This window comes from Dermacentor albipictus, unplaced genomic scaffold (assembly GCF_038994185.2).
Source record: "Dermacentor albipictus isolate Rhodes 1998 colony unplaced genomic scaffold, USDA_Dalb.pri_finalv2 scaffold_17, whole genome shotgun sequence".
NCBI lineage: Eukaryota > Metazoa > Arthropoda > Arachnida > Ixodida > Ixodidae > Dermacentor > Dermacentor albipictus.
The window spans coordinates 6,106,387-6,178,475 of NW_027225571.1; the positions used below are offsets into that span (position 1 = coordinate 6,106,387).

The 72,089-nt window shown below is 48.2% G+C and overlaps 1 long non-coding RNA gene across 10 annotated transcripts; it reads left to right on the plus strand.

Moving 5' to 3' along the window:
- The first annotated feature begins 1,696 nt into the window (after positions 1 to 1,696).
- Positions 1,697 to 48,761, plus strand: LOC139052031 (uncharacterized). Of its 10 annotated transcripts, none has more exons than XR_011509669.1 (3): positions 1,697 to 1,908; positions 44,067 to 44,457; positions 48,250 to 48,574. It is a non-coding gene; the product is annotated as an uncharacterized lncRNA (long non-coding RNA). The 10 variants fall into 10 exon arrangements; XR_011509667.1 differs by having other exon boundaries at positions 1,698 to 1,908; positions 44,072 to 44,457; XR_011509668.1 differs by lacking the exon at positions 1,697 to 1,908 and adding an exon at positions 43,703 to 43,770 and having other exon boundaries at positions 44,072 to 44,457.
- The last annotated feature ends 23,328 nt before the right edge of the window (positions 48,762 to 72,089 follow it).

Here is a 72,089-nt window from a genome sequence, read left to right on the forward strand (position 1 = left end):
GGTTGGTTCAGGGCAATGCATGGATGCATGTATTTCTTCGCGTTATTAAATCATCCGGGTCTGATTAGGTGTCCAATTGAAACCGCAAAGCTAGGGAGCATTGGAGCACTGTTTCTAGACCTTAACTGCGGAATTTCACGCGTTTCAGCTGCCACGAGCTCCGATAACATGCATATACCTGATGAAAATTAGTTTTTATCTGAAAGGTTGGTATTATGCTACATAGAAATCTTAAACGTTCATAGACGATGCCATCATGTGCCGGCATATGTGCTCAGCGTGTGCTGAATGTTTAGTTGTTTCCGCACCTATACCGCACCTATACGAGAGGTGAGATATTGAGTGCTGAATTTGGGTAGGCTGTATCAGGAACGCAGCTGCAGTGGGGCATATTTGAAACGTATTGTGCGTGCTGCAGATAGTGTATATACACATGGGGTGCAGATATGGCGCAGCCAAATGCACAACTAACATCTATTCACGCACCGGAGAGCTTACATGCCTAACCTATGTTACGGCTATAGCGGGCGTCTTACGGTCTAATTTTGCAATCAGGCTCGCTCCCTATTCGTAGGGTGTTCGGACACTACACTCTAAAAACAGCTGCTCCATTGGGGCGTATTTCTGTCACATTAACAATAATCGTTATCTCTCTTGCGTGCCTTTCTTTCTTTGACGCTGCACGCCTGTAATTCCAAGTCACGAACGGCACGCGCGCTATCAACGTGACAGCGTTCTTGGCAGGAAAGTAGCAAGCGCAGCGTTTTCAAGAAAAGAAACGAGCCAAACAGACCGATAACAACTATTATTGTGTGTCAAAAATAAGCCCCGAAGGTGCGAACGATTTTGGAGCGTAGGGTAAAGAAATGACCGCCATACTGAAGGCGCCCGAGACAGCCATGCACTGCGCAAGCACGCCGTAGACGGTTGAAGCTCCTGCGCTTGTGACCTCTATGAAGAAGTGCACGTTTCACCATGGTCAAAGGGGTTGGTCCTCTGTCTTGCTGCACGAGTCGCTTGAGATCGCTTCCGGACCATACGTGTGGAACCTAGGGGGCCACAGCCGAACAAGCTTCAAATTTTTGCAACAAATTGCGCACTTTAACGTCTTGTGACTCCTGATGAGCACCAGTATGAGTTTGATAAATTATACCTAGTATGGCATAGTCAGCTCTCTAAAACGTGACCGTTTCTGCTCGCATGGACAAACGTACTGCCGAGCTATACGCATGTCTGAAAGCAACACGCCATGCTAAATTTAGCTCCGATTGCGTCAGGCATTGTGCGACGACAAGCCATCTGTGCACGCGATACATGTATGATCAAATAATGGATACTTTCCTTCATACAATGATACCAAAGTATACGGTGCGGGGGTAGTATGGTTGCAAAGATATAAGCGAAAATAGTATGACATGTTTTTTTGCATGCGGTTTCAGCAAGCGACTGCCTTTGATCAATTTTAAAGACGCTTCACATAAAAAAGCAAAAAAAAGACGTGTGCAGCTTGCACTAGTGGTGCACGGCTGGAGTCAACAGCGGAGCTTGTGATCACCAACTTTTACGTGGCTTGCCTAAGTTGTTTGTACGTTTTGCGAGGTCATGCTTGGTTTTGCTAAGTGTTGCTAGGCTTGGCTAAGTCGTTTCTAGGTTTTGCGAGGTTATCCTAAGTTATGCTAAAAGGTTCCCTCGGCGGGCTTGACGCTACAAATTTTCGAGCAGTCGCAGGCCGGGATCGCTTTCTCGGCGACGTCGAGGTTTTAGGCGCCGACTCTCGCATTCCCTGGACTGAAACTCGGTATCCCCGACTCGGCGTCGCCTGTTCTCAGCCGCAGCTTCGGCGCGGTGTTCCAGATCAGCTCGGCGGCGACGCATCGCTTCTCGCTTGGCAGTACGGCGCCCCTTCTGGTAAGATGCTTCTTCGGGCTTCCGGACTTTCTTCAGTCTTCCTATGGCAGCAGCATGTGCGCACGGAGTAGAGGAGGCGAGAGGTGTGTCGCCACGCCGGCTGTTCCGAGCGTTTACTCGCCTGTGACGTCACGACTACGCCCTACGCGAGTCGGTTGCGAGGAGGTTACGTGGCTTGGTGCTCTCGCAGGGGGTTGCACGGAAACGCGAGGCAGCGCACAGCTGGGCTGAGTTGTGTGGTAACGCTCCACCGTGGAACAAATGTTTAAACAGCTCCGCTGTTAAAAGTAGTAGTTTCGTCCGAAAGTCGAAGCATCGATTGCGACAGCAAATTAATGGACAACTAGCTATATTAAGTTAGAAAAGTAGTTTTATCGGCTGTATAAACTTGTAAACATAGGCATACTAACCAAATTAACAAGCATGGTGCCACGCGCGCACAAGCAAACATGAACACATCTCACCCGATGACCACGGAAACTCGTCAAAACGCTGGAGTGCGGAAATACGGCAGCAACAGCAAGCGAATCGACGTTCGTGCTGCTTCTTGCTTCAACGCGAACTACGTGGCGAAAACACAGCGCGCGCCAAGCTATGAGAAATCAGCGTGCCCTGTCCCCATTGCAGATCGTTTTCAAGAGGGCCCTATCTTGAAAGCAGCCGCTGAAGTCGAAAGCCTCCCCTCCCTCCTTGCGGTGCCTTGCGACCGACGGAAGATGGCGCGCTTCCTCCTTCCTTTCCTCCCTTGCGCACGCGAGATTCAGCCGCCATCATCGGCTAACCATCACCGGCTCACCCTCGCACGCGTTCATTCGCACATACACATACGGCGCGCAGCGACAATGTTATCGCCCGTCAACTTTATACGAAACTTCACGGCGACGACACAAATGCGCTTGGAATATCTATATATTTACTGTCGCAATGAAAAAACCTGCGTCGCTAACAGCGCTGGATGTCCGAGCGCGCTGCTCCTGCGCGCTACAGAAGTGGATTTCCAATTTTAAACCCTAAGGTGGCGGACTTTTGCGGTCATATTAGGTCAAATTGAATCAAATTACAGGATATCAACTGGGTGTGCTACTACACGGTGGACAAAGAAAAGAGGTTCAGATGCGGCAGTACTGCCGACGCCGGCAATGGCCCATCAAACAATTTTTTCAGCATCCTTTTTTTTCTTTGTTGCATAGGAAGTGAAGGCTTTAGTCAGGCGGTGTACCGCTTTTTGTCTCCATTCCTAGGTTTGGATGCGACGAACCGAAATAAACAGATATGATTAGGTGACAGTGACTGAGCTGTAATTGTGAATGCCCCTCAGCCGCAAATAGACGAATTTCAATGTAGTGATGAGGCTATCACGAGAGAAAAAGTGGCAGCGTCACCCGAAAGACGAATCATCGATTGCGATAGCAAATTAGTGGGCAGCTATACGAAGTAAGGAGATAAGTTTTATCGGCCTTATAAACTTGTAAACATAGGCATAGCAACTAAATTAACAATGATGGTGTCACGCGCACACAAGCAAACATAAACACAAATCACTCGATCACCACGGAAACTGGCTGTCTAAACACTGACGCGAGGAAACGCAGCAGCAGCAGCAGCAGCAAGTCAAGTGACGTTCGTGCTGTCTGTCGCTTCATCGCATAGTGAGCGCCTACAACACAATGCACAACCCAAAGCTACGGATCACCAACGAAGCTAGGCTCTGTCCCCAACGCAGATCGCTCTCAAGATACGGCCGCGCGACCGTGCGCAGCCGCGACATCCGCAGTTGCAGCTGGAGTAGAACGCCGCCGCCTCTCTTCCCTCCTCCCGGTGCCTCGCAACGTTGGGTGTCTCCGCGCGACAGAAGACTGCGCGCTTCCTCTCTGCTTTCACCTCTCTCGCGCGGGCGAGATTGAGCAGCGATCGTCGGCTCCCCTCGCAAGCTTTCACTCGCACATATAGCATAGGGAGCGTGGCGACGGTTATCGACCTTGGAAGGGACCTCACGGCGACGGCGACGCCGATAGCGGAAATGCGCTTGGAGTGTCCATATGACTGCTATCGCAATAATGAGATGGATAGCAGGATATAAATGACGGACTCCGGATTAATGGTGGAGAAGGGTGACAGAATGCACACCCGTGAGCGAAAGTACATGGACAGGCCCGACGACAAAACTGAGTTTATTCATAATCGAGAATCACAAACTGAAATTGACGAGTACTAGAAAGCTTTGGACGAAACGTTTAGACTATAGTCTTCAATTTCAGGTTACACGCATAGGTGGAGAAAAATCAGCTCTATCACGCAATCCCTGGTGCGCATACTTTTGCTCAGGTGAATATGTGTTAGTGCTGTGTATATGCAGGCACAATGATTTCAGTTACGGCAGGTAACACATGTAATCCGTCCGTCCGTTATTTTATTGACGTGATGTAATAGGACATGTTATCACCTTTAGGTGACGCCTGCTACTCCTCCTTACTTGACAAAAGAAATTTTTGTCAGAATATGTAGCATCAAACTATCGCAAAAAGAAACAGTCAGCAATATCCCAAGGTTCTGTACATGAATCCAGGAGCGCACAGAAGATGAATATGTATATAGTTGCACATCTAAATACATGTGCTTCGTATTGTCCAAGAACACATGAAGTTCAGTTTCACGGACGAGTGCACAGGCCCCTGTAAGTGCAACCATACATAAAATACTACATAAACATTTGACGACCTAACGTGCATAGACTTACATCATACATGTATCTTTCGGCGAATACTAAAATTTGTTATAGACCTGGGATACTGGTGTGTCCTAAGCGCTTTTCTATGAAGCCCAACTGTTAGACATGGGCCAAGTATATTTTTTAGGGTGTGTATTCATCGATGTAAGAGTATTAAATATGCCTTGAAATTCCGTGTTGCAATTTCGTATGTAGGGCACTTGAGAAAGAGGTGGTGCATATTTTCGCCTATCTATATCTATGAACGTGTATCTATATTTAACGTGTATCTATCTATTTCGCCTATCTATATCTATGAAGGCCTTGGCAGCGCGCCTAGTTCACAGCCCACATATGCAGCTGCCACTGTGCGCGGGGAAAATTCGCTGGGGCAACCTTTCGCTACATTATCTGCCTTAAGAGCCTAACAAAGGCGGCAGAGGCGCACACTTTGCATGATTCAACGCGTGACAGGAGCGTCAAGCAGGCTGAACCGCACACAGGGAGTCCTTCAACACGAAGACCACGCGAACGAGCTAGATGCAAGGTTTGTCAAGTTTTTTAAGCGGTAAACACTTTAGGAACTACCTCGGAACCTAGTAACCAGCTGCCCTTTTAGCGCAGGCTCTACGGACGCACAGTACGTCTTTGCAGCCGCAGTCACCGGAAGTGAAACGCCTCTACAGGCAACTCTTTCTTATCACGCGCCAGAACACTTGATCTTTACGCTTCTGGTGCAAGGTAAAATTATCGAACGGAAACGTGACAGCGACAGGCACGAAATTGCAGCAGTCACGGAGTCCTTCCAAAAGGGGGGCGTCTTTGGTGAAGGAACTGGCATGAGGAGGAGGCGAGCAGCGTAGAGAAAGTCGTGATGCCAGGCGGTACATGAAGCAGTTCCAGTTTCCTGTACGGGGTGTTCGGGTAAATTTGAAATTTGATGTAACTACATAGAAAGATAGAAATACGCATTGTCAATGCATATTGCTTTAATTTACATATAATATTTATCTTTGGCTTCCGATAAACTCGTCAAATCAAACGGAACCGGAATGAACGCGAGGAGGCCGCCAGTACATTATGGAAACACTTACTTGCATCATGATGATTCACGACGGGCAGCCAAATTGCGTCATCAAAACAGCTGCTCACTGCACCTTGAACACCGTAAAAGCGATACGACATGAAACGCTGCGATGCAAAGGCGACTATAAAGCTGTGGCTGAAGATAATGTTGTTTGTTCCGCGTGTGATGAAGACCAAACTTCTTTAATGTTTGATGGTGTTTGGATAGGTCTAAAATGAAGGTAATGTAATGCCCCCACACGTCTTTCCCCAGCGACCCGCGTGCTCAATTCTAATTGGTATGTGAACCTGCTGTACACTGTTGTGAAGCCTTGGGTGGAGAGGGCGGCTGCTAGACAACCGCATACGTATATACGTGCGTATACGTATACGAGCAAGACTCGGCTCTCCGTCGTACCACTGGGAAAAATCAGAAGTGGTTGTCCGATAATTTTTACGATTTCACCGTTCCCGACGTCTGGCCCCCTAACTACACTGAATGCAATCCTGTGAATCACGTGTGAGGCGAGGTTAACCAACTGCAATGCCAGTAACAGCCAGACTCCGCTGATCGACAAGATTGGCGCAGCTTTTGCAGCTCTCCCTCGGGACACCGTGAAGGTCACGTGTGCCAGATCTCGAAACCGCCTCGGGCAGTTTGGTTCCGAAATCGCCTCACTGAAGCCACCCTCAGGTGCTGAGGGTGGCTTCAGTGAGGGATGTCCCTGCCACCTTTTCAACTTTAAGTCCCTTTTCCACGTGTCCAATTAACGTCCCTTTATTGAATTTATGGCCTCCTTTTTTCGTCTTTCACCTACAATTGTTAAATTTACTCTGAACACACTGTACACAATGTTGCTGTAGATATAGTTTGAGATATAAATTATGGATATTATAACTTTAGCACTCTAAACACAATCTACGCCCTTTGTGGCGTACCTTTTGCCACGACATTATCCATCAGATGTTTGGCTTGCATTGTCTTTCTTGAAAACGCTGCGCTCGCTACTTCCCAATCCAGAATATTATGTCAGGCAGTCACGATAATAACGAGCCTGTCGTTCATGATCTGGAAGTATCGGGCGCGCATCGTTAAAGAAAGAAAAGGCACGCAAGATAGACTATTATGCTTTATGCGACAAAGGCGCGCCCCATGGTTTTTAGAATGCGGATAGAGAAACTGATACTCAGCTTTTGTCTGTATCTCAATACAGGTACAATATAACTGAATAGTAGGTTAAGATAGTGCCCATAGGCACATCGCGCTGAAACTTTTCAGAGTAGACAGTCGCGCCAGAACACAGCCTAACGAGTGGTGGAAACAAAAAATTGGAGGACGCTTAAGCTTCGCCTTCAAGAGTGGGACGCGACAGCGTTCCCGTCGACCCGCCAAGGGGTATAAGACAATGCGCTACGGCACAGCAATCACTTACGATGCGCCCCGCATCGGACTTAGCGCCCACCTATCACGCGGTGAACGTCGAGCAACGCAGCGTTCGGCGCGACAACGAAACGTGCGCCTGAGCGAACGAAACGAACCAAAGAACTCGGTGTCTCGGAGGGGAAACGATCCAAACGTCGTGATCGGCACGGGCAGAGAGATAGATAGTAATCTAAACCGGGAGCCCGGCGAAGCGTCGTCAGGGGAGAGGGAGTCCCGCGACGCGCCTGGCAGCGGTCCCAATGCGCGCGCGGCGCGCCTCCTGTCGGGGCAGCGCCGTACATTGAGAGGAGGGGGTCTTCTGTGTTTGCCGCAAGATGGCTCTGCGTGTGCGGAAAGCGCAAAAGAAATGCAGCGGAAACGCACTTCGCAACTCGTGTAATTGTGACTTCTGTACGTTACATGTTCATAATTACCGATATACACCGCAGTATAACTTTCCACGGCTGGTTTCGAAGGCAACACCGCATTCACTAGAGGCGCGTTTGCACCGCTTGGAAGCATCGAACTCGTGGCTGAGTGGTAGCGTCTCCGTCTCACACTCCGGAGACCTGGGTTCGATTCCCGCCGGGCCAATCTTGGAAGTTGCTTTTTATTTATGAAGCGCCTGCCGTGATTTATCGCTCACGGTCAACGCCGCCGACGCCGACACCCGACGCCGACGACACCGGCTTTTCTGCGACACGAGCTCCTTAACGCTATCGCGTTAAAACGGGAGAGACGGTGCATGCATTCGCCGCGACACTTTCGATCGCTTATCGCCAGGCTAGACTGTCCGAGTGGTGAAAACGTCGAAGTGCGCATGGTCTTCATATGACTGCTCATGTTTGCGATCTAGGTGAGAAGCGTGAAGAGTCGTTAACTTTATCTCGCCGAAGCGCACGGCGTAACACTCAGACGAGCTACGAAGATTGGCCGCTATCGTTTGGAATGGCGTATCATTTTCATCATCTCTCTAGCAGCCGGTGTCGGCGACTCTGGGATGAAAAATGAAAACGTCTTAGCGACCTCTGAATAGTGCAGGGCATCAATGGACACATGTCTGATACTGCTCAACGCAACTCCAGGCGCGCTTTCCTCTTGTATTTAGCAATGCTTGAATCCACCCCATACGGAGCCTTCGTAGGCACGCCTCCGACCATACAGTGAATTCTATGCCTCTGGACGAGTTTGCCTAGATCAAGGTTCGCTACCTCCACGTAAAGTCCCTCAATCATCCGCGGTATCCCTCGCGCCATCTGTACCGAAAGTGCGGAAGCGAGTAAGGCGGCAGTTTTTGAATCGTGCAAGATGCATGCTCTTGAATAATTTCCGCTTATTACCCTTTCCCATCTTATGCCCGCGTCACGCCCTTAAAAATATTCTTGTTAAATGCGTAAGCATTTCGATGCTCACCCAATGGAAAAACCGCCCGTCTCTCCCGCGAGACAATCGTTTTCAAAATACTGCAAGCAGCAGCGAACGAATTCACATGGGTGCTGCCTCTCGCTTCAACGCCACGAAGCAGCGAGAACACCGCGCTCACGGAGCTCTCCGCACAAGCCGCACCCTGCAGCTTTCGCAGATCGCTTTCGAGATACGGGCCCGCGCGTCTCTCTTCAACGCTAAGTAAGCGGCGAGAACACAGTGCGCGAACCTATGAGCACTCGGTACTCTCTATCGGTATCGCGCATTGCTTTCAAGATACGGACCCCGCCGCCACGCCAGACGTAGCCGCCGCCGGAGCATGGTTTATCCCGGTTCATAATCGTTCAGAGTACCTAATAAATGTTGCATATATTTCCTTCAGTTGCTGTATCTCCCTCGTCATTTCATCCCACATCCACATCTGCTGCGGGCTATCTATAACAACAGTGAACGTTGCTTCTAGTCGCCTCTTCTACGCCGTCTCGTGCAGGTTTCACTTAACAGTTCGGTGTTGCAACCGCGCTTCTCCGTTACACGCAGCGCTGGATTAGGGGGGGGGGGTTAGAGGCGGGGCTAAGGGGGCTGCAGCCCAGGGCCTGACCTCGGACAGCAGGAGAAGGGGGCCTATTTATTCTGACCTGCTTAGCATGTGGAACCATGGGCAACGGAACTGCGAGCGACATGTATGAAGCGAGAAAACCAGATCGAGCAGACGGGGCCCCCCGCCTAATGTAACAGCATGCGTTTAGCCTGATCATTTGGGGAGAATTTGTCGAGCTGCAAAAACAGGAATGCCCCGCCACCCCGGCGGGGCCCCCTCACTTACGAAGCGAGGTGCGTTTGCTTGGAAGAGTTTTCGTGGTTTCCTGTCAGTCCGTCTGTCCAGTGCTGTCTGGAGAGGAGGAGCAAGGGGGAAACACTTAAAACATGTAATTTGGGATGAGGACCTCAATCTCCCTTGCCCCTCATCACCACCACGCCACCCTCCACCTCTCAAATATTTCCGCCGCTGTCCTTCTCATAGAACTGATGTGCTGCAGTACCCAACAGTGCCTCCCATTAGACTTTCCTTTACCGTGATAGTAATTTGGGCGGGGGAGGATGAGTCCGATAGCAGATGATGATGAGTCTGATGGCAGAGTCTAGGCAGGAAAGGAAAGAAGACGTCACACGTGCTTTTGTCCGCGTGCTGTGGGGCATGGAATGTCACTGTTCGAGCTAGGGTTCTGGAAGACTGAAGAGGGAAGTTGCAGAGCTGGACACAAAGCCTGTCTCCAGGGCCCATTCCTGCCAAGCGGATGCGCACCCTCGCGCGCGCTCGACGGGAAAAGTAGGTCAGACTGGCGGCCGAACTTTCCAGAAAGAAGTACAAAAAGATGACTCAGAGGCGACAGAGGGCGCGTAACTTCGCCCGCGCTAGGAGTAGCCCTCTCCCCTTCGTTCTCACGCTCGGCGTCGACGGGGCAAAACGAAAATCGAGAACCTCTCAGAATAGACGATTCCTCCTAGCCAATAGGAAGACGAGACCGGAACGGGAGAAGGAGTGAGTTTGTACGGAGAAGGAGGGGATTTGTACTCTATGCTTATGTGAACGCCTGCTTTGGCGCTAGTAACAGACAGACGCGGCGCGCGTCAATAAAAGGAAGTTGATCGCGGGCTGCGATTCAGCCCCGAGCCGCCGGTTAAGCTTGCATAAGCACGCCCGCTGAGGAGCTCCCGGGCGACGCACCACTCTCGGCCAGCCACGGACCATCCAGGCAGCGTGCGCCAGTCATCGGGACGGCCACCGTTGGACACCTGCGGTCGCGTCGGACTGACATAGTGCCCAGTGAACATTTAGCATCCATTCATGCAAAAATGCTTGGTCGGAAGCATCAAAGTGGTGCGTCTAAACGAAAGGCGAAGTTAGAAACAGAAGAGTGCGAAAAGAGGCTACAAAAGATGACAAAGTACCTGCTCAATGTAGCTTCCGCGGAGCAGTATGATCGCTCTACCCAGAGCCCGTGTCAAACTCCCACTAGTACCGACTGCGCTTCTGTGGAGGACTTGCCAACTCCATCACCGCGGTTTCCTGGCAAAAAGCAAAGTTTGACTCATCTTGGTTGTTTGGATCGTGTGAAAATGGTGCCAACCTCGGTCGTCCATATTCCTGAGCAACCGTCGCTAACCGAGCCCTGTCCTGTTTCTCAGTGAGCAACGTCTATGCTACTCGGCCGGGCCCCTGCCACAGAGCTCCAGGTGTCCGGTCCGCCACGCCCGATTTCTACTACTGCTGATCAACAGGTGCCAAACCTCCACGATGAGCCTCCTTCTACTGACCAGCGCCAGGAAACGACACTCCAAGAACCGGCTCACTTGTTTCCTGTTAGTTTGGCTTCAAATAATCATGTTTCCACCCACAAAGTGTGCCTCGAGAGGACCAATGAGACGGCTTCTCGTTGCGGCAACATAGAAGTACAAACACCCCCGCAGCAAGAGGTACGTTGCGAGATTCTCCGAAGTGACCCTGTTAAGTGGCCGGACGTTATTCCTGACAGCTTCCGGAGTGTATGCCTTGAGAAAGGGCCATTGTATTTTCAAAATCGGGCACAAAATGTTCCGTCTTCTGAAAGGCAATACAAAACTCAGAAACACTATATGTCACCTCATCTTTTCGTACGAAAGGCTGTAAATGAGGAGGCGTACGAGCGACACTGGTTAATGTACTCGGAGCCGAAAGGTTCCGTTTACTGTTTCATGTGCAAACTATTTTCGATTTCAAGCAAACCCAGTACATTCACCACGCACAGCAGAAGAAAAAAATTGCACACATGAAAATAGCGTCGAGCACTGGAGGAGAAGGAGGAGGAGGAAAAACGTTTATTGAGCTCTAGAAAATTTAGTGAATTTCGCGGAGTCAGATGCTGTCTTCCATCTTCTTAGCAATCGCCGTCTGCCCCTAGTCCAGGGCTCCGCTGGATGCCGCTGCCAGCTGGGCCCGTCGGATCAGCCCTATTTGGACGTCCTGACGGTCGCTGGAGAGCATTCCTTCCCATTACTCCGCACTCTGGTTTGGTATTATTGGTGGCGCATTTGTTTTCTGGCAGACCCACATTATATGGTAGATCGTGGGTGTTTCCTGGCACCATGGGCATTGGTCAGTGTACTGTGTGGGTTGTATTTTACTGAGGGTGTTTAAGTTCGGATATGCATCCGTCTGTAGCAGCCTTCAAGCTGGAGTCCTCTCTAGTGAGAGAGCTATGCGGCGGGGGGTACCGCTTCCTGCTGCCCTTATAGTGGTTTAGGATAGCCGATTATTCTCTGGGGACTGGCTCGGTTTCCTCGAGGTCATTGGCGGAGGGTGCTCGGTATGCAGTGTATCCTCGAGTTATCCTGTCGACCTCACGGGTGCCTTCCACGTCCGTGTGACCCGGCGTCCACATTATCGCGTGTCTAATTGGTTGTTCTTTTTCTGGGTTTTTCTGGAACTACGTGGCAGCATAGCTCGCCCGCTCTAACTCGAGCAGCACAATTGACGAGTAGCTGGTTAAGCATCTTGTCACTGAGACCGCTTACTAGACAGAGGTGTTGAAGCGCGTAGTCGTTGTAGGTAAGCTTCTGGCTGAGCGCAACCTAGCGTTTAGGGGCAGTGAGGAGATTCACCGAGAAATGGCAATTATATGGGAGTGCTTGAGGCCATGGCCAAGTTTGATCCCTTTCTAGAGGAGCACATCAAACGCTACGGGAACAAAGGAAAAGGTCACCCACCGTATCTGTCAAAAACAATTTGTGATGTAGTTTTTGAGCATATGGCAAAGGCTGTCAATGAACGTCTCGTTGACGAAGTGAAACGAACAAAATACTTCTCTTTAATTATTGTTTCTACTCCAGACCTTACTCACGTTGATCAGCTGTCAGTTGTTTTACGATACTATTTAAGTGGGAAAGTGTACGAACGCTTTCTTGGATTTGTTTCAATTGAATCGCATACCGGCTTGTATCTGTTCGATACGGTGATGTCCCTCTTGACGACAAATGGCACCTCACTTGATGACTGTGGGGCCAAGCTTACGATAATGCGAATAATATGTCAGGAAAATGCAAAGGACTGCAAGCTCAAATCAAACAACTGAACGAATTGGCAGTCTATGACCCATGTGCTGGTCATTCACTGAACTTAGTTGGCGCTTGTAGCGTTGACAGTTGCCTTGAGGTAGTCAAATTTTTCACTGTAATTGAGAGGCTGTATGTGTTCCTTGCTGCCTCACCTAAGCGATGGAGGTATCTTTTGGACAGCATAGGCGGAACTGGCCAGCAGCTTGTTTTGAAAGGTCTCTCCGAGACCAGGTGGTCAAGACACGCTGAATCATCTAAGGCCATTCTGAAAAATTTCAATGCAGTCTTGTGTTGCATTGAAGCTATATCAAAGAACGAGGAAGAAAACGATGACACTAGGAACGAAGCACACTCTCTCTTCAATAAAATTACAAAACTAGAGACTGCATTCATGGCGCTTTTCTGCACTGAAATCTTGGAGCGCTTTGACAAAACGAGCGTAGTACTTCAGAAACCAGGCCTAGACATTTCAACTGTTGTAGACCTCCTGAGCTCTCTAGAAGGCTTTGTTAATTCTTTGTGACCTCTCTTTGATAGCTTCGAAGAGAGAGCACGCACGCTAAGTACCAGTCAATGTTATCAGGATGAGGGCAAACGCATCGTTTTGGGTAAGCACCCGGATGGAAAAAGCGATAGTGCGCTACAAGGTAGAAAAAAGTTTATCGTAGAGACCTACAATGTTGTACTTGACAGTCTGGGCTCTGCTTTGCGAGTGGGAAAGGCTGCCTACACTGAACTCTGCGAAAGGTTCGGATTCTTAAAATTACTGACAGAAGTTTGGAGCGAGGCCTCTCTGGCACAGTAGGCTGAGAAGTTGGTGAAAACCTACAAAAATGATTTGGAGTGAGCATTTTCCGCTGAAATCGTTCAGTTTGCGAACTTTCTGCACAACTCTGTGTGCCAGGACATGAGTCTCCTGGGAATGATGAAGTTGCTGCACGAAAGACAGCTTATTGATGTGTTTCCGAACCTTTCTATTTCTTTGCGAATGTACTTAAGCATACCCATGGCAAACTGTGAGACCGAACGATCGTTTTCCAAGTTGTCGCTGATAAAAAATCGCCTTCGTTCGAGTCTCTTTGACGACAAAGTGAACTCACTTGCTATCATGTCCATTGAGAGTGACTTCCTCCGCGATCTATCCTTCGAATACACTATATCTGATTTCGCTAAAGCGAAGGCGCGAAAGATGCCATTTTAAAAGAGGACTGTTTGCGCTATACATGGATAGTTCCAATAAGTTCTTTGTGTCTCCTCCCAGCCTCCACATTGCCAATGAAACGCTGAGCAGTGTAATTCAAGATATGCAAATCTTGGTGGTTCATCTCTTCTTTCTTCTTCGTGTGATATTTAGCGTGCTTATAAAGAACTGTATTTTTGTTGTTTTTGATGGTGCGACACTTATTTGGTGTCGTCCTTGCTTGTTTTACCTTTAACGAAAATATTTTCAAATAATGTTTTGTAATTACAGTTGGTAATTTTCCTCTGTATTCTAGCGCATTTTTATGGTGTTTGTATTGCCTTAAGTATTGTATATATCTATTGCATGTTTGTAGAGTAACGTGTATAACGATTAGTGCAGTATGATTCTTGACTTTTAATAAGGTATGTTTTGGATACAACCATGCGTCTCCTCACGGGATTAAACTTAGTGATGCAAGCAAAGCCTAGCTTCAGGAGGATCGACATCTGAGCTGTGTTGTCTTTTCTACGTTCTTGTTCGTGTTGAGTGCACTAAACTTTTCCTTAAAGCCTAGGTTTTGCTGAAAACAGAGTGCAGATTAATCAAAAAGTGAACATATGTGTTGGCGTTTACAACAGCACGCGTTTCAAGCAAGTTTTCTTGTTTTCCTTATAATAATAACAATAATAATAATCTCGATGATCGCACTCCATTCTATTTAATTTGGTGGAATTAAAATGACACATGGCATATTTCCAGTAGCGTAGCAGGCGACAGCGGGGGGGAGGTCAGTATAGGGAAAGGGGGCCTGTATGCGCATCAGCCCAGGGCCCCCATTCTTCTTAAACCGGCCCTGGTTCCGCGAACCTTTCGCGGTCGTCCTCGCAAGTATACGAAACACACCAGTATACCATCACGAAACACCACATGCATCAGTACAACGAAATGCTTACGCACCAATGAGATAACTCCCAGAGGAGATTCTGCGAATTTTTTTTCATAATCTTTGACCAGGTATACTTAGATATACTCTTCACCCATGCGTTGAAGAATGACTTATTACAATAACCGGTTGCAGGCCTCACCATGTTAAGCATGAAATGCTTTTAGCTCCCATTGTCGGCGACCTTCAAGTGACCCTGAGCCAAAAGCCAGAGCCGTCACCCGGGCACCCAAACAGGAACATCCAGGCAATTTGCTAGAACAAAACGAAAGCATCTTGGTAACCAGTAAACTTTAGAAACGCGGTTTCTAGCCCCCAGCCCTTTCTACAGGACCGCGCAACACACGTTAGTTACTGCCCAAATAAGTTACAAAAATATTGCTTCCGAGTTCTTCCTAATGTTTGTTCACAATATCACTCAAGCTCGAACTTATATAGTACGCTGAACTCTTATTTGCTATTTCCAATAGGCGTTCGGAAGGCAGACAGAGGGCACCATACACTTCATTGTCATCTTTTGGCGCTGAGCGCTCTTATGAACGCGAGCGGTCCGTGAGTTCCGCAGCGCGGGTTTTGCATCGCCTCGAGAGATGGCGCCACAATGCGTGGCACCTCCTTCGGGTGCTTCTACCCGCCGAAGTAAATTCGCGGTTATGGTGTTGCGCTGCTAAGCACGAGGTCGCGAAATCAAATCCCAACCATGCCGGCCGTATTTCGATGGAGGCGAAATGCAAAAGCGCCTGTGGTCCCTTGCATTGGGGCACGTGAAAGATCCTCTGGTGGTCAAAATTAATCCGTAGTCCTCCACTATGGTGTGCCTCATTATCAAATCGTGGTTTTGGCACGTAAAACCCTAGAAATAAAATAATAATAATTTTTATATTTATTATATTTATTTATTGGGTACTGTTAACCTGTATTTCGGGCCTTAAGCAAGAATTGGTTTTACAGAATGGCCTACAAAATGTGATATGGTGCATTTGAAACACATAAGAATAGACATACAAAGGCAGGTCTGATCAGTGCAGGCTGAGTAATGCGATGGACCTGTTAGGCACGGCGCGCAATGTGATAACATCCGCAAATGAGAGGGGAAAAAACAGAATGAAAAAGGGAAAATCATGTATAACACTCGAAATCGTCATCGAGAAAAGCATCAGGTAATCGAGAAATTGCATCAATCCAGATCACGCGGGTTCGACGAATATGGATAACGATAGAAACACTTAATGGAGTTGTGGGAAATCTGTGGATTGCGATAGACACGTCAGACATGACGCACGATACGGTAATTTTACAATTCAGAAGAAAAAAGAACAGTCTAAGAAAGCATGCAAAGGAGCATACAAACAGAATCATCATCGAAAAAGGTACCACGAAAGACAAAACGCGTCACGATCTAGATAACGCGTTGCTCGATACATGGCGATTAGGGCTTTTTCAATTCACATATTATCAAGTGCGGTCTTGAAAGCGGAAGGAGAAGGGCACTCGACACCATGTCTCGGTAAGCTGCTCCATTCGTGAGTGGTTCGGGGAAAGAACCAATTCTTAGAAGCGTTAGTTTTTCAAGAAAAGTCACTTACTTTTCTGGAATGAAAACAACGGGTGGGGCGCTGTACAAATGGTTTGAAATCTATGCTTTGGTTGAATCCAAGCTGATCATAATATTGTTACGTGTGGAAAGATACAGATGAAAGAGGCTATATACAGGCTATTTACACAGGAGCCAAACCACCCGGCCGACACTCGCTCGCGCCATGGGCACAGACCCACTTCACTGTCGTTCTCGCGGCGGCGGCTCGTCCTTTGAGCATCGCTCTATGATATCGTAATACTACCCCCCGGCGGCAAAAGCGCAGTCACGGTGCTGTTAAATATCCAAGGCATGTGGAGAGTTGTAGAGTCAGAGTCGGGCGACGTGCACAATGTCACTGGTTGTCACAGCGGAGGACGTAGTGGGCGTGGCTAGAACGATTTCGTAGGTGACATCGGTCACTTGGCGGAGCACGCGATATGGGCCTGTGTAGCAGGAAAGCAGTTTTTCACAAAGGCCAACTTTACGCGATGGTGACCAAAGCAACACGAGGGTACCAGACACAAAATGGACATCACAGTGATGGAGGTCGTAGCGTTGCTTTTGTTTGCCTTGAGAGCCTTGTAGATGAGCGCGCGCAAGTCGGCGAGAATGGTCAGCATGGGCGATAGCATCACGGGCATAAGCGCTAGTTGAAGCTGTGGTGGACGGAAGCACGGTGTCCAGTGGTAACATCGGTTCACGGCCATACATGAGGTAAAAAGGCGAAAAGCCAGCAGTTTCGAGGCGGGAAGAGTTGTACGCAAACGTAATGTGAGGTAGAGCCTCGTCACAGTCACGGTGGTCGTCTGAAACGTACTTGGATAGCATGTCTGTAAGGGTAAGGTTCAAATCCTCAGTGAGGCCGTGTATTGAGCAGGCACGCATGATGTCATCAATGACTTTGGCTAACAACGTACGGCCACGGTCTGTTAGCAATTGACGCGGAGCACCATGAATTGAAATGATATTGTGCAGGAAGAAGTCCACAACATCAGTTGCGCAACTGGTCGGAAGAGCGCGGGTTATGGCGTAGCGGGTCGCATAGCCCGCCGCGACTGCAACCCACTTGTTTCTTGATGTAGATTCCGGAAATGGGCCGAGAAGGTCTAAGCCGACACGATGGAAGGGCTCGGCAGGGATGTCGAGTGGCTGCAGGTAACCAGCGGGGAGCTGGAAAGGTTTCTTGCGTCGTTGGCAAAGTTCACAAGTGACGACGTAACGCCGTGCGGAACGGGCAAGGCCCTGCCAGAAAAAACGGCGACGTACGTGGTCATAGGTTCGAGATACGCCGAGGTCATTGGTGCGTCGTGAAGCTCTGCGAGAACGGTTGAGAGGAGGTGTTTAGGTATGACAAGTAGTAACTCAGAGCCATCCCGATGAAGGTTACGACGGTACAGAGTACCGTCGCGGAGGACGAAGAGGTGTAGAGTGGCGACGGCCGGAGAGTGTTCAAAACGGTCAATGAGTGCTCTGATGTAGGCGTCAAGACGTTGCTCGTCGGCGAAATGATGCAGCTGCGACACAGAGAATACGCAAGCAGCATTGGTAATATTGGAGCAGTCAGACTCGTCAACAGGGTAACGCGACAAGCTGTCAGCGGCTTGGTGCAGTCGGCCAGACTTGTAGATCAAGGAATATAAAAATTCTTGTAGCATCAAAGCCCATCGACCAAACCGGCCTGTAGGATCTTTTAGCGATGAGAGCTAGCAGAGACCATGACGGTCAGTTATTACGGAAAAAGGGCGACCGTAAAGGTAAGGAGGGAACTTCGCAACCGCCCAGACTACAGCAAGGCATTCTCGTTCCGTAATGGAATAGTTGCGCTCCCATTGGGTGAGGAGGCGGCTCGCATAAGCAATAACGCGATCCTGGCCACGCTGACAATGGGCTAAGACGTCACCTACGCCATGACCACTGGCATCTGTACGCAATTCTGTAGGGGCATCAGGGTCGAAGTGGGCGAGAATGGGTAGTGAGGAGAGAAGAGTAACGAGACGAGAGAAGGCGGCGGCTTCTGCAGTACCCCACGAGAATTGCACGCCTTTCTTCAAAAGATTAGTAAGGGGTCTAGCAATTCCCGCAAGATGTTGAATAAAACGACGAAAGTACGAGCATAGCCGTACAAAACTTCGAACGCCTGCGGCTGTCTTCGCAACCGGAAAGTCTCGGACAGCGCGAGTTTTTTCGGGATCAGGTTGTACTCCGGAAGCATAAACGAGGTGGCCCAGAACAGGAATTGGGCGGTGGCCAAAACGACATTTCGACGAGTTTAGTTGCAGCTTCGCCTTTCGAAATACATCAAGTATAGCTGTTAGACGCTCAAGGTGAGTGTCGAACGTGGGAAAGAAGGCGATGACGTCGTCGAGGTAGCAGAGACATGTGGACCATTTGAAACCTCAGAGCAAGGAGTGCATTATACGCTGAAAGGTGGCAGGGGTGTTGCATAATACAAACGGCATTACTTTAAATTAGTATGGGCCATCGGGTGTGATGAACGCGGTTTTTTCTCTGTCCATGTCGTCAGCAGCAATCTGCCAGTATCCAGAACGAAGATCAATAGGAGAGAAATAGCTGGAACCGTGGAGGCAGTCAAGGGCATCGTCTATACGTGGGAGTGGGTAGACGTTCTTCTTAGTAATGTTGTTCAGATGACGGTAGTCTACACAGAAACGCCACGTGCCATCCTTCTTCTTAACCAACACTACAGGTGACGCCCAGGGACTCGAAGAAGGCTCAATGATGTTTGTCTAGCATTTTGTTCACTTCACTTTCAATTACTTGGCGTTCCGACGTAGAAACTCGATACGGTTGTCGGTGAATAAGAGTAGCATCGCCAGTAAGAATCCGATGCTTGACCGCGAGCGTCTGGCATAAAGGGCGATCGTCGAAGTCGAAAATATCTCTGTAGGACGATAATACTCGGTAAAGGTCTTCAGCCTGCGCAGAAGACAGGTCCGTCGCAACCATTTTCTGTATCGTGGTATCGACGGCCGAGGCTGGCACGATGGGCCTGCTAAGCTCGCAAGAAGAGTCGGTCGATAATGTTGCCACGTGATGGTCGCCGAGACAATCAACGTCGGCAAGGCAAATGCCTTGCGGTAGAATTTGCTTTGCCAATCCAAAGTTAAAGATAGGCATGAAAGTGTGGTTCGCAGTAATAGTAAGTATACTGTGAACCACGGTAACATGATACTGTAGTGGAATGTGGGGCAGAGAAGTGACGAGGTACTGCCCATCAGGGACTGGTGAGGAAGAGAAGAGTTCAATATTGGCTATATATTGATTTTGGCGGCAGGCGAATAAAGCCGGTGGGGCGTAGGCGGCACTGGGGTGCGTCAGAAGGTTCTGCGAGAATCGGCAACTCAAGGCGAAGGGTACTGGCAGAGCAGTCAATAAGAGCAGAATGCGCGGAGAGAAAATCGAGGCCGAGAATGAGGTCGTGGGGGCAATGAGCAATCACGGTGAAGAGTACTGGAGTGTGGCGGCCGGCGATGCTAACAAGTGCCGTACACATGCCGATGATAGGCACAGTACCGCCAACCGCAACGCGGACGACGCGTGCCGAAGCTGGGGTGAGGAGCTTTTTGAGTCGTCGTCGGAAGGCAGCACTCACAATAGAAAGATGTGTGCCTGTGTCGATGAGTGCCGTGACAGGATAGCCATCAACGTCAACGTCAAGAAGGTTTTGGTTCGTGTGTAACATGATCAGAGGATTTGAGGGCATGGTGGACTACGCAGCTTCACCTTCAGAAGCTGCAGTGCCTAGTTTTCCGGCTGGATCCGGGAGGCGATATGCGACGGAGAGAAGCGACGGGGTTGGGGCGAACGAGACTGATGGCGTCGAGGTGAGGGCGAGCGGCTGTAGCGAAGGTTCGGGGCAGGAGCATCAGCGGCAATGGGTTCATGGCGGGTGGCATAGGGAACAGAAGGTCCAAAGGGGCGGGAATGAGCGGCGTTGTATGTCCGAGGAGGTGGTGGCCATCGGTTGCGGCAGTGACGGGCGACGTGGCCGATGCGACAGCAGTGGAAGCAAATCGACCTGTCATCAGGGGTACTCCATTCGGACGGGTTGCGGAGAGATGTGGCAGAAAAGGACTGCCAAGGACGAGGAGGGCTGCTAGAGAACTGGGGAACCGTGGGTGGAGGCGATGAACACATAGAGCTGAGTCCCATGTTCTCAAATTCTTGTCTGACGACGGCAGGAATCATCGCAATCGTGGTTGCTGGTGGATTGGGAGGCGTCGCGGAGAAAGCTGGCGAAATAGGTGGCCTCGAGCTCGCGGCGAACAATACGGGTTACGTCGTCACTGGGGGTGGTCTGGCGCGGTCGACCCTCACATGTCGACGTAGCAGCAGTGTTGGGTAGTCGCGTGATGTGATGTGTGATACGGCGGCTCTTAGCTTGTTCAGGGTGACGCCATTCTTTGATCATGGCGTCGACAGTCGAGACGTGGTCGAAAAAAAGCAAATTGAAAACATCGTCGGCGATGCCTTTTAGCACATGCGACACTTTATCTGCTTCAGACATAGTATTGTCGGATTCGCGGCATAGAGCCAAGACGTCGAGGATGTATGAAACGTACGGCTCTGTAGATGTCTGAACACGAGACGCAAGTGCCTTTCGCAGCCTTGCGCCCAATGGGGTCGATGAACATTACCCTGAGCTTTTCTTTGAAACTGTCCCAACTGTATATTTCGTCGTCATGCGTTTGGTGCCACATGCGTGGGGTGCCACCGAGATAAAAGATGACATTGGAGAGCATGATCATTGGGTTCCACCTCTTATTAGCAATGGCGTGTTCATAGAGGTTGATCCGTTCGCCAACGTCCTCTCTCTCAAGGCCAGATAACACACCAGGGTCCCGATGTTGGGCAACCGTGATGATTGGAGCAGTCGGACAAGCCGAAGCCGTTGCAGAGGCGGTCTCGTCACCGGGAGGCATGGTGACAAGTTTGATGTACCGACCACTCCAGAGTTCCGTGGTGAGGACGGGGATCGCTGACCTCCTTCAGAATGTTACGTGTGGAAAGACACAGATGAAAGAGGCTATATAGAGGCTGGTTACACTGGAGCCATACCACCAGGCTGACACTCGCTCGTGCCAAGGGCACAGACCAACTTCGTCGTCGTTCTCGCGGCGGCTCGTCCCTTGAGCATCGCTCGATGATATCGTAATAATATATGAGATAAGAGGTGTTGAGCCTTTCACGATAGCGTCTTATTTGTAAGGACTCTACATTTGCAGAACTTAAAAGAGCAATTGGCGACGTTCTGCGACTGTACGAATTAAAATGATGCGTAGCTGTCTTCCATTTGAATATTTTCAAGTAAACGAAAGAATGTTCGGGTTGAAAATCTTCGAATAAATTTCAATTACCTATTCATCATTGCAAGTCCATCATTGACAGCCGTGCTGTCAATGATGAACTTGCAGGAAATCGAAAGCTGGCATGTTTTCAGCCGGGTACCTTTTGCCCGTTTATGTTTTGCGGCTGAGCCCGCGGAAAATTAAAAAAAGTAATATCACGTGACTACCTGTCCGCCCGCGTCAAAAAGTAGCAAACTCAAACAAGCTTATTCGCATCCTTTCCTGCTATCAATCGCGAAAAGTGATGCAACTGGCTGACGTCCCTGCACGATTTTGATTTTATTTTGTTCAATGTGTTACCTGTTCTTAAAAGCAACAATGCTTTCCACGTTGTTGCATGTGTTTTAGAGGAGATAGAGAAAGAGAATCAAGAGAAGGCAGGGATGTCTATGCCAAATAGCTTCCTAGAATTTAAAAAAAATGATCTTTTCTACCCTTTCTTTAGTTTTCTTTTTTTTTATGTTGCCACCCAAAGGATAGATCGATCGGTGCGATGCGCGGTGAACTGGTTGGTCGCAGTCGCAAAAGGGGATCGATTCCTGTGACTGCGAGTTCCGTCGCATGCGTGCGACTGAAACCCCAATTTCCGTGCGATGAAAATTGCATCATAAGAAGCGGTCCTAAAAGGACGCTTTAGCTCGGGCCCAACTCCAATGCGGCCTATTCAAATACATGTAAAACGCAGAACCGCTTTTCTGAGATAACCCTTGGACCGATTTTAATGGAAATTGTTGCACTTGAAAGAGAAGGCTAAATTTTAGCGACGATTGGTAGCGGAATTTCGATTTAGCACCTGAACTTTGTTAAAATAATTTTGAATAATTCGAAAGTTCGAAAAACAATAGAAGCAAGAAGTTTAGAAATTAATAGCTCTGCATCACGAACAGATATCGCGGTTCTGTAAATGGCATCCATTAAATCATTCAAAGCCAACAAACTCGATATGCCAATTTATAGCTTACCTGAATTCGTTCCGTTTTGTACAAGGGTACTGCAAAAGCTGTATTCTCGTGTTACTAAATTTCTTGAGATTCATGTGTAACATATCAATATGTCCGCTTTACATGTATTATTAGATGCAATTCAAATAATTGTGATAATATTTTTCATTGCTGAGTTACAGAGTTGTAAACTTCATAGTTTTGTTTTATGAAAATTATGAATTTTCGCCAATTTTTATTAAAAAATTGACTGGCTAAATGAAAAATTCGAAACAACGGTCACTAGATTTTTAAGTTTTTTCCTTTAAATGCAACAGACCTCGCTAATTCTGGTGCAGTGGTTGCCGAGAAAAACAAACTCTGCTTTTACATGTATGTAGCTAGAAGCCCCCGAGCTGAAGCTTCCTTTTAAAAGGCTCCGGCCCCGTCGCAGGGATGTCACGTGAAACGCCCAGCAGCTCTGACAGAACTTGCGATTCCCGTGCTCTGCCCGCGAAAGGACGGTTTCTCCCTCTCCCCAAAACCTGCTGACGCTTACGCCCGACCCGACGTGGCCGCGCATGCGACTGTCATCGGCAACGTCGCACAATGTTCAACTATTAAACTGTAAAGTAACTAGCAAAGCAGACAGACTCAGCAGCAAGGGTAATAGAGAACGCTTTTCGAGCAAACTGGTTGTTCCAATAAACATGAATAATAAAGTTAGAGGTCTCGTTAATATCGAAAATCACCGTTAGAGAATTTTCAGGAAAACTGCGAAAATTGCCACTAATATGACGGCGGGTTATTGCGGGTTCATGGAATGAAATTTCAGAAGCCAGTATTTTTTACTAGCAAAAGCTGTAAATATGGCGGCCTGTTATTGTGGTGCCGTGAAACGAAGTTGAAGGCGTTTGTATTTTTACGGGGAAATGCGGCAAATGTTACGCCATTATTCTTGTGGTGCCGTGGAATGAACTTCTTTTTCTTTATTTACACATACTGCAGGCCCTTCTCGGGCCCATGCAGGAGTGGATACTAAGAATACAAACAAGAGAAGTAAATTTAAGCTAATTACTTGACATAATTGCCAAGATATAATACACACAAAAGTGAGAAAAGAAACATAGCAATATACCGGACATAGATGACAAATGAATACTCAAACAAGGCAATATTATCAACTCAGAGTGTACACTAGTTGGACGGACTCGAATTTCAACAAAAGTTGATATTACTAATACATTGAACAAATGATTCCAACAAGGTGGAGTTCACTGCCTCCTCAGATAATGTATTCCAATATAAAATTGCGCGAGGAAATAAAGAGAACTTGTGAGCAGTGATGTGGCTGACTGGCTGTCTAGTAGTTTTACTGTGGTTCGTTCTCTCTGATCGTTTGAAAGGATCCTGAAGATATCGTTCCCGTGATAGCTTAAAGTTCTCGTGATAAAGTTGGTAAATAAATGTTAATCTAGATATTATTCTGTGCTGCTCAAGTTTTTCTAGGTTGGCCGTATTACATAAGTTGCTGACACTAGAGTGACGGGAGTAAACAGAATAAATAAAGCGCAAAGCTAAATTCTGTACTCTTTCGATTTTGTGGATCAAGTATTGTTGGCAAGGGCTCCAAATAACCGATGCATACTCCCATTTCGGTCGTATTAGCGCTTTGTATGCATTTAGTTTTACTGCAAGAGGGTTATTACGCAGTTTCCTTTTCAAAAACGACAATTTCTCTAGTGCACCCCAACAGACATTTTCAACATGCGAATTCCAATTGAAATTACTGGTAAGTGTGATGCCTAAATATTTAACTTTGTCAGTTCTTGTGATGGTAACGTTACCTAAAGAGTAAGTAAAGTCAAGGGGCTTCTTTTTGTTGCTAAACGTAATGGAAGCTGTTTTGGAGGTGTTTATTCTTAAGCACCACCTTGCGCACCATGCATCAATGGAGTGTAAAGAAATGTTCAATTTAATTTGGTTGTCTCGGTAATTTATGGCTGTGTATACAACACAGTCGTCTGCGAATAGTCTAATCTGGATTGGTGGTTCGAAGCAAAGGTGAATATCATTAATATATACTATTAGATTCGTCTCGGGCGATCCTACCGCTGTCAAGGAGATGTAGGAGTCGTCGGACTAACTCGCCGTTGCCACCATTTGAAGGAGTTGATGGTCGTAGAGAGGAACTCGGTGAACAGGATTTATTTACATATTAAGCATTTTAAGCAAGATACATTGGCAGTCTAGCGCGACTCCCATATGGAGCCCGCAAAACTAACATGCAGCAAACAGTATATGAGCACACAGCTCACTACTACATTTCGAACATGACAACGAGCACTCAGCTCCCGACGACGAGCACGACCCGAGCACACTCTAGCAGCCGGCAAACGCTGCTTATAAGCTCTCCGCTTGACGTCATAGTTCGACGTCATCGTTCGGCGTGGACGGCGTGGACGGAAATGTTCGTGTTGTCATTGTAAACTAGCCGCCGCCCCGCAGTGCGGTCCACACACACAAAGGCACACACATTCGAGCGTACACACACAAAGGCTCGCACGTTCGAGTGCCCCGTGGACGCAAATGTTCGTCCTGCACACGCACACAGGTTTCAGTGCCGCACAGCTCTCGGTGTTGACGTCAGAGGGCTTCGTGGAACTCTGCTCCGTACCACATTCCTGAGCTGACCGCGCGCTACGTGGCTGTCGGTCATCCGCAGTTCTCGGAAGGGCTCCCCGTCTGGTGGGCTTGGAACACGTGCAGCGGGCTGAAAGGTGGCACGATGCCACCCCGTACGGCCATTCCTAACAGCTCCTCCATGGCCCGGAAAATCTCGCCTGGCCAGTGCTGGCAACAGCTGGGCAGGAAGAGAATGGCTGGCGAGCAAGATGACGGCTTTGCTCTCTGCAACCCCTGCGTACTTGGAATGCCTTCAACTATCTCACAACAACTGGCACAGAAGAGTCAACCCGGCAACACAATACCGCTCAGCGTTAAAACGCCCGGAATTAGCTGCTAACCCACCAGGCCTCCTACCACAATTTCCATGCAAGTCACTCAACTGGAAATCCCAAATTTTGCCCCAAAATTTCGTGCCGCCAAAGCGAGCGTTCACGTTCCTCCTGAGTTCGACCAAACCCGACCATCGCGCTGCACAAGAGTAAAGGTTTACGCAGAATTAAACCGAAGGCTTTCAAACACCAATACCCAAACATAGCTTAAGCAACTTAACTTCACGAACAGCCTGTTCTTACCCTATCGCAGTGGCGTACTTATTTCATGTACTGCTGCCACTGAACCGTCTGGCCAACTCCACAGGTACGTCAATACAATCGCGCTGGCTTTGTGGTCTCTATTCCGAACACGTGCTTGCATCATACAAAGTTTTCATCACGCTGACTCACATTTGTTCCTTTAATCCACACAGGACACGTTCCTTAAACAAACAACCACACTTGCGTAACTTACGCAACACAGAGGCACCTTTGAACAAATGTGTCTTTTACTAACTAGCTCTTCACACGCGTACTATCGTGAGCAATATGAGCAGGAACATGCGAGCGTGTGGGAAATGGCCTCGAAACCGACGTGGGGCGATGCGTTGCGACCGCTGTAGGAAACAAAGTGGAAAGGGCGCCGCGGTTCCGCCAACTGTCGGCACTCCCGCCTCACTAGCGTTGCTGCGTAACGGCACCGGATTGCATGTCACCGGGCGCTAGCGATGATAAGGCGGTTATGGCATGCAGAGCGTGGACCACGCTGTCTGTAGTTCAGCGCAAAATACCGCTGTTAACCTTTTTTGTTCCTTTTTTCTTTGTCTGAGTGTGCGTATGTGGAGCGGTCAGACCCGATTTTTATGGTATCTTCGACTGGTCGCCTGTACGGCCCGAAGCAGAGTCGGGCAGATCGGGCGTTTCCCGAGCTCAAAGGTAGAGGGCAAGCGTGCAAGCCGAACGTGTGACTCGCTCTCGGAGGAGGAAATTGCCGATGCGAAACCACGTGACTACTGCCAACGTCGGATGATTCGCCTATTCAAAGCTCCCGGCGCTGCCGGAAAAACGGGTGGACGTGCCGGCGGGACGAGCGTTCGTCGAGACGCCAGCATGCAGTGGCCTAGGTTGCCAAGGTTACGGTGGGCCGTCGCCAACAGCAGCGACGCGGCCCTGCGATGACGTTTCAATCTCGATGACTGCTCCGACGACAGGGCTCGGAGCGCCTCAGAGCGCTCCAAGATGGAAGAGAGCAATCGAGAAGAACCAGCCGAACGCAGGGCGCGCGCCCTCTTTCAACCAGCCGAAGACAACGCCGCTCGCGAGAGCGCTCCAGAGCGCTCAGAAACGACCAGCCGAAGATAGCATTAGATATTTGCAAGCATGCGACAGGGAATATTTGCTGGCCGACTTCTTAAAAGGTCTATCGTAAGGCCAGTCGCACCTTTCATGGAAACGTTCGAATCTTTGATGAACAAGAAAAGAAGTAAAAACGCTACGTCACGGCCGACGCGCATCTTTAATTTCTTTTTCGTGGCAAATGCTTATAAGGGAGACCACGACTGCCCGCGGTTAGAAGTGCGTTTCAGCGTCCTGCGATGTCTCGAGTGCCGTTAAATAAGCGGGAAGAAGTCGTTGAGTTGTGGAAGAAAGCTTACTCGCAGCGAAACATTGCTGCCTTGACGGGCTGCCGGTTGAACACAGTCAACAGGATAGTGCAGGCGTACCGAGATGAAGGACGCATTAAGGATGCGCCGCACGAGAGGCGACCTCGCGCCACGTCGGCGGATCAAGACCTACGAATTGTTGCTGCAGTCAACGAGAAGCCATTTCTAAACGCGAAGGAGGTGCGCAGTACTCTTGCCCTGGAACATGTAAGCGACAGCACGGTGCGGCGAAGGCTAAGGGAAGCCGCCCTCCGTAGTCGTATCGCTGCTCAGAAGCCCCTTCTCACAGTTGCCAACAAGACTGCTCGCCTAAAGTTCGCTGTCGATCACCGCAGCTGGAAGGTCGAGGATTGGAAATATGTCATCTTCTCTGATGAATCTACGTTCTCAAGCCGCTGGGACCAGCAGAGAAGAGTGTGAAGCATGGAGAATACGCGCTTCTCTCCGTAGAACGTCAAGCAGGTGGCCGCAAGTGGACGCACGTCAGTAAACGTGTGGGCGGCTATTTCGCGGGATGGCCTAAGTCCCATTGTAAGAATCCCTGGGAGATTTACGAGTTCTGCATATTGCACATTGCTGGAGCACGAGATGATCCCCTATGCACTGAATGGTCCACACCCGGATGGGTATTATCTATTCCAGCAGTACTTGTCTCCCGTTCACACAGCAACGGTCGTGGCACGTCTTTTAGGCGAACTAGGGGTAAGGAGCTTGGAGTGGTGTGCGAAGGGTGCAGACATGAACATCATAGAACATGTTTGGGCACGTATGAAGGCTAACCTTTCAAGACTCTCCTTGGACTGGACGACCAGTGATGAACTGTGGGAAGCCATAAAGCGCGAGTGGAAACATCTTCAAGATGACAAAGCCTTCATCGAGGCTCTCTACGTGTCTCTGCCAAAAAGAATGGAGGCCGTCATTCAAGCAGGCGGAGCCATGACCCGTTATTAACGCATGAAGCCTGCAAGGAAAGGTCAAGCTGTAGCACTGATGTATTGGGATAGTTTTTGTGTGGATGAAAATTTTGTTACCATTAAGCAATCGTCTAATAAAACCTTTATATTTACTGCTGTGTACAACTTTTCTTTGTTCACAATAACCGAGACATAGAAAAACACGCATAACAAAACAACCCTGCTTTTTCCTGCGTGCGAGCGCTATTACAGGCGCCACAGTATCACGCCGGTATCATTGCGATACGTTCCGCAAGTATGATAAAAAGAGACCTAGAGATATTTTGCGCTCAGCTACAGACAGCACGGTCCACGCTCTGCATGACAAAACCGCCTTATCATCGCTAGCGCCCGGTGACACGCAATCAGCTGCCATTACGCAGTAACGCTAGTGAGGCGGGAGTGCCGACAGTTGGCGGAACCGCGGCGCCCTTTCCACTTTGTTTCCTACAGCGGCCGCAACGGATCGCCCCACGTCGGTTTCGAGGCCATTTCCCACGCGCTCGCGTGTTCCTGCTGATATTGCTCACGATAGTACTAGAGAAGTCAGAATACGGCTGCCCTCGACACACTGGAGCAACCCAGTCATCAACGTTCTGCTTCTTTCCGTCCGCACAGGACACGCGTTAATGGAGCTAAGAGCTCTTCTCAGTGCAAATCACGCACTTACTGAAAATCTACGCGCTTAACCATAGAAAATTCAAAAACACTTAAAAATAAAGAAGGTTAAATAACACACATGTGCGTTACGATAGGCCTCTCAACGATAACCTTGACCTTCAGGTTACTCACGCACACACACAAAAAAAAGAAAGCCTATATACTTATTATTGAACACCTCGCGAGACTACAGGTTTACTGCAAACGCGTCTTTCAAATCTCGAGCTTCTCAAACAAAACATAAACAGAGCTCATACCTTACATATTGAAAGAAATCCTAGTCTCAAATCGCGAAAATTTGCAAATGTTCAAAAATAAAACAAAACAACACGTTTTCCTACTACGGAAGCTCTTTTGGCCTCCCGTTCCCGATTGCTTACGACTGACTCATACTTTCAGCCGTACCCGAGGTGGCCGCGGTTTGAAAGCTATTCTGGCTGCGGACGAACAACAAAAGGGCTGACTCACTATCAGCTCCCCCAAGACGTTACGGTCTCCTTCCAATTTGCGTCCCCGCGCCCGCTTTCAACATGACCTCGACTGACCGCGTCGCTACTCCCCACCTGGTCTCGTCTTGCCACTTTGCGCTTCTTTGTACTGCACGCTGACCTTCGAAGAGAAGGACGGAACGACGAGGAATTTGACTGCCCCGTGCCCTTTGTCCGCGTCCGTGCAGAACATGCTTCTCGGTCCCCCTTTGACCGGTGGCTAGAACTTGTTCGATGCGTCAACATCGTCCGTGACGACCGCAGCTGTCTTTTCTCCGCGCCCTGCCCTTCTGGGTCTCTCGCTGTCTTTGGGGGCGCTACATTAGTCACCGCATTCCGATCTTTTCGGCGCTTGTTTCTGCGGCGCTTTCTCTTTGACTTCTCTTTCATGCCGTCATCTCGCGCCTCGTGCTGGCCGTTACACATCTCGTCGGCCCGGATCGGTCTCTTACCCGCACAGTCTGATTGATTTTCATTTAAATCAACATTCTCTATGCCTCGACTGGCAGACAGCTCAACCGACTCTGGCACAATGCAGCAGGCTTTACTCGAGTTATGCAACTCGCACTCTTGCGAACTGCCCTCTACTGCATTGCCCAGCTAACGCTGTGCATCGACACACAGCCCGTCGGTCTCGATCGCTGTCTCACGCACACAGTCCGAATGATTCCTAATTAAATCATCCCTCTCTAGGCTACCTAGACAGGCGGAGAGCCGCCAGTGGCGTAGCAACAGGGGGGGCCGGGGGGCCGTGGGCCCCGGGTGCACGGGGCCAGGAGGAGGGGGGGGGGTGTCATATACGTCTGAAGACACCCAAAAATTGTCGATATCCCCGCCTTCCTCGACTACACCCGAGGGGGGGGGGTGACAGAAGAGCTAAGGGCCCCGGGTGCCAGACGACCTAGCTACGCCACTGAGAGCCGCACCGATCCCTGAACAATGCAGTTGTTCTCTCGTGAACTACGGAGCTCGCCACCCAGAGAACTACTCTCAACTGCATCGCCCAGCTGGCACATTACTTCGGTACGCAGATCTGACTCGACATGGACGCTCGCGTCTGTCAAGTCAACAGTACCCTGTACCTCGCTAACGACCTTGATACCATGAGATGCGACGCACACACGCGGTAACTGTGCCAAATTGTTCGCAGCTGGCCTAGCTGTCTCTACAGTCCTCTGTTGGCACAGCACCTCGTCGCTCTCACTCTGGCCTTGAACGGCCTCTGCTGCCGCTAAGGCATCGTTAGCTGCTAGCACTTCGAGTTCACTTATGAACGTGTTGCTATTCTCACAGGTACTACTACCCTCGGCTTTCGACTGAAATCTGCTGTCGACATCCTGCCACTTTCGCTGCGTCCAGCCTACAGATTTTTCAAGCCGCTGTTGACTTTGTTCGATTAGCTGCTCGAAACCTTCAATCTTTTATGCGAAGCATATTACGAGAGCTCAACCCAGCTCCTCAGGCGCGGCGGTGTCGCCTTCAATGACCTTTGACCCCATGCCATACCACGTGACACCGTGACGTCACGACAGATGAGAAACGGGGCTCCAACTCGCGCCGTCGCTCGCGGCGTCGCGGCGGTATATAAGCAGCTGCGCTTGTTTCTAGGTGGCTTTGGCTCAACTCTTGCAAGATGGGCTGGGTGGGAATCGAACCAGGGTCTCCGGAGTGTGAGACGGAGACGCTACCACTGAGCCACGAGTACGTTGCTTCAAAGCGGTACAAAAGCCCCTCTAGTGAATGCGGTGTTGCCTTGGAAACGAGCTGTTTCTAAGGCTCAGGCCTGCGTCGCTTGCTCAGGCGCACATTTCGTTGCCGCGCCGAACGCTGCGTTGCTCGACGCTCACCGCGTCCAATGCAGGGCGCGTAGTCGCTGCGCCGTAGCCCATTGTCTTACACCCCTTGGGGGGTCGACGGGAACGCTGTCGCGTTCCACTCTTGAAGGCGAAGCAGAGTAACGCATGAGTTGTTTCTTCGTCTAGCCGAACCAAATATAGCCAAGCAACAACAGTTCACCAGGCTAAACAGTGGTTCAACAACTAAAATAAAGGCTGGTATGCTTCGCATCCAGGGCTTAACCTTAGCTAAGCCACAGCCATTTTTTGTTCAATGCCTCAATGTACTGCCTTGTTACTTCTGTTAGGCCTTCTTCCTGTGAAATGCTTTTCAGTTCCTGCCTAGCTTTTTCCTGTTCTTGCTTAAATTCTTCCTGCTCTTGCCTAATTGCTTCCTGTTCCCGTTTTTGTTTAGAATTCGGTTACCCATTTGTTCTATGAATTTTGAATCATTGTTACTTTCTAGAATTGCCTTACGAATTTCTGCTTCCGTCAAGTCCTCCTCTACGTTTACCTCGACCTCCTCACACAACCACAACAGGTCAGCTCTCGTCAAACACATTAGGACCATGGTCGCTACTTTAAGCTTTGGCTCTGCTGTCACACAATACTTGCTGCGATACCCACGCAAAACAAAATACAAGTAAAAGATCCCAGCGAATCAAATCCAAAAACACAGTGAAATTGAAGCCTGGTAAATCTTACAGCCAAAACCAAACGCTTACCCACTGAAGCAGCACCATATCACCAGTCCTTCCCCGCCGTATCCAGTCAGTTCCAAGAGGTGGTCAATCTCAAGCCGCCTCCAACTTGATCAGGATGCCGGTCGGTCACCAAGTGCCAACGTCCGTCAGCTGCCGTTGCTGTCTCCGAGTCGTAGGCCGATTTACGAGCCGTAGGCCGATATAGGAGCCGTAGGCTGATCTCACCGCTGCCAACCAGATGTTAGAATTGGCAGTCGTAGTCGTAGCGAGGACCTTGGGACGACAGGACTAGGCGAGCAGGATTTAATGGCAGTCTTTACATTTGAAACATGAGGTACATTGGCCGGTCTAGCGCAACTCCCATATGGAGCCCGCAAAACTAACATACAGCAAACAGTTTATGAGCACACAGCTCACTACTACATTTCGAGCATGAGAACGAGCACTCAGCTCCCGACGACGAGCACGACACGAGCACACTCTAGCAGCCGGCAAACGCTGCTTATAAGCTCTCCGCTTGACGTCATAGTTCGACGTCATCGTTCGGCGTGGACGGCGTGGACGGAAATGTTCGTGTTGTCATTGTAAACTAGCCGCCGCCCCGCAGTGCGGCCTACACACACAAAGGCACACACATTCGAGCGTACACACACAAAGGCTCGCACGTTCGAGTGCCCCGTGGACGCAAATGTTCGTCCTGTACACACACACAGGTTTCAGTGCCGCACAGCTCTCGGTGTTGACGTCAGAGGGCTTCGTGGAACTCTGCTCTGTACCACATTCCTGAGCTGACCGCGCGCCACGTGGCTGTCGGTCATCCGCAGTTCTCGGAAGGGCTCCCCATCTGGTGGGCTTGGAACACGTGCAGCCGGCTGAAAGGTGGCACGATGCCACCCCGTATGGCCATTCCTAACAATACCAAGAAAAGGAGAGGCCCGAGGACCGAGCCCTGCGGAACACCCGAGTACACATCCAAATCTTCGGCGACACTCTCATGTATAGCAACACACTGCTTTCTATGTCTTTAGTAAAATTCAATCCATGCCACTACTTTCTGTTCAATGCCAATTGCATTTAGTTTTGTTAATAAATCTTTATGAGGGACAACATCAAACGCCTTTGAAAAAACCAAAAATTAGCGTATGTGTGGTCTTTTATATTGAGTGTACTAATTATTTCATCAATTATTTCAGCAAGTTGGGTTACAGTAGATAAACCAGATCTAAAGCCATGCTGTTGCGGACAAAGCAATTTATTATTTTCTAAGTAAGTAATAATGGCTTTAAAGATAATGTGTTTGAACATTTTACAACAGGTGCTAGTTAAAGACACGGGCCTGTAGTTGTTAACTTCAAGAGGAGAGCCAGATTTATGCACCGGAATGATTTTTGCCGAGCGCCAATCATCAGGAATGACTACAGTGTTTAAAGATATAACAAAAATATGATGTAAATATTTGGCCACCCATACAGCATATCTACTCAAAAAGGTATTGGATAGTTGGTCAAGACCAGGTGATTTCTTCACATCTAGCCTATGCAAGAGGGCAAGAACCCCGTCCTTTGTTATCTCTACCTGGGGCAAAGGACTATCATAGCCATATGATGGTAACAGTGCATGCGAAACTTTACGCGTGAACTCGGATTGGAAAACTGCATTAAACTTGTTAGAAATGACAGTCGAGTCAACAATACTTTCACCCGAAACTTTTATCTCTGATATACACGGTTTACCCTTTGATAGATAGCGCCAGAACTTCTGGAGTTCTTTGTTCATAAATGACTGCAAAGTGACTGAAAAAAAAACTTTCTTCGCCGATCTTGTTTGCTCCCGCAGGTAAAAAATAAGGCTTGAAATCTAATTTGTATTACCGCGTTTACGTCGTCGCTTTATTTTACGTTTTAAATGAACCATTTGTCGCGTGAACCACAGGTATTCCGTATTTGTGCGTTTCTTTCTTTACGGTGCATATTCTTGCTCGCAAAAGAGAAGAGTTTCTCTAAAGTATGACCACATTTTATTAACATCACTGATTTTCTTTAAATTAGCCAAGCGTGATTCCAAATAGTTTAAAACAGCGACATCGTCGGCCTGTGTGTAATCTCTGACGAAAGTATCTGCAGGCTTAGTAAAAGAACGCCTCCCAGCAACCGGACATGACAGGCCAGCAACTAATGGTCAGATATGCCGTCTTCAACACTAACCGTACACCCTTGAAGTGAGCTGCTAACAAGGGCTAAATCAAGGGGTGAAGATGATGAATTATTGACCCTGGCATCGTCGGAAACTAGTTGTTGTAAACAAAACTTGAATAAAGTCGTGAGCAATGCATGAACCCTTTTAGAATCTTTGACATCATGAGAAAAATTAGACCAGCCTATTCCGGGTAGATTAAAGTCTCCCGTTACTATAATGTTCGACCGTGAATTCGTATTATCTGCAAGGTAGTCGTGCATGGCTTCCAAATATTCCGATGGGGCATTTGGGGGTCGGTACACTCCCCCACGTCTCAATAATTTCTCTCCTCGCATTCGAGTGCTCATCACCATGTTATCGGTTGTTCACGAAACTTTCTCTCAAGTCTCTAAATATTTTAAGGCAGTTTGTCATGTGCGTATCATGGCCGCGCACGCTTATATCTCCTTCCGTTTCTCTACCGCGGGTGCGATTTAAAACCACAGCGCTGCAATTTTGCTTCAGAGACTTTCCTTTCCTTCCTTCTTCACCTCCCTTAAACTGACTCTCTTAACTACTACACGCAGAGACAGAGCAACAGCGCTCGCATACGATCCGATAGATGAGATTAATATATATATATATAATTATCAGTCATAGCACTCGTAGTATAGCCCTCTGGGCCGTTCTGTTTTAAAAAGTAGTCTTATTACGGTTATATTAATTACACCAAGGTATTTCGCCCTCGTGAGCCGCAGTCCTTGAGATAGTTACTCGGGCTAGCTCCCTCGCTAAGCGTGCCGCGCTCGCCTAGCACGTGATCAAGCTTTTCCTAGTCTCTAAAGCCGCTTGAGTTCACTCTTATCCACGGGCGGCCATTTTTCGAAGAAAGTATGCCTTCCAAGCACTCTGAATCCATCGCGGACAATATGAGACCCTTTCCACGCAAGTATGAGGCTTGGAACAGGAGCTTTGGCGCTTTGAAGTAACCTGGGGCCTGACGGACCAACCCACTGAGCTATCTTTCCGGGCAACATTCAAGGGTCAAGAGTTCAAATCACCTGTTCTCTTCCGTTTTCCCCCCCTTTTTAATATGTCTTTTCTTTTAGTTTATCACTGTACGGGGACCATCCTTAAAAAAACACACACACACAATCTCCTTTAATATGTATGGCCACACATGTACAGGTCATAAATACCAGGTTCTCTAGTTGAGTGCCATCCGCGCGGTATAACCGAGCTCAGATTGGTCCACCTTGACTGATCAAATAAGTTACCACTGTAGGTTAACTGAGGCGTACAACTCCTGCGGGGGTGGTGGAGTATCCGCCTCGCGTGCAAGAGGACCGTCGTTCGAATCTCGGTGCCGTGCAATTCTCCTCCGAAAAACAAAACAAAAGAAACGTGTGTTGAGAAACTTGCACAAACAGGCCTGGAGTGCGGCCTGATCCCGGTGACCAGAACCGGTAACGCACTCTCTCACCAGAGAGGGATTGGCCACTCTGGTGCAGTACTTCGCCACAACCTCCTATATGAATACAACAATCAAACCCCGGCCCTCAGTCCCCAGCAGCCGCGAAGCAACTGACCACGGCGGCGGTCAGATCTGTGACGCAGCAGAGTGTGCTAAGAATACCTGGCTCCTGACAGGCCGCCATTGGAATCTTAACCTGGTAACGTTTAACGTTAGAACGCCATCTAGTGAGGCGAGTCTAGCAGTGTTATTGGAGGAATTCGAGGGTAGTAAATGGGATATAATAGGGCTCAGGGAGGTTAGGAGGACAAAAGAAGCATATACAGTGCTAAAAAGCGGGCACGTACTGTGCTACCGGGGCTTAGAGGAGAGACGAGAACTAGGCATCGGATTCCCGATTAATAAGAATATAGCTGGCAACATACAGGAATTCTATAGCATTAATGAGAGGGTTGCAGGTCTTGTTGTGAAACTTAATAAGAGGTACAAAATGAAGATTGTACAGCTCTACGCCCCTACATCCAGTCATGATGACCAGGAAGTCGAAAGCTTTTATGAAGACGTGGAATCAGCGATGGGTAAAGCCAAAACAAAATACACTATAGTGATGGGCGACTTCAATGCCAGCGTAGGCAAGAAGCAGGCTGGAGACAAGTCAGTGGGGGAATATGGCATAGGCTTTAGCAATAGCAGGGAAGAGTTATTAGTAGAGTTTGCAGAACAGAATAATATGCGGATAATGAATAACTTTTTCCGAAAGCGGGTTAGCCGAAAGTGGACGTGGAGGAGCCCGAATGGTGAGACTAGAAAAGAAATCGACTTCATACTCTGCGCTAGCCCTGTCATCATATAACATGTAGACGTGCTCAGCAAGGTGCGCTGCAGTGACCATAAGATGATAAAACTCGAATTAGCCTAGACTTGAGGAGGGAACGCAAGAAACTGGTACATAAGAAGCCAATCAATGAGTTAGGGGTAAGAGGGAAACTAGATGAATTCCGGATCAAGATGCAGAACAGGTATTCGGCTTTACCTCAGGAAGAGGACCTTATAGTTGAAGCAATGAACGACAATATTATGGGCATCCTTAAGGAGTGCGCAATAGAAGTCGGTGGTAACTCCGTTAGACAGGAGACAAGTAAGCTATCGCAGGAGACGAAATATCTGATCAACAAACGCCAATTTATGAAAGCCTCTAACCCCACAGCTAGAATAGAACTGGCAGAACTTTCGAAGTTCATCAACAAGCGTAAGACAGCTGACATAAGGAACTATACTATGGATAGATTTGAACATGCTCTCAGGAACGGAGGAAGCCTAAAAGCAGTGAAGAAGAAACTAGGAATTGGCAAGAATCAGATGTATGCGTTAAGAGACAAAGCCGGCAATATCATAACTAATATGGATGAGATAGTTCAAGTGGCTGAGGAGTTCTATAGAGATTTATACAGTACCAGTGGCACCCACGATGATAACGACAGACAGAATAGTCTAGAGGAACTTAAAATCCCACAAGTAATGCCGGAAGAAGCAAAGAACACCTTCGGAGCTATCCAAAGGAGGAAGGCAGCTGGGAAGGATCAGGTAACAGCAGATTTGTTGAAGGATGGTGGGAACGTTCTCCTAGAAAGACTGGCCACCCTATATACACAATGCCTCATCACCTCGAACGTACCGGAACCTTGGAAGAACGCTAACATAATCCTAATTCATAAGAAAGGGGACGCCAAAGACTTTAAAAATTATAGACCGATCAGCTTACTGTCCGTTGCCTATAAAGTATTTACTACGGTAATCGCAAATAGAATCAGGAACACCTCATACTTCTGTCAACCAAAGGACCAGGCAGGATTCCGTAAAAGCTACTCAACAATAGACCATATTCACACTATCAATCAGGTGATAGAGAAATGTGCGGAATATAACCAACCCTTAAATATAGCTTTTATTGATTACGAAAAAGCATTTGATTCAGTCGAAACCTCAGCAGTCATGTAGGCATTACGGAATCAGGGTGTAGATGAGCCATGTGTAAAAATACTGGAAGATATCTATAGCCGCTCCACAGCCACCGTAGTCCTCCATAAAGAAAGCAACAAAATCCCAATAAAGAAAGGAGTGAGACAGGGAGATACGATCTCTGCAATGCTATTCACAGCATATTTACAGGAGGTATTCAGAGACCTGGAGTGGGAAGAATTGGGGATAAAAGTTGATGGAGAATACCTTAGCAACTTGCGATTCGCTGATGATATTGCCTTGCTTAGTAACTCAGGAGACCAATTGCAATGCATGCTCACTGACCTGGAGAGGCAAAGCAGAAGGGTGGGTCTGAAAATTAATCTGCAGAACACTAAAGTAATGTTTACCAGTCTCGGAAGAGAACAGCAGTTTACGATAGGTAGCGAGGCACTGGAACTGGTAAGGGAATACATCTACTTAGGGCAGGTAGTGACCACGGATCTGGATCATGAGACTGAAATAACCCAGAAGAATAAGAATGGGCTGGGGTGCGTTTGGCAGGCATTCTCAAATCATGAACAGCAGGTTGCCACTATCCCTCAAGAGAAAAGTGTATAACAGCTGTGTCTTACCCGTACTCACGTATGGGGCAGAAACCTGGAGGCTTACGAAAAGGGTTCTGCTTAAATTGAGGACGACGCAACGAGCTATGGAAAGAAGAATGATGGGTGTAACGTTAAGGGATAAGAAAAGAGCAGATTGGGTGAGGGAACAAACGCGGGTAAATGACATCTTAGTTGAAATCATAAAAAAGAAATGGGCATGGGCCGGACATGTAATGAGGAGGGACGATAACCGATGGTCATTAAGGGTTACGGTCTGGATTCCAAGGGAAGGGAAGCGTAGCAAGGGGAGGCAGAAAGTTAGGTGGGCGGATGACATTAAGACGTTTGCAGGGACAACATGGCCACAATGAGTACATGACCAGGATAGTTGGAGAAGCCTTTGCCCTGCAGTGGGCGTAACCAGGATGATGATGATGATGATGATGGTGACACACCCCCTAGAAGTACATTTTGCCCCGGAATTTAAGTTTGCACCATATGCTTTTATGGTAATTAATGCCATCCAGTAGTGTGAATACAAGATTATTTTTAATGGCGATAGCTACTCCACCACCTCGTGACTCACTCTCTTTACGGATAAGCTTATAAGTAGAAGGTACGACTTCAGAATCCTGTACATGAACATGTAACCATGTTTCAGCAATTACTAAGACATGTGGATGACAACAGGAGATTACATCTTCGAGCGAACCAGATTTATTTACGACGCCGCACGCATTGAGCGAAACAACTCGGAGAACTTTGCTTGAAGATTGTCATTTTTTATCGCGACTTCGTGTGGTCACACGGGCAGAAGCAGGATGATCGGAATCACGCTGCGTCTGTGCATCAGATCGTGTGATTTACACTCGGCAGTTTGACCCGCCGTGGTTGCTCAGTGGCTATGGTGTTAGGCTACTGAGCGCGAGGTCGCGGGATCACATCCCGGCTACGGCGGCCCCATTTCGATGGGGGCGAAAGGCGAAAACACCCGTGTACTTAGATTTAGGTGCACGTCAAAGAACCCCAGGTGGTCGAAATTTCCAGAGTCCCCCACTATGGCGTGCCTCATAATCAGAAAGTGGTTTTGGCACGTAAAACCCCGTAATTTTTTTAACACTCGGCGGTTTAGAAGCTGGTCCCAGACATAAATTTTGTCATCTATTTTCAATTTATCAAAAACAAGTGAAACCTTTCCTCCATTGTCCTTTTCCACAGTTGCATAATGCCACAGTCTACCGCGCAAGTCACGAATCCTTTTAGAAAAGTCCTCTGATATTGAAATCTGCGTTTCGTTTAGCTTATAGCATGATGACATTATTCTAGCTTTCTCAGAAAAATTAAAGAGCCTCAGCATAACTGGTCGGCATTTCCCAGCATATTTATAATCAGCCCTGTGAATGCGCTCAATTGAATTCACTTCGATGTCAAGCAACTCCTTAAATATATCTTGTTTGACTCTGTCTTGCAAGGATTTATTATCCTCTTTTGTGTCTTCACTTAATCCATAAGTGATCACATTATTTCTTCGACTACGGTTTTCAAGATCGTCAACTTTATTCGATAACTCATTCACTAGCTCCCTCGTCTCTTTGTAGTTTACTTCGTACTCAGCCAGCTTCTTCTCACATTTTTGTAATCGTCCAAGCTCTTTCTCCATTGAAGATAGCCTTTCTTGAACGTTGCCTACCGTTAATTCCAGTTGCTTCATGTTGGAGGAGAGTAGGTTGAGCGATAGAAGACGTGTGTATTTTTATAAGTAAAATTGCTGCAAATATGACGGCGCATCATTGCAGTGCTGTGCATTGAAATTACGGACGTCCATATATTTTACGGGGAATGGTTGGCAGCCTATGCTGCCGGGAAATTTAAAAAAAAGTAAAAACGATGGCGTATATTCTTTACAGTGTGGGTATGGGGCCACAGGATGCTCGGTGTTATACAGTACTGCATGCTGATCGATAATGTAGTAACAGTGAGTGTACCTCTGCTCTGCGTATTAAAACACTACAGATATAGCGAATAAAATATGTACGTATGGTGTCCTCATAGGTAAACCTAAATGCACAAACCATTTAAAGGAATGGCACATTTTATTCAACGTGCTTTTTTTCATTGCATTTTTCCTACCTGGCCTACCCCACTCTTGGGACACTTGGAACGCGTGTTGTGATCGGCCGTTCACTTCGCGACGACCTCCGGTCACGGCTAACGCGATTATGGGGAACGGGCCGACGGCCTCGTCAAAATGGTTCTCAAAACAGATAATTACAGCCAGCACAGGAGTGCCTCGGTCAGAAGAGGTTTGGGTAAATAGTGCAAGGATACGCTCCATCACGTGTCAGCCGCACAAATTGGCACGTCCACGCCAGGGACGGAGTAAGTGTACGATTGGAGTCAGTGTACGATCCCCCTTCCCCTGTTTGCGCCCAGTGATGTGCGTGCGTTTCCGACAAAGCTTCCTTTGGGGGGAAAGTGCAACAGACCTCCGGATTGGTGGGACCTGATGTCATCGGACTCCTGACGCCGGATTGGGGGAAGGTACTGAACAATGACCACGCAGGGCATAAAAAGAGCAACGGACGGCGGGAGTAAGCGGCTGCTACAATTTATTCACGAACTGTTTCTGTACTACTTTCAATTTTCTTGTAAATATGTAAATATAGGCGTGTTTGTAATGCGTCCTGGATATCGGGCCCAGCCCCACGTTCCTTTACTCCTCCACGAGCAAAGTGAATTGTACCTCTTCGAACCCCCAGTCGCAACAATGTGCTCAAGCTAGGCACATCCCCCAGAATAGTTATGCGTCACTGTGGCATAGTCATGACATCGTTGCGTCAACATCTCACGTCGTGCACCCGCCTAATTTTGTGTTTGCATTTCTGCAGCGCTTTTTGATGGTACAGTGCGTAAAGAAACATTGCATGAGATTACGCGTTGCAGACAAAAATATAGGGAATTGTATGCAACTAACGCACCAAGTTGTGTAGCAATTATTTACCATTTCCCTAAAGCTTCGCATCGCCGTCGATTAAAACATGTTGCATGCATTGGACCAGTATTATTAGACAGTTTTAGTTACACGTACGTAGAGCCTTTGCGTACGTAGAGCGTCTACGAGTGAGCAGTGCGCATGCGTACAACGTAGCGGGCGCGCGCGCGTCTCACGGACGTACGTGAGATTCAATTCTTTGCGTGTGTTTCTTGCGCACGTAGACAGCTTCACGCTGGAGTTCCGCAAGATCACGAACAAGTGATAGCGGGCCGCGCGCGCGCAGACGGCTCGCATCGAAACACGGCGACAGGATTGAATTGGCTACCGCCGTGTTCACATTTCCCTATAGATGGGGCTACGGGGTCCCTCTTGGCGTGCGTCGCGTACGTGTAGCTAAAAGCGTTTCAGATGGCGTGCACGTAAGGTACAGCGATGAGCACAGTTAAGGGCCGTTTATAGTCCGACGTAACGCACGCGCGCGCACGCTACGTCACGTCGGCGAAAACGACACCTCTATAGTCGGGCGCACCGGCGCAGCTAACGTAACCGGCGGCTTCCAACGCGCCCCGGCGGGCCCGGCGCCGATTTGGCTCCGGAGCCATTCGCGCGTCGAAGTCGGCGGAACTCTCGCACCACAATGCACTGCGCGCGAAGAAAAAGGCGCCAACACAACTCCGCAGACGGCTTTTGCGGACGGCGCGCGACTTGGTGAACCTTCTGCGCATGCTCCGAAGATAGCAGCCTACGGCGCGCGCGTTGAAGTATAGAGGGCATGGCATCTCGGCTGGCGCAGCGCAACCGACGCAGCGTGACTGACCGCGAACGACGCTCGCCCGCGCGCCGAGAACGTCGGACTATAAACAGGCCTTTAGGGTGAACACGCGAGCGCGTGGCCAACGGCACTATTAGCGCCACGTCACGGTAATCGCTGGAAGCATTGCACATGCGCAGTATGCGCTCTGCGAAAGAATATTTCCCCCGCGCGCACCACGTCACTGGAGACGCTCGTTCGTCGTCTGCTAGCCGCATTTTTGTTTGCTGAGCTGACACTTTCAGTACTTGCCTGCCCATCTGGTAGAAAATGTGGTGCGTCAATGAATAAATCATCATAAGACACTTTGTGTTTCAACTGTTTATTGCACTAAACTGCAAGCTCGCAGTGTAAGTGGAACAGACGTACTACAGGGAAATAAAATATTAGAATTTCTAGAACCGAGTCACGTCACCACTGACAGCAACGGCTGCCGCTGTCCTGGACGGTAGCGAGTCATAAAGTGCCTGCACAGATTCGTGAGTGGCCTTTAGGCTTTCCCACTCGTGGCTGACTGCGGCCCACAACTGGTCGGAAGTCGCGGAATGAAGGGGCTTTCTTGCCAAGGCAGCTTTCAGGCGGCCCCACATGTTTTCAATAATACTAAGGTCCGCCCCTTCGATGGCCATTCCAGTACGGGTATGTGCTGCTCTGCCTGTAAAGTCCTTCACAACCCTGGCCGTGTGGATGGGTGACCGGTCTTGCTGGAAAAGATAGTTGCCGTCGGGGAATAAACTGCTCGCATATGGCAACATCACATCGTTCAAAATACTGCAGTATTGCTGAGACGATAAGTGCTCACATATGCGGTGTAATGGTCCTAAACCATATTGTGAAACCGCACCCCACACGCTCACACTTGCTCTTCTGCTGGTAGAGACGCGTAGCGCGTTGTCTGGATCGTTCCTGCATGGCGTTGTTAAATAAAGTAAGAAACCCACTCTTCAACGAAAAAGTTTGCGTTACCGCGTTCGTGGCTGTCTCCGCACAAGCACTCTTTGGTTTTGTCGCGTCGAAAACGCGGACTCGTCCGAAAAGATGACACGTCCCCAGTCTTCGGTTGTTCCACGACACGTGCTGCTCAGCGAACCGCTGTCGTGCTTCCCTGTTGGCAGCCGTAAATAGCGGCTTCTGTGCTGCGACGTAACTTCGAAGGCCTGAAATACGCAGGCGACGTCGAACAGTAGTGTCCGAAACGTCTAAATCCAACTCCTCGCGAACTGCTGCGGCAGGCAAAAAAGGATTCTCGACAACAGCTGCAATTATGCATGCATTTTCGTCATCTGTGGTAGCCCTAGGACGAGGTGCACGTGGCGCATCCCGAATGCGACCTTCGTTCTTATATGCCTGAATTATTCGGTTCACAGTCTTGAGAGGCCTACCTACTAAAGAGACGATGTATCGCTGGGAATAACCATTTAGTGAAAGGTCAACGATAGAGCGTCTTTGATGATCCGGAACTCTAGCCATAATAGCATGTGGCGACAGATTTGAACGACTGCGGTAAATGCTCGGTGTTTTATATGCTGCATTTGCATGCGGAACAACTCTGAAGATATTAGTCACGCCCCACATAGCTATGTGCGTTTTTTTTTTCAGTTTTGTTTTCTTGAATCACTTTAAATGCTGAAAGTATCAGCTCGCAAGGCAAAAGTTCGGCTAGCAGACGATGGAGGGGCCTCTCCAGTGACGTGATGCGCGCGGTAGAAAGACAGCCTCACTACACGTGTACTGCGCATGTGCAGTGCTTCCAGTGATTGTCGTGACACGGCGCCAACAGTGTCGTCGGCCACGCGCTCGCGTGTTCACCCTAACTGTGCTCATCGCTGTACGTAGGCTTTTCACGTTTGCGTACGTGAAGCCTCTACGTACGTGTAACTAAAACTGTCTATTCTCTGTCTGTGTGTGTGCGTGTGTGTGTGTGTTTTGTAGGCTTACTCATTCACAGTTCCCGAGACACGTGCTTTTAAGAATAAGGCGGCGGCACGTGTAAACCTCATGAATCAGTTGATTTCATCGTGCGCACATGGAACTAGTAAAAATGTTACGATACACTTTTGATACACTTCGCGAATATCGCGTTAGCCTTTTCAATGTACGTTTTATTGTTTGTGATCCCTCGAGTGCAGGTACCAAGCACAGACACATCGCAACACTTCATTAACGCTGGATCGCGCCCACGCCTCGGCATGACTGCCCGCACCGTCCTCTCGTCGCCGTGGCTGTTCCTGGTCCTCCTGGCGTCAGCGTTGCTTCTACCGCAGTGCGGCGTGAAAAGTGATGGAAACTCTGCAGGAGAAGGGCCAACTGTGCGCCCGGCTGGCTTGGGCGAAGATGGGCCAACCCAAGGTGCAGGATCGACTGCAGGATACTCGCTGCCGCCGCCTACTTGCGTTCAGCAACGCAAGACTCCCACCCTGCGAGAGTTCTGCGCGCAGATTTTCCGCTTTGTGGCGGATACGGTCCTGGACGTATTCTTCACGGATTTTCTCGGCTTGACGGGAAGATTCTAAAGGTATGCGGTGACGTAACTTAATAGAATAAGAAAGTCGAACGTCTTAGCGTTTTCTTACCTTTACTCGCACATTAAGCCCTGCAATTCTGGAATGATGTGCCGTAAATACAGCGACGCTACCGAAGCACCCGCATTTGCCGTTCCCCTCTGGTCGAGTTTCGTGCCTAGAGAAGTCGTAAGAGAATATTTGTGATAAGGAAAATAATTTTTATGCCACGCACACGAAATATATGTTACTGTTAACACCGCAACATTTAGGACGCCGCTTGACTATAGCATGAGGTTCGTTATACAACGCGTGCGACGCTGCGAGTGCGCTAATTCCCAAGAGCGCACTTTAACGCGCTTTCTCCGGGTGGAAGTGGCCTGTCCTGCGCCATAGTAACGGACCCCCAGAGCAGCATGCCGAATTCCACCATGCGCCAAACGCCTCGGCCCTTGAGCCCACTTTGCGTCGAGATCCACGTAATGGCATATTTGTCATCGCAGGCCTACTGACCGTTTGATTCCTCCGATGCTGTGCCCTGTAACTTTTCTTAGTTCTAAGAGGGCTCGGCGTCACGAAACTACACATTGGGTTATGAAGGACGCCGAAGTGGAGAGCTCCTGATTCACTTCTTTGACAACCTGGGTTTCTTTAACGTGCACCCGAAGCATGGTGCACGAGCGTTCTAGCATTCCACCAGCACCAAAATGTGGCTGCCGCTTCCGGGATTGAACACACGGCCTCTTGATCAGGCTTTCAGTCCTGTGCAAGCTGCCGCCGATGCTGCTACCTGCTGAGTGTGGTTCGATCAGCGAGAGTAAAGCACCTTTATCGACGCGCTGTGCTGAAGACGCTATCTGTGACTATAACTCGGTCACCGTATATGGCTACAACAAGGTTCCACCGAATGGTGCTTGTCAGGCAGCGGTATCCGCGATATCACGCAGAACTCGCAAAAAAAAAACGCGGTGCGTTGGACAGAGTGAACGGCCACGGCGGCTTGTAATATGGAACGCAAGTGCCCACTGCATGCGTTGTTCTCGATGCCAGACCAGCCCAAGCTCCAACCCGATAGTTGAAGTGATGATGCAAATCGGGTGCTCTCGCAGGGGTTCGTTACCTGGTGTAAACCTTGCGGATTTCTTTAAATAATAGTCATATATGGTAGTCCAGCATTGTGCTATGCACTGCTTGTACCTGTGTATGCCTCTAGTTCTCAGGTGAAATTCCTTGTTCGTAGATCGTAAGATCGTGCTTGCTCCTAACTTTTTTTAAAGGTTATCTATATCGTGGGTGTGGCTCATGGGAGTGCTTGTTTATTCATTGCACACCTGTAGTAACTGAGAACGTGGAGCTGGCTGAAGATATGCGCCGTGCGTGCGTATCCGCTGATTGGTGGAAAATTTTCCATGGCGGGAAATTAAACGGGAGCCAGAGTGCATCTGCACTGGAGAGTCAGTGCCTAGATGCCTTCCAAATGTTGCGGCAGAGAGGGTATCAGAAACAAAATAAAGCACGACATTTGCCTCTACGGCAGGGCTAATTTTAAAGTGGGCGTAAAAGTTCAGGGACACTAAAGGCGAACATTAACTCAACTTGGACTTTTAAAACACATTTCCAGAATCCTCGCAGCGCTTCTTTCAAACCAGCCCTTCGTTTCAGTGAAAATCGCGTCTGAAGGAGCAGCACACCTCTATAGCGGAATTCATATCACACGCCCAAGTGTCACTCCATAAAGGCCAGAATACATGGAGCGAACTTTCACGACGAAGTTCGGGCGGCAGAAAATCTGCCGCGGCGCGACGCCGGATGTTCGTCGGGCTGCGCTACATGGAGCGAAGACACGGCGGCCGCCGCCGCGGCGAGTCGCGGCGTTGTTATCAGTGTGGCTAGACGAGGCAAAAGCGCTGTAGTGAAACACATGACAAAAAACATAAACTTTAACGACAACTATTATTGCTTGTAAATTGCGGAACACTCTAAAAACGCGTAAAATTTTGTTTAGAAATGTCCCACAGGATGGCACGCTTCTGAACAGCCGAAATTAATTTGTCGTTACATTCCTACCGCGCCTCTTTGGATACCATGAATACGAAAAGCGGGAGACCAGCGTGAACGATAGAGCGGGATCGGGATACACGGACAAGCGGGGAAGCCAGGTCGGAAGTCGGGGCGGATAGTGAGACCTGATTGGCTCGCTTTGGGGCGCCGCTCGTTTGCCGCTTCCGGTATCGTCGACGCCCGACGAACTTTTCTGCGCCAGCTTGATCGGCGGCGAACGACGTTTTCTCCGCCGCCGAGCGTCGCGCGTACGCCGCCGGGCGTCGAACGCCGACTATTCGTCGCATATTCGCTCCATGTATTCTGGCCTTAACGGCATCCAACAGCCGCCGCCACAGTTTCTCGTGTAAAACGCCAAAACACGCGGCCGGAAGCCGAGCCACTAGAGAGCCGACAGTGCGATAGAAGAAGGGAAAGCGAACACCAAATCATAAACCCGATATTCGTCGCTCGTCGCGATGGGCCTCGTTCTGTGCAACTTGCAGTCTGTGTGACTTTCGTGGGCCGGCAAAACCAATGCAGCATTACGCGATTAAGAAAATTACGCTTACGAAAGCCCGGGCGGCGCATAATCGAGCGTAAACGAAACATTTGACCGCCCGGGTCGTTGCCAAGGGTAACGTCGAAAAAAAGTTATGCTTTCCTAAAGCCCCAACCAGACGTACGCGTTGTAACGCGTCCGCACGTGCCGCGCTCACTCGACGTCGCATCGCGCCCGACGAAGGAAGGGTACGCGCTCCCAAACGATCCACGAGTTACCGCGCGTCGCCGCGCGTTTCTTCGTGGCGGCGCTGTGTGGCTAGGTTGTCATGTTCAAGGCAGTCTAACCTTCGCCTAATGGTCGCGTTAAACAATGTGTTAAAGATGGCAATGAAACACCTAAAATTTGTTTTTTATATTTTAAAAGGATCTTGCGGGACTCTTAGTGGTTCAGTGAGCTCAACCGCGACGAGTATTGTAAACCCGGTGAAACCTGCAGCAACATCGGCATAGCAACACTCGCGTGTTACGTGGCCTACGCGAGCTGCACGCTTCGTCAGATCTCGAACTTCGGCTTATTTCATTATTAATGCAGCCATTAAAGCTAAAAACTTCAGCGGCTGACATCATCAACTACCAAAACGCGCGCGGAACGGCGATCACAGCGCACGCAGCTTGCTCGCGCTTGCCTGCACGCCGCGCGAAGTGTCGTCCCGGAAGTCACATTGTTTCAACGTAGTGACGTAAGAAGGCGTGTCGAGCGGGTGACGCGGGCGCAAGCTTCCGGCGCGAACGCAAAAATCCTAGTAGTGCAAGGTCTCCACGCCGCCGCGCGTCGACACGCGACGCCACCTCGGCTCCTGACGCCGTACGTGGCCAGACGCGGTGCGGCGCGTGCGGCCGCGTTCCAACGCGTACGTCTGGTTGGGGCTTAAGAATCGAAGTAGACCAGTATAATTTTCTTCCGTCTTATAATGGAATGATTGGTTTCTTTTTCGTGGTTGAGTACTAGTGAGAGAATTATAATGAGGAGTTGCCACGTCATTGGGGCTAGTACTTGAATATCCCATTGGAGTGTGAAATGGTGTGCTACATTTACCTCAATATCTGGAATATTAGAGCGTGTTCTCGATAACATTGACGCCTTAAACGTTCTCGAGCATTAATCTATCAATTTAGCTTGACGGTTTGTTTGCCTTGAGTGCCCCTCTGACTGCGTCTCACTGATAAATTTCACAACGTTTTGTTCCTTTGGCCAAACGCAGGTGCAGGGAACGTGAAACCATTCCCTCGGGTGTTGAAGTCAAGATGGGTAGGGAAATTTCGAATTCAGTTTATTCAAGCTCCACGCAGCGCCTCTAAGGAAGCCAGATTCTGCCTGACAAGGAGCGGTGAGCCGCTTTTTGTTGCATCAGGGACAACTTCTATAACCGAGAATTCCACCCACAGCCGCGCACAACATCACTGAAGGAGTTGTCAGTTTGGGTTCTGCCTTTTTTTGTGTGTAGACTAGCTTCTGCAAAAGATCGGGCTATGAACTGTACTATGGCTCTGGAACAAATACAAAACAATTGTGCGAAAAACATCAAACATGATTGTCAATGTAAGCAAAGCTTTTATTCTTATACCAAAAACGGTGCTTTTCTGTGTTTTTACAGAGAAGCTGTACATGGATAGCTGATTTGTCCGCACATCCGCCTGTCACCTGTACGCCGAAAACTGCTTCGGCGCAACCCCATGCGCATGCACGAAAAAAAAAAAGAGAGGCGCGTGATTGGCTGTGCCAGTAGTGACGTCGTTGCTCTCCGTCGCAGCCGAGCGTGCGCGCAGCAGTCTCCCTCTAGCTCCGATATGTGTAGGCCATGCGTCATACGTACTCCTGAGTAGCAGGCAGCTTTCAATCAGCAACATCGCGAGAAGAACCGGGAATGAGCTCGTCTACTCCGTGCCCATGCTGCAGCCCGGGCACAAGAACGCTCGTGAAGCCGAGTGTAGGCAGCAACTGCGTACCGAGGATCCGGCAGTCTACCAAGCGGTCGTTTAATGAACCGTCGGGATTAAACCAGTGATAAACACCGGGGCCGCACATTTCAGCTTCGCTGGTTAACCATCTGTGCGGCGTGCTTGGGCGCTTATTTTTTGTCAGTAGTTGAAGCGTCGTGGCTTTGGGCTGTGGTTGCACGGCTACATCTCGTAGTCCAGCGAAGACATGCAGATGGGATGTTTGGCTGCCCGTGAACTTTGTCACAAACGTGTCTCTGGCGTTGCATATTACACAATGCGCAACGCCAGGCGTGTCCTCTTTGCTGATGACCTGAGCCGTTTTAGAAGGCGGTGCAAGCTCAATTAGCGTCCCAAAGCGCTACCTACCACGAGGGAAGATTGTGGGGGCATGCCATTGGGGCATGCGCCCAACCCCTAAAGAACGACTTCGACATCAATCCTCGTATTTCGCGGTATCTCCTGCCAACTTGTGATAAGGATGTACCGTTCAACATATCTTTTTTATTTATATTGCGAAAAATGTGTGTGATAGACTGGAACGCCGAACCGATCGTTCCCCCAAGGGCGCATTTCACTCAAATGGCTGTAAGCCTAAAAATATTTATGATGATGGCGTTTGACCGTAATCGTATTCAACCTTTGAGGGGTTCTTAGATACCCTTACCACTGCTTTATTGCAAGATGTGACTTTTTAAGAAATTATTTCCCCTGGAAGTCACGAGCAGTGTACTTACTGTTGTCCCTAATATGTGTGTGCGTGTGTGCGTGACTGTGCTATTGTGCCGGCCACTCTTAATGTCACTAGTGTGCACATCTGGCGATTGTTTTATTACTTGACTGCACCGCCATTGGTGTCAGTTTGTTAAACAGGTGCTGTTACCTGCGCATGCCAATTTACTGTAGTAAATGTCATGAACAAAAATAAAGCATTTGTGGCCTAGTGCGTAGAACAATGGCTCTGGTTTGGCGGCGAGGTGTATGTATTTATTCACTGTGGTTTGTACGTACGAGGGGTACTCATAAATAACAGAGCGTTCTTACATATATAAACATTTCTGCTCAAGGTCAAGGGAAAAGCAAACTCGTCACCTTTACGGTAGTTTCCTCGAGCCGAAATACACTTGTTAACTCCTTTTTCCCCCACTATTCTTTGCATCCTATAAGAATTCTTCGTTTGTGACACTGTCGAGAGCCATCCGCGAAGGTACTTTTACGCCCAGTACATTATGGAAACGCTACCCCTTCAATTTTTTTCTTTTTCATCCTGGCGAATGAAAATTAAAGTCGCAGGTTGCCAGGTGCGGCCAGTAAGGTGGGTGGAAAAGACCATCCATCGCTGCGATATCAGATACTGCCACACGCTCAGCGCATAGTGTGTGCGTAGGGGTGGGCATTGTCATGATGAAGGCGCCATTCCACCACAGATCCGGTCGATTCTTTCGGATGTCCTCTCGCAGGAGCCTTAAAACTCCTAGGCAAAACTCTTGATTAATCGTCTGTCCAGCTCGACGGGCTGACGATGGACAGTGGCCCAGCCGTTGAAAAAGACGATCATTGTTTTGACGCTTGTCCGAACTTGTCTTGCTTTTCTGGCTCGTGCTGATCTGTGGGTCTTCCACTGACTTGAATTCTGTCTCGTTTCCTGGTGATAGCCGAAGCGCCGACTCTCATCTTTCGTTGCCACCTTCGACAGAAAATCTCGGACTGCGGTAACTAGATTTTTTAAAGTTTTTCTGTCATCGACAACCGAGTTTGCTTTTGTTCCCTTGTGAAGCAGTCTGATTACAAATTTCGCTGCAATTCACCTCATCTGCTAATTTACGCGTCAAAATTCGTTCGCATGCAAGCATACAGCAACATTTGTTGTCTAATAACTCGTCGGTTGTCCTTCGGCGATCTTGGTAGAACTTTTCACGAATCAAATGAACATTTTCGTCGGTCTAGCTGATTGAAGGCTAAGCCGAACCAGGTTCATCTTCAACCCTCATGCTGCCATCTTCGAATCGGCGATAACAACGGTAGGTTTGAGTGAGGTTCTTGGCTTTTTCCTTGAAGGCTTCTTGAAGCATTTCATGAGCTTGCGTGAACGTTTTCACACGAAATAAAATAAACTGCAATGCAGGCACGCTACTCTTTACGACCACACATGATGGCTTCACCGACGTGTCACGTTTAACCTCTTAAAAACAAAGCGATGCACAGAACGACTCTCTTCTAATATGGCTTCCGTCAAGGCACTGACAGCAAAGGGCTATAGCTAGCGACACCCTTTGACGGGACATAGAAGCACGCCCGTGTAAGGCGTGAAAAGTTCGTTTTCTTTTGGGTCTCCCCTCTTAGCTTGAGAAGCAATAAGAAACAGCTCGCAGCGAGTATTGCGTAACTGCGCTTCCTTTATTACAGCTGTTTGGCCTCGCTTATGTTCATTGCACATTGTGGAGACTCGGTCTAGTGGATGAGCCCTTCGTCTAGGGTAGACTCAAGTGGCATCTTACTTTTGAGCACAAAGGCACCTGCAATGGATTCCGAAATTTTGATAATGAAATGAAGCTGAGAAAACCAACCAAATCTTTAGTGCTAAACTATTAACATTTCCATAAATAGTAGCGCTAGGTACACATGGCTTCCTACTGAACAGTGGGCTAGTTCCCGCTCAAATCTCGCACAGAGGCAAGATTATGCAACGACTTTAATTTATTGCCGTGTCTTCGCGAATTGCTTGTCCCTCCCCCTCCTACTCCACCCCAAAATTTTCGTCCACAATAAATCCATAGTTGGTGTCACCTGCGGAGATGCCACTCCCAAATATTAATTTATGCGGCAACGGAACGATTGTGCCATCCGGTGCTGCTACGGTGAAAACACTGTTCACCGTATCTGTGAAAGATGGTGCGACTGTTCCGTTACAGCAGTCTACTCGGCCGCTACAAAGAGTGCTCATTGATCATCATCACCATCATCATCATCGTCAGTCGAACGGACGTGTCGGGAGTGGCATCGCGCAGGTGACATCCTATCATGATGTACTGTGGACATATCCGGTAAGCAATTCCCGAAATATTGGCATTAGGCCAAGCTGACTTGAACATGCTTCTTCTGTGCGAAATTTCAGAGGAAAACAACCAGCGGTTTAGTTGAAAGTGTTATGTACACCCGGCCGCTCCCATTTCCCGCACGTTTACCGGCTTAGGCCTAAACCGAATGAAGTATAATCAAAAAGCTACACCGCATTTTCTTCCCTGGAATTTTCCAATAAGTGAGGAGGGTCAGTAAAAGTAATTTGTCTGAAAGCTAAGCCGGCAGTCGGCGAGCAGCTGCGAGCGTGTACCGTACATGCACAAGGAGCCTGGCGGGGTCCAAGACGCGACAGCATACCACTCAAACAATTTTTGTTTCTTAATTGCACCAGTTTTCCCTGAGGCTACCACGAAAACAAAAAATTGGGAGAGGGGTACGCAGAGGGGTTGTAGGAGCACTGGCCTGGACCCTTGCGGACTTAGCGGCAGGCATCTTTTTCCGGCCATCCTGCCCCTTCCTAGTTCCACTTCCCTCTCCTGTCCTTTCCCAGACAGTCAGTCACCTGGTACCCACGCATTATAAATAAATAATTTGCATGAGCAAGGCGGAGTAGCAGGCGAAAACTTGGTTATGGATGCACACATCATAAGCAATATGTCGTTTCTATTGCACCTACGTCAACTTACACAGCAGTGTGATCAACAGCCACAGCCCAGCAATGAGCTCGTGTAGCAGAAAATCCGTTGTTCGGCGTCAGACGTCGCATAGACAAAGAAAGTATGCCACCACCGGACGTGAGTTTCTCAGGGACCCGCTTTTTCGTCTTAATTTGTGAGTTTCCTCGCATGACCTCAGCACTCAGTAGCCAAAATTCGGTCGACGACTTCCCGCCTCACCAGGTGGGAGGTCTCTTTAAATATTATGTGGTTTTACGTGCCAAAACCACTTTCTGATTATGACGCACGCCGTAGCGGAGGACTCTCGAAATTTCGACCACCTGGGGTTCTTTAACCTCCATTTAAATCTAAGCACGCGGGTGTTTTGGTATCTTGCCCCCATCAAAATGCGCCCGCCGTGGCTGGGATTCGATCCCGCGACCTCGTGCTCAGCAGCCAAAATCTTAGCCACTGAGCAACCACGGTGGGTGGAGGTCTTTTTGGCCTCGAAGCCGTATACTAGAGGCTCCCACGGCAACGGAAGGAGTTGGCAGAACAGCAAGTGCCCGCTGTGCAGCCGGCTGGCAGTTACCACTTCAACCCAAGTGCGACAAAGGGTGCTGACCTCGAGATGAACGTTCCCAAAAGGGCATGTAGTGACGATCATGAGCCGTGCAATGATGCCACAATAGTTGAAACCGCCGACATGGAAGCAGAAAACGGATAGTTCACCGCGGTCACGTACAAGAAATCACGCGAAGCGAGAATACCAGTGATTTTCAAGCTCACCGACCCGGAAGCGTCGTTTTGGAAAGTGAATCCAAACAAGTTGGCCTATGAGATTATTACCACTTCAAGAGAAAAGGTACAATCATTTCGTGTAACGAGGGAAGGTAGCTTTTCCGTCAATGTGTCTTCTCTCTCTGCCTCTGCGAAACTACTCGAGTTAACTCATGTTGCAGGCCTTGCAGTCGAACTGTACGTACCACCATCGTACACAAAACATCTAGGAAAAATAAGACATGCTTAATTCAATACGCTGATTACCAACTATTTGAGTACCTACAACTTAGCGGCGTCATTTCCGTTAAGGGGCAGACCAGATGGCTCCGGCCAAAAGATGGAACAGTGGAACCACATACACTTGGGAGCGTCATCCTTCAATTCTTGCCTGACAAACCATTGTCAACACGCGTCCTACTTCGATTCACGAGTGATCCAGTCGAAGAATATTTAGAACCTGCAACTCGGTGCTACAAATGCTAGTGATTTGGCCACGTTGGTAAGTCCTGCCAAGGCCAATTGCGATGCACGATCTGTGCAGGAGCGCATGATTACAAAGCCTGCACCTCTAGAAATCAACCCAAATGCGCCAACTGCAACGGAGACCGCACAGCTTCCTACGCTAGATGTCCCAAGCATCAAGTGCCTTCATTACTCAGGCGACAAGAAATATAACATGGTCAGACCCCGAAGCGAGGCTTGCCTCCTCCGAATTCAGATGCTGCCAACCCAATGAAAGCAGCTCCTTCGTTACAATCAGCAGAGTGGAAGAAAACGTATGCGATGGTGGCTAATAGTTTAGTGGCGATGAAGGGCAAACTAAGCAGGAAAGACAGCCAGGGAAAGACGTCGGCAAGTGTTGTCGACGGCCAACATGAGTCTCAGCAGGCATTCATCCCTTTGAGAACACAAGCATCTACGCACGTCTCACGTGAAGCGGAATCATCTCAGCAGCATATGGTGATGTCTATGCTCTTTGTTACGTTAAAAGCAATTCTGCGGGCGCTTCTTATGGCAAGCAACTTTTCAGAGGTGAGCGCTGTTCTTATGTTAGAACCGCTGGTACTACAAAAGTAGCTTACAACATAGCATAATGACTCGCCAGATGGATAGCTCTTTTAGAAACACAACCGTATTTCAATGGAATGCAAATGGCATTCGGTATAAGAGTGCAAACTTCAGGAAGCTTATGTCGCAATACAGGTTCCCTGTTGTGTGTCCTAAGAAGCAAGTGTAGACCGTAATTTCATGTCTTTCGAACGATGTAATGTACTCATCTTCACGAATTCCGAACCCTAGCCGAATTATGTTATGCGTCAGACAGGATTTACCTTCAGGTCTTCCCTTCTCCGCGGACTCTGATGTGCCTGAGTTCGTTGCCTGCAAAGTTCAGTTTAGAAAGCTGCTAGTGACCATTGTTTGCGTTTACATGCAACCAGCATCGCGCGTTACTGAGTCAACTTTCATGCATTTCTTTCAAAGGATTCAAGCACCAGTCCTATTCTGCGGGGATTTCATTGCTCATAACGTTACCTGGGGCAGTAGCCACACTGATTCTAGAGGCAGGTCTTTAGAAAAGGCTATAGACTCATGCGGCCTTGTGCGGATCGATTACCTTTTTAACAGGCTACAATTACGCTAGTTGTCTTGATCTTGCTATAGCCTCCCCTGACCTTACGCGCGGTATTAGATGGTGCACAGATTATAAGACGCGGGGTAGTGACCACTACCCAATTCTCATAGCGCATTCCTTTATGCATCCGGCAAGATCTCCCAGAGTAACCAAACTCACTAATTGGCAACTATTTCGAGAATATACTTCTGCGGTACTGAACCAAGTAAATGACCTGGACACGTTCCTCTCATCGGTACTAAGCAATTACTCTAGGGCTACGCGACACACCCACTGTTCCGGAAGGACAATACAGTGTCGACGCAGACAATGAACGACTCCGAGCCGTTAGAGAGAGAGCAGAGCGTCGGTTTCATCGTTCCGGACGGCTTGAAGATTACCAAGAAAGTCAAGCTGCACACAGACAATCTAACCGGGACATGCAAAAACTGGGACAGCACCGCTAGCATGAGTTCTCTACGTCACTTACCCCTTTCACTCCCTTGCCGATAATCGGGAGATTAATAAACGCCCTTGGTCATCCGGTATCACAATGTAGTCCCTTCAAAAGCCTTGCTACAGCTCTTGGCTTATCTGAACGCGAAATTGCAAACACGGTCTCCGCAACACTGGTAAATTTCGCAAATCCTGTATCAATTCAAGATCAATCTATCTTCTTGGTGCAGCAACAGATTTAAAATGCTTGCAATTTACCTCATACCCAGTTGGACATCCTGTTCTCTCTAAAAAAACTGCAGCACGCTCTCTCGAAGACACGCCAAAGAACAGTGACTGGTCCTGACATCTATTTTTGTACCTTGAAAAACCTTGGCCCAACAGGTACGTCCACTCTCCTACCCGTCTTCAACAAGATGTGGGAGGAAGCACATGTTCCTGTGAGTTGGAGGATCGCTAACGTAGTCCCATTGCTAAAACCTGGCAAAACGCCACTGTCCCTTGACTCCTTCCGTCCTGTTAGTTTAACGAGCTGTGTTTCAAAGGTGATGGAAAAGATGATCGATATTAGACTGCAATGGTGGAGAGAATCCATCAGTTGTCTACCAGATCAAATGGCTGGCTTCAGAAAACGCAGATGTACAATGGACTGCATCTTTGACTTGGTAACGTTTGTTGACCACGAGATTAGCTGTGGGAACATTGCTGTTGCTGTGCTTATTGATATTAAGAAGGCCGTTGACTCGGATAGTCACCTTCACGTTCTGCTTGGACTCGCAACTATCGGAGTGCATGGCCGAGTACTCAAATGGATCGCTAACTTCCTGAGAGACAGAGGTATATATAAATAGAAACGACCGCCAAAGCGACAAATACACCATAAAAAAGGAGTTCAACAAGGAAGTGTATTAAGTCCACTTCTCTTCAATGCAGCAATAGCAGGTTTACCAGCAGTACTTCCAGCAGACATAAATATGTATATGTATGCACATGACATTTGCATATAGACATCGAACAAGTCTCTAGAAGTTGTCAAGCATCGGCTGCAGGAAGCTTTGAACGGAATAGGTGATTAATAAAGAGAAGGGGACATGAAGGTATCTTATGCCAAATCAGCGGTGCTGCCTTTCACAAGAAAAAAAAGTTGAGAAATTTTGGTCTGTCAACAAATGGCCATGAGATCGAGCTGGTTCGGAAACATCGATTTCTCGGCCTGATTTTAAACCACCAGCTTTGATGGACTCATCATTTGACCGCCCTGGAGGACCAAATTAGTTGTGTTATAAATGTCCTCCGCAGAATCGCAGCAACGAAGTGGGGTGGAACAACTGCATCCCTGCTTTTCGTCCACTCAGCAGTTGTGCGTCAGAGAATTGCCTACTCCGCCCCTACATTGCACAACTTGTCTGCGACGTCCCTCCATCGACTACAGCTGTTGCAGGCTCGGAGTTTACGAGTGTGCCTGGGAGTCCCGCAAGCTACGTCCAGTCACCTCACTATTGCAGAAGCGCGGGAACCGCATTTCGCGGTGATTCGCAGCCTGGAAACATGCCATCTCTTCAGAATTTCTACTCAGCATTCTGCACATCCCCTTCTCTCTCTGATAGAGAACCGTCCAGGTGCACAAATGCACGCCATGTTTCAAGAGCATAAATCACGACTCCCACAATCACTTTTTTGGCACTCAGACCTTTGCTACCCACCATGGCTTCTGCAAGCGCCAAAAATAGAAATGTCAATCAAAGGGCTTAAAAATAAAAGCGACGTTTTCACATTAGCAGCAAAACAATTAACGTTACATCACCTATATCACAAGTACCAGGAATGTATTCACGCCTACACGGACGGCTCTTTAATAAAAAAACTGCGACTGCAGCTTATGTTATACCATCCTTAGAGGTAGAGTATGCTTGTCGACTGGGACACACGTCATCACCAACAATAGCGGAATTAATGACAATTCTCCAAGCCACTCATTTTATCAAAGGATATGGGACACCAACAAAGTGGGCAATTTGCACGGACTCCTCATCGGCTTTAGCATGTCTTGAAAATATTGATGACAGCCAACCACACGCACGAATAACATACGCGGTACTGAACAGTTTAACTCAGGCTAACGAAAGGAAACATGAAGGGATATTACTGTGGGTCCCGGGCAGGCACGTACCCAGGATTTTCTTTCGGGGGGGGCCCACCACCTCCATCATCATCATCATCATCATCCGCCTGTTTTATGTCCACTGCAGGACGAAGGCCTCTCCCTGCGATCTCCAATTACCCCTGTCCTGCGCCAACCAATTCCAACTAGCGCCCGGGAATTTCCTAATGTCATCGCTACACCTAGTGTTTTGTCGTCCTCGATTGCGTTTCCCTTCTCTTGGTACCCATTCTGTAACCCTAATGGTCCAACGGTTATCTAACCGGCGCATTACATGACCTGCCCAGCTACATTTTTTCCTCTTGATGTCAATTAGAATATCGTCTATACCCGTTCGGTCTCTGATCCAAACCGCTCTCTTTCTCTCTTAACGTTATGCCTAGCAATCTTCGTTCGTCGCTCTTTGCGTGGTCCTTAACTTGCTCTCAAGTCTCTGTCCCATATGCACTGGCAAAATGCACTGGGAAATGCACTGGCAAATGCATTGGCACTGGACATATTGCAGTGGCAAAATGCACTGATTGCACACCTTACTTCAATAATAATGGTAAGCTTTCTGTCAGGAGCTGGCAATGTCTGCCGTATGCGATCCAACCTATTTTTATTCTTCTGTGAATTTCCTTCTCATGATCAGGGTTCCCTGTGATTAATTGACCTAGGTAAACGTGGCCGACTGGCGATCCTGATCTCTTGTTCCTTTGCCCGGCTATTTATGATTATCTTCATCTTCTGCATAATAATATTCAACCCCACTCTTACACTCTCTCTGTTAAGGTCTCCAATCATTCGTTGTAACTCGTCTGCATTGTTGTTGAATAGAACAATGTCATCGGCAAACCGAAGGTTGCTGAGATATTTGCCGTCGATCTTTACTCCTAAGCCTTCCCAGTTTAATAGCTTGAATTCTTCTAAGCACGCAGTGAACAGCTTTGGAGAAATTGTGTCTCCCTGTCTGACCCCTTTTTCTATAGGTATCTCCCTGCTTTTCATGTGTAGAATTAAGGTAGCTGTAGAACCTCTGTAGATATTCTTACGTGAAGGACGAGTCAGTAAGACGAGAAACTATTTACAGATTATATTTACAACAACGGTTGCAGCGCTGACCGGTTAGATTCACAGCGCGAGCCAAGTTCGTTCTTCCTCCTATTTTCTGGAGTGATGGCGCCTACGCGCCTCGTTTAAACAAACAAATACCTCACGCATGTAGCAATATTTTCCAAGCTTTTTACGTAAGCGTTCTGTACTCCTTGATTACGTAGTGCCTCTACGATTGCTGGTATCTCTACTGAATCAAATGCCTTTTCGTAATTTATATAAGCCACATAGAGAGGCTCATTGTACTCTGCAGATTTCGCGACAACCTGATTGATGACATGGATGTGATCCATTGTAAGGTATCTCTTCCTCAAGCCAGCCTGTTCCCTTGGTTGACAAAATCCATTGTTAACCTTATTCTATTGGAGATCATTTTGGTAAATATTTTATATAATACTGGAAGCTAATGGTCCCATTATTGTTCAATTCTTTAACGTCTCCTTTTTTTGTGGATTAGTATAATGCCTGCATTCTTCCTGTTTTCTGTGACCCTTGCAGTCGATAGACACTTCTTATAAAGAGCCGCCAGTTTTCCAAGCATTATGTCTCCTCCATCTTTGACTAAATGGACTGTTATTCCACCTTCTCCTCCCGCTCTTCATCGTTTCATGTCTTGCAGGGCCCTCCTGACCTCGTCGCTAGTTATATGAGAGTTTCTGTATCCTGTTCATTACTGTTTCTAAGTGAACTATCGTGGCTCCTCTGGGTACTGTATACAGGTCAGCTTAGAATTTTTCCGCTGCTTTTACTATATCTTCGATATTGCTGATGATATTATCCTTCTTATCTTTTAGTGCATACATCATGGTTTGTCCTATGCCAGGTTTCTTTTTTACTGATTTCAGGCTGCGTTCATTTTTTACGGCTTCTTCACTTTTTCTCATGTTATAGTTTCGAATATCAGTTATTTTCGCCTTGTTGATCAGTTTTGACAGTTCCGCGAATTACGTAACGCTGTGAGGCCGCCAGTCCCATATAACCGCGTAGAGCGCAGGACTCTGCGATTCTAGACGTACTGCGCTCGCTGCGAAAGGTTAGAAAAACACCCACATAAGCACAGCAGAGAAGTGGCTACGTGAGGCGGTTCGACCGATAACTGTAGAAGCGTCATTCAAAACAAGTAATTGTTCTCCACTTCCGGTGGCGTTTTCTCTACTCCCTTTTTAAATAAAAAGATGTTGATCCATAAATATTCTCATAAACAACGGTCAACTTTTTTATTATTCGCTTTTGCTTGCAGTTTGGTTGTTGCCTTGGCTCTCTCCCTTTTTAGGTCGCTTAATTTCTCAACTCCTTGCAATTTTTGTTTCCGGTTGCCCATTTTGCACGAGAAGCTCTATACAGTTAGGGAAAAACAGACGAGGTAACGGGCGACAGTCATCTTGCTTTTGGGTTTAAGGGTTATTGCAGGGTTCCATGATGGACGCTCTTTCACATTATTTTATTTCCCACCTTATCTAACCCATATCACGTGTATATGGTTCCGGGCATCTGCTAGCGTCGCGGCGAGCCGTAACTCAAGGAAATAATGAAGCAAAGGGATAAGTTAAACGGAATTGGCGTTTTCTCCGGCCGCAACTCGTTCCATGAGAGTACCGACCAGCTGAGTAACAGCCTTATCCCTCTCCTGGTCCCAGGATCAGCCTAAACAAAGAAGGTTGAACTAACAAAAGCAACAGCTATGCGCGTGACGGTTGAATAGTTGGTGAGAACTGAACGCATCTCGAGTTAATCGCGCGGGTGCGGAATATATGAGAAAACTGTCCTTCACATTACAGCAGATGCCGATAACTACCGCCATCTAAAAGGAGTGAAAAAGGCAGCATAATGCTGACCGATGAACAGCTGCGAAGTCTCAACATTGATCTGGCGGCGCTTTAGAAATGTGTGAGGAGCGGTGGCGTGGGTGGGGAGGGGGGGGGGGGGGGTATGCCACTTGATTTCGGGGGGGGGGGGGGGGGCCCTGGGTACGTGCCTGGTCCCGGGCCATGCTGGTATAGCAGGCAACGAACTAGCGGACCCATTGGCAAAATCGGCTCATAAAGACGCAGAAATTCAACTCATCCCTTTATCACCAACGTACACAGAATGGATATTGAGATTACTAAAGAAAGACTTGTGTATGTCAACATGGGTCAATGAAAACACTAAGGAATGAATACTTTGTGAAATGGACCCTCAAGTCAAATACCAGCTGGGTGTACAACTTTCTTAAAGTACCGAGACACTAATTCATCGACTGCGCCTTGGGACAGCGTACACCAAACATTTCCTATATCACATCAAATGGGCTCCTTCCCCGACTTGCTCATGCGGCCACGACGATGAGAATGTTCGCCATCTACTCCTCGAATGCCCCATATACGAGATGCAGAGATAGCAGGTAGAACAAGAGCTACACTCCACTGATCCTCACTGGACTTTCGCATTCGCTAAATTGCTGGGCCCATGGCCATCGAAAATAGCACAGCGAAAAGCATTGAATCCACTTGAAGCCTTTTATGAAGAAACAGGCATCCTTAACAAGTACTAGGCATTGTACTGAATAATCCCACGATGTTACTATAACGTTCTTCTATTATGTATAGTTATTAGTGCTTGTATATTACGTGCTATACATTTTTTTTTCTGTGCGTGAATTACTTTCACACTGTGTAATTCCTCATCTGTTTATATGCTTATCGAAGTCTACATCACGGCCGTTTGTGTGTTTGTGACTTTGTTTACGAACTCATTGTGGTGCAACTTGTATTTGATTTTTATACCGTTATTTTCATGGGCGTATACGACTGCGCTGTGGATTTCTGATCGTATGAAGTGATTTCTTGTCATTTTCCTACATATATTTTACATTGTTGTTTCCGCTATGAGAAAAGGAGTAGCTGTCACCATTGTAAGGTGACTACGTCTGTTCCTTTTATTTTCATTTCAATAAAAAACATACCCAGGCCGTTCATATGACGCAAGGAATTCATTAACTAATTGAATTTCTCAAGTTAAAATACATGAAAAAATCGTAAACTATGACTTACACACTATGTACAGACATAATAGCTCTCGGATTGTAATTTGAATATACGAGAAAACATAATTCTGTTACGCAAAAACTCAAGCAAACACCTTTTCCAGCGTTTCTACAAAGGACAGACTGGAGACGGCGTGCGCCATTTGCGCACCCCGGCGCGTAAATATCCGAGTCCACGGAGCAGGGCGCCCGCTTCATTGAAAGACTTCCAGATGGCACTCGCCTCCGCCGCATCGTAAAGCCCCTTGATAATTTGAAAGTAGCGCCATTCTGTGAACTTTGCCGCCGCGCCGCCAACCCTCGCACATCCTCCTCGCCCGCCTCTCCACTCAGCGCTTTTCTGACCGATGATTGGCCGCTGCGGCCTGCCCCAGCCGTCGCCTTGGAAACGCGCGCGAAAGCGTCGCTTTGCTTGTGTTGTTGTTTTTCTTCAGCGCCATGGGCAGGCCGTGTTCCTCTGTCGCGGGTCGAGCTTTATTCATCTAATTTGAACTCTGCATTTCGTGAGCGCCGGACGCTGGCGCAAACATAAAAGTTTTCTCTCTCTCTCTGCATTTCGCACCGCGTTATGCCGGGCTGCTGCGCATTTCAGTGCACAAGCCGGCGTGAAAATGGCTTCATGCTTTTCACGATTCCTCGAGGGAAGAACGACATCACTCGCAGAAAAAAGTGGATTCACAACATCGGACGTAAGGAGTTCACTCCGACGAATCACACCGTCCTCTGCGAGGTACTGTGCATTGATTGGTACATAAACTAGTCTGTATACTTGAAACTTCTTGCGAGCTCGTCAAGAGGCTGACAATCTTGCTTAATTCGCTCGTCATTGTGTGTCGTTTCGAATGTTATCATTTCCACTTGATGGCATTGCTGTGTGTTGCGCCTTAATTTCCGAGTCTCGGTGTGGGTTTCCCGCTAAAATGTTTCCATGGCGTACGTATTTTTTTTTTCAGTATATACACGTGCTTCTAACGGTGGCGCAGAATAGGAAGCATGTCGATTTTCGTAGCGTGTAAGGCAGACTATCTCCCGTGTGCCCAAGAGCTTTGGTGGGGTCGAAAAAAAACAATGCCGTTGGGCACTATATACGGCAGCGTTAGAAGTTTCTTAGCACGCGTACACATGACCTCAAATATTAATTTAGGCTTATCAGTTTGGTTTATTTGATCACTAAAAACCCTGAAACCCTTCTTTATCACGCGTCTGTTCGAGTGGGCCTTAATAAATTACGCAGCCGAGTATTAGCTACGCTTTAAAAATTGATTCAAGCGAAAGTCTCCCTGAGGTGCATTGGAATTAACTTTATAGCGTTTTGTGAATTTTTCTGTGCGAGTATATTTTGCTAGCACGGGTTTTCTTAACAATATTGCATAACACTGCAGCTACATTTCGATACTGAGTGTGTGCTATCCTGGATGTTTTGTGCGTTTTCCGTGTAACGTTTCAAGAGTCACCTGCAATAAAAATTGCGTCTGACCAGATATGTGCTGGTGTGTCACAGCGGCTGTGTATTCTATGCTCCAGACCTGTACTCTGCGTCTGAAATTTGTGTTGGGGTGGCGCGATGTTTTCAGTAAGTAGCTGAAAAAACTGGCAAAACCCTGCCCCCCTCTCAGATCTATGGTAATGGCTGCGGCTGGCAGCTTTTCCAGCTCTTACGAAACAGCTTTATTGGCAAATTGCAAAAGGAATGACATCTGGGAGAGTCATTAATGCCACAGATTGGAAGAATAATGTGCAAAGGAGGACCAAAACTTCGCGCAAATAAGCTTTGAGCATCTTCTTGCCTGCTATGGATCTTTAGAGCGTTGAAGGCCTTCGTCTGACCGCCGCGACTGTGAAAGTCTACCGCGATACCGAGGTCTAGCGGCACGAGAGGAGCGAGTCAGCAGATATGCCTTTTAAGGCTGACTTTCATTCGCCATAGGTGCAATCTTTACAATTTATATTTAGTTATGCTATCAAAATAACGTCAGATTCTTAAGCTCTGTTTCTAAAATAGTACGAATTGTTTCCTTGAAACCGACCCAGCCACAGAATGGCTAAATCCTTTCTTATCGTCCTTTATAGCGCTGAATATTGCATCACCACGGGCGTCTGAGGCACTAATTGAATGCATTCGATGGGCTACACTGAATAAGTCACAAAGACAGCACCACCTTCCCATCTCTTAATCTAGTCGTCCGTTGCCGTCAGCAATCATTCATAAATTTCAAGCCAACCCTTGGCTACGCTCACTTCTACAGTAGTCAATAAAAATATATCTCTCTTGAGAGCACGAAAAACTAGAAAAAAAATGGTTCTCTTTCAAGCAGGAATGAAATTTCTATAGCCCAGGTATTAAATGCGCGGCATATGCATTACACCGAGGCCCCAAGCCTTTTAGGACTGAACCCCTCCCCCCATGCCCCCCCCCCTAAAAAATCCATAATCACGTTAAAGCAAATTTCGCATCATTTTTGCGGCCACTGCCCTGCTTCTGAAGCTTCACGCACGCAATGACGTCCAACTAAATTACCGCAATCTCTGCCTGGCTCGACTGCAAAAAGATAGTGTCATAAAAAGTACTTCCGCGAAAATGCAGCGCTAGTTGAAATTGGATTTAACGGAGCGCAACTGCGTCGAAAAATATTAAAGAATGTACAAATTTAAATTAAATACTGTGCTAATTAAAGCTCTGCCCTGTTGAAGTGACCAGTATAAAGATATCAAAGCCAATGTGGGCTATATACAGTACGCTGCGATTGTTAATTCATGCCGCAAACGCGCACGTTTAGCGCTCTCATTGTTCAAACGAGAAGGTGATAAATGTGGGTCATGATAGAGTCAAGCACACTGCATCCCTTTCTAGTGCTTTCGTTTAATAATAGAGCGAGAAAAAAATCCCGAAGTTAGGTGCGATCACGGGTGCCAGCTAATGCATCGGGCTGGCGAGCGCGCGATGGCCTGCGAAGCGTGCCGTGCGCAGCGCGCACAGCCGGCGGGCGAGGAGAATCGAGGAGGAAAGCGCGGGAGTGGACGAGAGTGTCGCTACTTTCAAATTATCAAGGGGTTTTACCGCATCGTAGTGCCCCTGTATATGTTCCGGCAGGGAGCAGAGTTACGCTTAGGTGCGCCGTTGTGTTCCAGCTCTGCAGTGAAGCAACTCCTCGAGCGCGCAGGAGGCAAATGCAGCGCGGTGTACCATTTACTTTCTTCTCTGCGGATCGCGAGCTACATGCGGCAATTGTTCGCAAGCGGTGAGTAAGATGATACTTTTTAAAGCAGGCTACTCTCGAACGATTGTCGTAGCCGGAGTGGTGCCCACCCCCGAAATTTTTAGTTGGTATGTGCATATATACACGCAAATATACAAACACACTCACGATCGTACGTATAGCAGCCCATTGCATCCTTCGAAATAAAATCCTGACTGCGCCCGTGGCTCGAACAGCTCAAAAATTCTTGTGCAAACACGCATTAACTTGCAACAAAAAGTGGTGCAATGTTTTTCAGCATGTATATGAAGCTTTCTCGTGGAGGCCGGAAAAAACTTCGCACACGTGTGGTGGACAACTATGCTAGCACATTTTGGCTGCCGAAACCAGACGAATAATGATCGTGGCCAAGAGAACTATCGTGCCTGCAGTTATGTCAGTGACTGTCAACCGTGACCGTCATTCATCACTAAGCGTCATTCACAGCTGCTGCACGTTTTCGACATATGCGGTACAGACACGTAGATTTAAACGCATTTCAAATGTTCGCATGCGCACATTTTATGCAGCGCTTACGTTTACGATCCATACCGCAAACTTAACAGCGGCTTCGTAGCAGCAAATCTGCGAGTGGAAAAAGATTCAAGATGCATGAGCTTCTAAATCAAATTTATTTCGTACAGGGGAATGGCTGAGCAATGGCTGGTGGCAGCAGAGGATGAGTGCTGGTGCTTGGAGCCTTGGGGGCAGAATTCAAACTTACTGGAAAGGAAACAAGTCATTAAAAGTAACAAAAGGTTATTTTTATTGCAATAATTACATAAGCTGGCAAACTTGCAAAGTAATTATTCATACATTGTAGACTGTAACATGACAACACAGTTTTGTTTATCTCTTATTACTACTTAGGGTAATTTACTATAACACAGCACTTATTAAACGTACAAAAATAATTTCACATTCCTCACGTCGACTAAGGCTGATCGAACAAGCAACATATTGCGGGCGGCAAACGCTGAAGCTATCACAGCTGTCTCATCAGCTGGAGCGCAGGATGTTTTCGCACACTACAAAACAATGAACCCGAGTACACTAACCAACCTTGCATGTAAAACCAGAATCAGAAAAAACAGTAGAGAAAAGCCTGGATGCACCGGGCAAATCGTATCTGCCAATATTTGCTCTGTTTTGAGCACACTGTTATAGAGCCGCATAGTCAGAACAATTGTACAAGCAACACAGCGAATTGGGCGAGTTGGTAAGTTAACATTCCTGGCGTATATGTGCAGCTCTACACAGACGTGTCGTCCATTATTTGTCCCGCGTCTCTATCACGCTGCACATATACTCCTAAAATTGCACAACTGTACATCCTCTCATGCCAGATGTATGCACCTCAGCGTGTACAGGAGTGTTACCCAAGATAAATGCTGCTTTAGTGTAAACAAGCCGAACTCACCTCTGTAAACAAGGCGAACGCACCTCGCATATCCTGGTCCCTTTCGGAGCTGGCCGGTCTCGTCCGTCCGCACGGCACCACGTAAATCGCTTTGCCACCTTAAGTGCTCTTTGTGTAGTTTGGTGCGCTGCACCCCGGTCATACTGGAATACAAGTTTCAAAATGATGTGTTTCGTACCACTTCACCAAAATGATTAACCTAATATTGTCGAACACCGTACCTGCAACCCGGAGCCGATCGGTCCAACGCCCGCTCGATGGTCCACTGATTGCAATTTCTATGGCACTGACAAAAACGACTCGGCGCCGCACCCGTAAAGTTGGCTTCGCAGCGGCGCAGTTGGACATTTGACGTCATTTTTGTACCACGTGATAGAGCCCGGCGAATAGCGATGCGAGCGGCGCCGGAAAAGTTATACGCAACTCTGCTCCGAGCGTATACAGGAATGCTAACTCATCGCGGCTTCTGCAAGAGGTCGTGCTTCGACCAGAAAGCCCGCCTTCGCGCATAGCGTTCGCCGCGAGCGTTTCCCGGTAAACATTGCGTTTACATATGCTGCAGTTGCGGGGAAGCGTGCGACGCAGCCAGGGATATTTAGAAGCGTCCTCCCAATTTTTACCTCAACAACCATACATTGCTCTATAACGAACGGAGAGCTATTTTACGTTCACGAATTTTAAACGCTTACGAGTGTATTACTAAAATGTCTGAGCCGACTTTCAAAATCACTGAAAGATTACGCGTTTTCACAAATGTAGCATAATTTAGCCACAAGTGCCACATATGCATCACTGGCAAGGTCCAGAAAGAGTGCTGAATCTGAACCGAAAACCATTATAAATGCGAAAGCATATGTCCCATGAGGCAGAAAATCCGGAGTGATCAAGTGATGGTTTGGCTAAAAAATGGCCGAAGGCGGAAAGAATAAAAACGTAAAGAAATGCTCTGACTGACGTCACATTTCTCAAAGAGGTTCCTGTAAGCACAGTAAATTAAAGCCATTGAAAAGAAAATTTGGTAAATTTCGGCTAGGGTGGGAATGGAGCCCAGGCCTCCGGGGTGCGAGACGAGCACGCTTCCCTTACGCCACGGCGGCTCCACGCTTCTTGTTGACTAAAGCTGTGCCTACTGCGTGTGTCAATGCACAAGTCACGTCACAGCTATCTTGCTGAGTAAACGTGTGGCCTATAGCGCGTGCTTTGTTGGCCACGTGACAGCGCAGCCAATGGGGAGGAGGTGTCATCCCCAAGGGGTTCTATGACCTTAGTAGTAATACAGAAGATAGTAAATGGCTAACAACGTTAATTAGTAGTAATTGGCAATTACTGAGAAAAACTGCGAAGTAAAGTGCATTAAAGTTAGAACACGTTATAGTAAGGTCAATTAAGGTGTAGTGAGTGAAGGTGGTACAAATTAAAGCAAGGTGGATTAAAGTAGAGTTGTGAAGTTCGAGTTAGGCGACTTGAGGTGATTTAAACTGAATTAGCGTGTAGTAAAGTGAATGAAGATAAATTAAAATGGATTAAGGTGGATTTCAATGCGAAATTATAATAAACACGCGGCGATCATCTCAAAAAGCTAGTTGGTGGTACGATATGTACCGCCCGTTTCTTGACCAATCGCCCGCTGCTGGAATGTGCCATATTATTTAAATAGTCATCATAACATGTGGACACGCTTCTTTGCCGATCCTATGTTTTAAATTGGTGACATAGTATGGAAATGAACTTCAGAATCAGCGCGTGGACACGCTTCTTGCCGATCCACTTTTGTGGGTATTGTTACGTGTCAACACCACAAAGGCGTTAATTGGACGTTTGCCACAAGGCAGACACCCACCCATCCTATCCAGACGTCTATCCATGCGCCTATGCAGACGTCAACGCAGCGGGGCAGCGACTTTTGACGGGTCCCCAAAAAAGGCCACAACCCCAACATTATCTGGCAGCCTGAGCTAAGCATGAAAGGGGGGCCTCATCCAATGCTACTGAACAATGACTGCGACCTGGGATTCACAGGCAATGAGATGTTTGCCACGAGGCAAACCACCACCTATCCATCAGCGCCTATCCAGAGGTAAACGCAGCGTGGATGCCTACTCTAGAAGGGTCCACGAAAGGCCACTAACCTCACCCTTACCTGACAGCCTGAACTAAGGATGAAAGGGGTAACCCCATCCAATGCTACCAAACAACGATGGCGATTCGGACTGGCTGGTTGCCTTCCTACTGCATATTCTATACCTTTGGGCTTGCGAGGCGGAGTTACTTCGGAGTGTTGCGAGCATAGACGGCGTATCGCAACGAATCCGACGGTTGTCATTTACTGCTCGACAGTCTTGAGATTCCCTAATCGACTTGCCTAGGGTAGACGACGGTATTAAAAGCGGGGACTTTTCGAGCATTGAGAGTGAGGGTCCTGATGTGAGCTCGGACGTTTATCTTGCTCCTGCATGGAGTGAACTTCCGTAACTGGAGCCGTGTAACTAAGCCACTAAACCCTTTTTCCTTCATTCCTACAACCTGACGCAGCCATCGATGGGCTTGGTGGATTCCTTGCCCTAACGCCACCCTATACCGCAGCAGTATGTACCTTAGTATAGAAACCACCACCACCATCAACACGCGGTGATCATCTCAAACATATAGCTGGTGTTGGCACATGTGCTGCCCGCTTCTTGGCCAATACACTGTTGTGGGCATGTGCCATTGTATCACATGCTTCTTGGTTATGTGCCATTTTATGCAAATCAATTATTATTAACACGCAGACAGACTTTTTGCCCCGTTGTCGGTGCGTGCCATAGTAGTAGCGACCATATGAAATAGCCAGTAGGTGGTGGCATGCGAGAAGTACACGTGCGCTATAAATAAAAAGAGAGAAGTACAGGTGCATTTGCGACCTAATGGTTTGAGTTCTAGGTTGCTGTGCTGACGGACGCGGTAAGAATTCCGTAATCGCGCACGCTTCTCGTCGTTGTTTTTATGCGTTAGATTCTTATGTTATGTCTGTCTGTCTGTCTGTCTGTCTGTCTGTCTGTCTGTCTGTCTGTCTGTCTGTCTGTCTGTGTCTGTCTGTCTGTCTGTCTGTCTGTCTGTCTGTCTGTCTGTCTGTCTGTCTGTCTGTGTCTATCTGTCCGTCTGTCTGTCTGTCTATCTGTCTGTCTGCCTGTGTCTGTCTGTCTGTCTGTCTGTCTGTCTGTCTGTCTGTCTGTCTGTCTGTCTGTGTCTGTCTGTGTCTGTCTGTCTGTCTGTCTGTCTGTCTGTCTGTCTGTCTGTCTGTCTGTCTGTCTGTCTGTCTGTCTGTCTGTCTGTCTGTCTGTCTGTCTGTCTGTCTGTCTGCCTGCCTGCCTGTCTGTCTGTCTGTCTGTCTGTCTGTCTGTCTGTCTGTCTGTCTGTCTGTCTGTCTGTCTGTCTGTCTGTCTGTCTGTCTGTCTGTCTGTCTGTCTGTCTGTCTGTCTGTCTGTCTGTCTGTCTGTCTGTCTGTCTGTCTGTCTGTCTGTCTGTCTGTCTGTCTGTCTGTCTGTCTGTCTGTCTGTCTGTCTGTCTGTCTGTCTGTCTGCGTTTCATTGTATCTATGTTTCATTGTATCTATGCTTGTGTGTATCTATGTTTGTCTCTATGCTTCTTTGTATCCATGCTTACAAGTAAACGCTTTCCCGCCTACCTGGGTCAGTGTGCAGTCAGTGGTCGAATGGCTAACGCATAGGGCTGCTGTGCTGAGATAAGAGGATTCGAAACAAACCATCGAACCAACTTGTATCACTTAGAAAATGGCAATGCCTGCATGCGTGCCGCTCTTCAACGAGCCTCTATCACGCCAACGTGGGTCATGTGAAGTTGAATGTACTGGACGAGAACCCGACCAGCGACAGACCGACCCAGCCGAAACCATGGCATGGTAGGCGAAGAAAGTTTGGCTATAAAAGCTACACATTTTGATCAGGAAAGCCACCACCAAAGTCGCCCTGGGCATACCCCAATGGCATGGAACACAAGCCATCTCATATTAGGCGCCCATAACACATGGGAAGAGATAGGCGAAGCCCACAAAACCAGGCAGCTGGAGCGCCTCAAGCTTATACCCGTACCGGCAGAGCAGTTCTTCGCTACGTGCAGTACAGCAAAGCCTACATCGTAGACACTGTCCACAAGACAAGACTGCCACCCGAGCTCTGAGGAAGCATCACCGTCGCACCCATCTCACGTAACATTCATCCCACCTACGACAAAGGCTGACGCTGAGCAAGAACCGAAGGCCCACAACGAAAATTTTCACATGACCTCAATACATGCTTCAATTCTGCCGCCCTATACCCCAACCACGACGCATACGCAATAAGACCCAGGAATTTCAAGGCACGAAATTCACCTAAGCGACCTACTGCAAGGACCCCCGAAACAGTGGAGAAAAGAGCAATCACCCTGGCCACCACTACCTGTACAGAAACCACCCTCACCTTCTCTGACTAACAGGCAGCCTGCACAAATTTCCTGAAAAGTCGGGTGTCCACGACGGCATTCAACTTTCTCTAAATCATTTGTCCTCTTCGCGACACTCACGTCACGCGAATCCCGAGGTACGAGGCAGCGACAGGAAATAAAGCGGCTCTTGCAACGTTGCGCGAACATAACAGGCAGGACTTCCTGCCTCTCAACATCCGGGCCACGGCGAGTACATAAGATACACCCACCGTCTACTAGGCCATATTACAACACTACAAGCTGAAGGGCGAGTATATCCCCCATGACACCCACAGTTCAGCAAAGCCAGTGTCATACTCCTCATGGTCCGACGATTAAAACCAACACCTATGCACATCCCAACGCATCTACGCGATGTCATTTCACTACCTCTGTGCTCACTGAAACGTACCCGACACTTTTGCGCACCTCATCATTGAGTGCCAACACTCGCACCGCGAATGAAACAGTCAAAGATGGTTCAGCAGAACAGCCCCCACCTGAAGCTTGAGAAGTAAGACAGGACCCGAGCAAGCGAAGAACCAACGGAGCCAGCAGCAAGAACCGACGACAACCACCCTGAAAAGTGGGACGAGCTGCTCACTGGCGGGAGCCTGGAGGATCAGAGAACACTGGTCAACCAGGCGAAGCTGGCAGTAAGCACTAGAGAGACCACCCCCTCGTGCGGGCAAGGACAAAAAGAACCAGGCCTGCTTTTTCAGTCAATAAACGTTTTATTCATTCATTCTTGTGGTGTTAGCAATAATTGCAATATATTCTACTGCAATCTAGAGTGGCGTGCCACAAAGAGCAAAGGAGCGTGCATGGGTAACTCCTTCGTACAAAAAATTCCGTACAGCGGTACTTACCACCTAGCGTTTTGGTAAAATTGTCCTTGCCATTACAAAATATTCTATGTATAAGTTTTTACCGCATGCACTTTCCCGATGAAGTCGCTTCCATAAACTCACTTTCCCTAAAGAAAGACGCGTGACTATAGTTGCAGATAACAAAGTGCTGAATGCAATCCTACTTTCTTCTGCTTCCAGCCGACAAATTGGAGTATTTCAGCACAAACCGTTTTGCCGTTGCCAATACTGCAGGGCACTTACTACACACGTGTCTCGTTTATTTCACAGCATTTCCTCCCGCTCGCGCGGAGAAACAGTTATAAG